At 43.8% G+C, this 71,643-nt stretch overlaps 2 protein-coding genes and 2 long non-coding RNA genes across 6 annotated transcripts; 3 read left to right on the forward strand and 1 right to left on the reverse strand.

Annotated features, from left to right (window-relative positions):
- The first annotated feature begins 480 nt into the window (after positions 1-480).
- Positions 481-2,910, forward strand: LOC147829313 (uncharacterized). The gene is made up of 3 exons (XR_015449272.1): positions 481-534; positions 1,846-1,878; positions 2,838-2,910. It is a non-coding gene; the product is annotated as an uncharacterized LOC147829313 (long non-coding RNA).
- Positions 2,911-2,918: 8 nt separating this feature from the next.
- On the forward strand, positions 2,919-11,374 carry LOC147829314 (uncharacterized). The gene is made up of 3 exons (XM_087206421.1): positions 2,919-2,986; positions 3,168-3,245; positions 10,893-11,374. Exons 2-3 carry the CDS (start codon positions 3,216-3,218, stop codon positions 11,247-11,249), a joined length of 387 nt encoding a protein of 128 aa, XP_087062547.1. The 5' UTR covers positions 2,919-2,986; positions 3,168-3,215; the 3' UTR covers positions 11,250-11,374.
- Positions 11,375-20,497: 9,123 nt separating this feature from the next.
- On the forward strand, positions 20,498-24,054 carry LOC147829315 (uncharacterized). Its single transcript, XR_015449273.1, has 2 exons — positions 20,498-20,718; positions 23,511-24,054. It is a non-coding gene; the product is annotated as an uncharacterized LOC147829315 (long non-coding RNA).
- Positions 24,055-58,096: 34,042 nt separating this feature from the next.
- Positions 58,097-70,667, reverse strand: LOC147829316 (adhesion G protein-coupled receptor V1-like). 3 transcript variants are annotated; one of them, XM_087206423.1, is made up of 9 exons: positions 70,516-70,667; positions 69,924-70,023; positions 69,074-69,253; positions 68,292-68,459; positions 65,381-65,474; positions 63,256-63,334; positions 63,016-63,154; positions 62,249-62,390; positions 58,097-58,752 (listed from the first exon to the last, which is right to left on the reverse strand). In XM_087206423.1, exons 4-9 carry the CDS (start codon positions 68,397-68,399, stop codon positions 58,292-58,294), a joined length of 1,023 nt encoding a protein of 340 aa, XP_087062549.1. In that variant the 5' UTR covers positions 68,400-68,459; positions 69,074-69,253; positions 69,924-70,023; positions 70,516-70,667; the 3' UTR covers positions 58,097-58,291. The 3 variants fall into 3 exon arrangements, with proteins under 3 accessions (XP_087062549.1, XP_087062548.1, XP_087062550.1); XM_087206422.1 differs by lacking the exons at positions 69,074-69,253; positions 69,924-70,023; positions 70,516-70,667 and adding an exon at positions 66,592-66,926; XM_087206424.1 differs by lacking the exons at positions 69,074-69,253; positions 69,924-70,023; positions 70,516-70,667 and having other exon boundaries at positions 68,175-68,337.
- Between the last annotated feature and the right edge of the window lie 976 nt (positions 70,668-71,643).

Here is a 71,643-nt window from a genome sequence, read left to right on the forward strand (position 1 = left end):
CTCGGGGAGGGTGAGGTGAGCCCATGATCCAGAACTGGGAGGTGGGGGCAGCAAGGCCTGAGGGCCCCCAGTTTCCTGTCTCCCTGGGATCCCCCAGCAGCCTGGCCTCCCCAACATGGGCACTGTAGCTCTTTGTGTCCTCAGGACAAGCTGTGCTGTCCCCGAGGCGAGCAGTGAGGCTGGGGTCACACAGGGGCTCCTGGGCCTCCTTGTCTGGGCTAAGTGCAGAGCTCTGAGTGGGGCAGAGGTTGCAGCCTGCAGCCTGAGGGTCAGGGCCGGCCCCTGCTCCGTGATGTCCCTCATGCCTGGCACTGTGTGGAGGAGGAGGGGAAGATGGGAAGCCAGGTGGGCACTCAGAAGAAGCCCCCTAGCCATGCCCAGTGCCAGCCCTTCATGCTATTGGCCTCATCCTTTTCCACAGAGTCACCCTGTGTCAGGAGGAGGGTCCCAAATCAAGCCCTACCTGAAATTCCTGCCAGCCTGTTGCTGATCCCACTGCTGCTGTGCTGTTGCTGGGGACTGTGGTGGAGGAAGGTAAGGGTTTCTGCTATCTGGCACTGCACACACCTTCCTGCCAAGGGACAGGGACCTGTGGCAGCCTGTGATCCAGCTGTGGACCATCTCAATCTGCTCCAAGGTTATCTGTGACTCAGGGTCACACCCTAGTTCTAGGCAGGCTCCCTTAGGCCTCGTTTCCAGAAGAGAGACCACTCCAGGGGCCCTCATCAGAAAGTCTGCAGGCCCTAGGAGGGACACATATCCAGGAGCCACTGTGTGGGGAAGGGGACAGGGTACCCATGGAGTAACCGATGGCCCAGATGCAGGGTGGTGCTGATCAGGGAGGACTGGCTGGGGCAGCTGTGCCTTGAATCCCACGGGACCTACCTACAAGTCTCACACTCCGTACACCACCCCTGTCACTGAGCAGAGTGTGAGGCCTGAGCTGGGCTGGGCAGAAGGAGGACGGAGCGGCCCCATCCACCCACGGGGAGCTCAGAGCAGCCTCTGCTTGGCCACAAGGGAAATGTCACCAGTGCCTGGGTGCGGCCAGGGCCTGGGCACAGCAGAGCCTGGGTGCAGGGCATGGGAGCACTGGGCAACTAGGTGGAAGGAGGCATCCAGAACTGGAGGAGGGAGTAGAGAGCAGGCCTGAAGGGGCTGATGTCCAGCCCGGAACAGGTGCCTGGCTCTGGCCAGGACGGAGCCAGCAGGCATGGTAGGGTGCACTTGGCAAGGGTCAGCAGGGAGGGCTGAGGACAGCCAGGTTCCAGAGGGAGGAAGAGGCCAGAGTGCACTGTGGTGCAGGGTGGGTTGGGGGTGACAGTGCCTTGGCCCACCACAGAGGGAGGGGTGGGTCAGGTGGGCTTCTGGGCACAGTGCCACAGAGACAGGGTGCCCAATACGCAACCCAAACCTGTGTCCTACTTGCTGCTTCAGACCAGGGTCCCTAGGCTGCAGGGCTCAGGCAGAGCCCACCCACCCCAGTAGCCCGGGCTGTGTCTGTCTTCCATTCCAGCACCGCCAGGAGCCACCACCACCTCCACCTGAGACTGAAACGGTTAGTGGAGGTCTGAGTCCAGACGTCTTCACACACCCAGGACTGTGCTGTCCTTCCAAAGGGGCACCAGGCAGTCTGTGCCTAGGTTCTCCCACCCTCTGGGCAAAGGAAATGGGACATGAGGTCAAGGAGAGGACAGGAGACTCAATGACGTCCCCAGACAGCACCCCCAGGCTCTAGCACCTCCTGATCCTAGGCACAAGTCTTCGCACAAGCATTTGGGGAACTCAGTGAAACCATAGCAACCCTTACACTCTCAGCCCATGCTGTGTTTCTTTATGTTCCAGCTCAAGCCACCACCCGCGCCCAGGCCACAAATGGTGAGTCCTGCTTTGTGTCCTGATGCTGGCACAGATCCATGCAGGGTAGCAACCATCAAATGAGGCAACCGGGAAGCCTGTGCCCAAATCTTCCACCCACCTGTGTGAAGGAGAGGGGACAGAGGGTCAAGGAGGGAATAACAGGAGACTCAGTGACATCCCCAGACAGCACCCCCAGGCCCCAACACCTGCTGGTCCTGACCTTTGTCACAGACAGAGCACCTTGGGGACCTGCTTCAGCGGTCACCGTCCCTACTGCCCTGATGGGCTATTCTGCCCCAAAGGTGTTTCTGGGATCTGAACACTCAGGGTTTTGGGAAAGGAGAGCTGGCTCTGTGTCCACCCTGGCTGTGTTGGGCTCCCTTGGATTCAACTTCATCTCTGTCTCCTGCAGGGCCAGGGCTGGGCTGGGCCCAGCCTTGTGGACACAGGGCTGAGGGTGGAGAGGTCTGGGGGCTGAGCTGCGAGGCTCTCCCCAGGAGAGCACAGGGATGGGGCGGGGGCAGCCTGGGGCTCAGCTGAGTGGGACCGGAAGTGCTAAGTGGCTGGGCCAGGGGACCCGGCAGGGGGTACCAGGAAACAGGGTGCTGCCTGGGACCTGTGCTTGCAGCACTGTGGCCTGGGGAGGTGGCATCTGCAAGGCCAGGGCGAGGGGGAGGGGACAGTCACCTGCCAGTGCCCCGATCCCTGCACAGCCCCTTGCCAGTCTTTGGCCAGCCAGGGGGATCTCAGGAGACCAAGACTCTGCCCTGGGATTGTGGGCAGTCGGGGCAGAGCCAGATGTGGGAAGCAGGGGAGTTTGGCTGTTCTTCCACACAGGGCCCTCCCCTCACTGTGGGTGCTGCTTACTGTCCTTTCTGTCACCCCGAAACCTTAGCTGACCCCACATGCAGGTGCCAGGTCAAGGTCCCCATGTCTCTGCTCCCCAGGGCCTTCAGACAGCTCTTTTTCACTTCTAGGAGCCAGAAGGGGAGAAATTGCTTCCTCCTCCTCCCCCACCATACACTCCCTCTCAGCAGCCACCCCCACCTCCTCTCCTCCTCCTATAAACACAAGGCCCACTGTGATCGTCCCCCGCTGCGGGTGCAGGAAGGCCAGAACCATAAAGGTGAGAAGGCCTAGGGTGGGGGCCGTGACCCTGATGGTCACTCTGGGGACAGGACCTCTGGGCCCTGAGCCTGGGAGGGCACGTGGCTCTGTGGCACTGTGGTTCTTGGTGCCAGTGGACAGCCAGAAACCTGGCCATGTCTATGCTATGCTGCTTCCTGAGTGCCACATTTGTGTTTCAGGGAAATCTGGGTTCCTCCTCCAACTGTGGCTACCCAAGCTGCCACCAAATGCCACGGACATGGTGTCAGCCCAGAACGGTGAGTGGAACATTGGAAAGCTCTCCATTGGTAGCATGACCCCTGCTTTGTTTCTGGGATGTGGCTCAGGGCTGAGCCAGGCACATGCTGAGGGGCCCCCCCAGGATATGGGACATGGAGCTCATAGCTTCCCAGATGGTGTCTTGATGTGGCACCCATGCCAACCCTTGACTGGTGAGCTGGGCCAGGAAGACAGGTGGACCAGGCTATCCAGCACAGACCCATTTACCAGATGTGTCATTGCCTGGCAACCATGGGGAGAAGCCACATCATTAGGATTGTTTCCTTGGAATGTCCTGCCCCTGAGGGCTGGTAATCACCACATCCTCCTTCGAGCCAGCTGAGAGCCCAGGACTGTCCCTGTGTTCCCTTGTAATCCTCCCACAAACTTCAGTAGCCAATTATTTTTTCCCAGTTTACCCAGGGGACAGAAGCCCAGAGAGTCTGCATGACAGAGCCTCAGAGGGAGAAATCAGAACTTGAATTTGAGCCTGACTCCCTCTTCCCCACTGCCCAGATCCCTGCTGGGTCAGCCTCAGGACTGTCCTGCTCAGGCCCGTCCTGCTCAGGCCCAAGTCCCTAAACCTCTAGATGCTCCTGGGCCACAGCCCAGCCCTCTGCACAAACAGGGCTAGGGACAGGAGGATGTTTGGTGCCTTGCTCCCTGAATCAGGCAACTCCGTCTCAGTGGCTGGGCACATGGAATATCTAGAAGGTCCATGTTGGCTGGATGCCCTGGTGCTGCTCAGGAAAAGCAGCTAGGCACCCAGGCCCAGGGACTCCAGTAGGGCTTCTTGGCGTGGAGGCTGTGGCTTCTCCAGCAGGGGGCTCTGGTCTCTCTCTGATGGGGTTCTCAGGCCTGCCCTGCTTGCCTGCATGCCCATTCTCCACATTACTTCTTGTGGGGCTCCCATTATCACAGCCTGAGTGGCCCTTGTACTCCATTCCTGTCCTATGCACTGGACTGGGGTGACATCCAGTGTCCACTGGAGAGGGAGGACAGAGCAAGGGGCAGAGGTGTGAAAATGCCTTCCCCCAAGAAGAGGAAAGCAGCAGACCAGGTAGTGGATGCTGGAAAGAAGCTCAGAGGGTGAGGCTCAGGACCTGAGGGCAGCCCTGTCACAAAGGCTTGGAGGCAGGCTTCCAGTGATTGTAGAGAACTCTAACAGCTGCCCAGCTGTGCCAGGCCCCCTCCACTACTGTTTTGGCAGATTCACCCTGCAATCCTATGGCGAGGAGCCCTGTGTCACTGGTGGCAATGCAGAGGCCCATAGGGTGACAGGAAGTTTCCCAAGGGCACCCAGATAGTCAGGGCCAGCATCCAGGGCTATGTTCAATCAATGGAGCTCTTTCTGGAACCCAGGGAAGCTCATACTACTTAGACCTGGCCTTCCTTCTGGCTCCTGTGCCACCATCTAATTTGACCTCATCCATTCCTACTGTAGTCCTAGAGGCCCTCCTGAGTGTCTGATAAGGTTTTGGCCAGGCACCCAAGTCCAAGGTGTGTCTCCTGTGCACTGTGCCCTGAGAGAGCTCTGCAGAGTACACAGGGCCCTGACACCAGCCTTGCCTACTCGGCAAGCTCAGCTAGGTTCCCACTTGCTGGGATGAGCCTGGGGCTACATCATCGGGGGTGCCCCTCTGGCTGAGCACCAGAGGATCCTATCTCATGGGAACCCACTGGTGGCCAGCTTAGGTAACTTCACCACCCCAGCAACTTGATCCCAGGTACAGGGTAGCACCATCAACCAGGTGTCCTTCCCAGGACAGGTGTTGCTGGCCCTCTCTCCCCGCAAGTCACCTGTGTGCCCCACACCCCTCTTCCTGAAGCTGTGCTCAGAGTCTTGCCCATAGGACTGGCAGGGGGCTCTCCAAACTCCTCCTCCTCCTCCTGGTGTCAGGTGGTAGCTGACCTGGGCATGAAAACAAGCTCCACAGGTAATGAGCCTGTTCATATGAACCTGGCCTAGAATTTATAGGAGCTGCTACCCCATGTCACCAGACAGGGTCCAAGGCAGTCCCCAGAGCTGAATAAGGAACCTAACTCACACGGTCCTGATCTGTAGGTTCACTGACTGCCATCCCAAAAAATAATAATTTTCAAGACTCATCAGTAAGAGACACAGGAAAGGTTTATTAGATAGAAATTAAAGGGAATACACTCAAAGGAATAGAGATCAGGCCCAAGGGAGAGAGGCATATTATTTCTGGAAGCCGGAAACTGCTTCTCTTGGAGGGAGATGGAGACGTCAGGAAAAGGTGGCCCACACCCCAGAAGGATGCTGGTCCATATTACAGGTATGAGCCCAGGCTTTGGTTTTGGTTTTGGTTTTTTTTTTTAATTTTAGGATGGATAATGTAAGCATTCTTTGATTCCTATCAACCTGTTCCTTTATCTTAGGTTCAGGTTTCTACTCCACTTTCTCAGTTAAGCCAACTTATGGACTTGCAGTTTTCCTGAGGAATTTTGGGTGTGGTGGGTCTGGAAGGAAAGGGGCCTAAAGTTAATCAAGGGAAGGCTGATCTGGACATCTTGGGTGATTCATGGTCATGGAAGCCCCCGAGGGATTGCAGCTGCCTTTTATATAGACTCTGTTCTGAGTGCTTCCCACAAATGGGTGCTTTTAATTAAAGCAACAACTATGGTTGCAGGGAAGCTAGAGTCTGCAAAGTGGAGTAAGTTGCCCATAGCCACGTAGCCAGGAGACCACAGGGCCTGCCTCCAGCAGCTCAGCTCCAGGGACCCCTTCTGTTATACAAGGTGGTCACCACAGTGCATATCGCAGCCATGGAAACTGAGCCTCTGATGTTTAGTGATGGTTTCAGAATGCAGGATTATCACTGTGCCGTGAAATGACCCAGGGGAAGCAATGCCCCCAGCATCATACTGTCAGGGTGAGATCTATGAAAATATCCAGAAAGTACATCTTTCTGCCCAAATGGGCTACATACAAAACACTTGTGAACATTTGTATCTTGGTTTTCATACTACTTGCTGACTTCCGAACTTTGAACATACCTGTTATTTGCTGGGAAACCGTTGTTCTGGGTAGCAGTCACAGCGTAGTGACAGATGGGCCACAGAATGCATTCAGGAGCAAGGGGCACCTGCATTCTTCTCCTTCTAACCTTGACGTGGGAGGAACTAGGCCAAGGGACACTGTGATAAAGCCAAGTGGTGGCGCTCCATTGCCCAGGAATTCTAACCTAACTGTCCTGCAAGCCAAAGTCTCAGGTCCCAGGTATAGGTTTGCCATGGCAGCTGGCAGTCCTCTGACCCCACCCACCTACACACACACACACACACACACACACACACACACACGCAAGCACACACACCTCTATGAAATAATCAGGAAATACAGAAACAGAGCTCCCAGCACTGGAAGAAAAAGCCATCTGTCAAATTCTTGCTGCTAACTTTGGGAAATGTCCCTTCACTGTGAAGTGGTTGAGTGATGTAAGAAATAACTGTTTGCTGGCTCAGACCTCTGCATTTGGTAGACAGGCTGACAGGAAAGAGGAACCTCCCCCTCCCCTTGCAATTACACAGACTCTGTGCCTCTGCAGCCCACTGGAGGCAGGCCCTGTGGTGTGGTGTCCCAGACCCATCTCCATGCATGTTCCTGCAGCTCCAGCCCCCTCCCTTGCACTCGTGCTCTTGAGGGGTAAGCACTAGGCCTGGGATGATTGCACATGTTCGAGAGTAAATATGCCGAAAATCTGGAAATAAGCAAAACAGATTCCATTCTGTTCCTAGAAACAATAAAAACCCAAATGCCTATGCAACAGAAATATACCCACTTGTGATGAAAAGACATCACAAAGCCTTACTCATTGCTGTAAGTGAAGATTTGAAAATATAAAAGCCTGAACCATAGTGTCATATTTTCCCAGAGCAAGTCATGAGCATCATACTACTTTAGTGAAAATTGTAATGAAATATTTTAAGGAATTTGATCAAAATGATTCTAAAGTTCACTCAAAATAGTAAAGAGTCTAGAACCTTTAAGGAATTTTGAAAAGGGAAAAATAGTGAAGGAAACTTTGCCTTATCCTATATCATCAAGACCTTAAGCTCCAACAATTAAAATAGCCCCAAATCAACCAAGCACCACCTGGAATAAATATGCTTTGCAGTTACAGCACTTGCCCAAGGCGATCAAACTGGGAATGCAGGCATACTCAGATGGACTTATGTATGTTTACTGCTTGTTTAATGATTTTGTAAAAACTTTTTTTGGTACCGGGGATCAAACTCAGGAGCGTGCACTTGCGGGGCAGGCTGTGGAACCACTGAGCTAAATCCTCAGGCCCAATTTTGTAAAATTTGACAAGCTATTGGGAAAAAGTACAAACTGAAGCTTCATTTCATGACATAATAGAATAAATCCCAAGTGGTTTCAAATGTTAAATAGGTAAAAAGTATTACTGCTAAGAAGTACGATAAAATGCAAGTAAGTTATGTCAGCATAGAGATCTAGGCAAGCATTAAAGCAGTGGGAAGAACTCACAAAGGAAAACAGTCATGAGGTTAACTGTCCCCATTAATTCAGCAAAGATTATTCCACATCAGGTGCTGAGGACATACAGTGAAGCAGAAGAAAGTTCCACCATCATGATGGGCTTACATTTTCTTTGGGGAATGTCAGGGGAGAACACATATGGTCCGGAGAATTGGAAGTCGCTGATATGCCAGCAAATGTCTGGCTGGCCAGAGAAGACACTGACATTTACACTGAAAACGAGTTGGTAAGAGTAAGTCAGTGAAGTGAAAATCAGAGGAACTCCTTCCAAGGAGAAGAAACAACCAGTACAAATGCCCTGGGGCAGGTTGGACTTCATGAAGCGAAAGGCAAGAATCAAACACTGTCTTTGTTATCCAAGTCAAGCTGTTCTCAACAACAGTTATCATCACACTTATGTGGAGGCGGGAGACAGACATACAGCAGCCATGTGGGTGTGAGTGTTGACAGGAACAAGCTTTGCTGAAGCAGTGGTCTTGTGTCTGGATAAAAGCTCTCTGTTGAGCCAGGAGTTTGGCTCAGTGGTTCTCCCACTTGCCTTGTAAGCGCAGGGTCCTGAGTTCGATCCCCAGTACCAAAAATAAATAAATAAATAAATAAACAAAAGCTGTCTTTTGACAAATGAATAGGCAAATGAATAAATGGATGGATGAGCATGCCCAGTCAGACATGCTCCTGCAAGTAGACTTATGGTCCTTTCTGACATAAGGAGGCTTTTCCTATCTGATGTACATGAAGGGACAGGAATCTATTCTGGGAACAACTGCAGTGAATGAAGAGGAGCCCCTGTGGCAGTTTCAAGGGTGACCACAGCAGAACCTGGCTCAGCCACATTGGATTGCTTGACCTGAGCTCTACCTTTTCCATCTCACAAAAGGGGATAAAAAGAAACTCCTGCAGTTATAAAGAAAGCTGGACCACACCATGGCAGACAGAAGGGACAGCCAGGTGCACCAATAAAGCCACATGACCAGGAGTTCTCAAGGTCCTGTCTCTAGATTCAATCCAGGCCCACTGGTCATCGCCTGCACCTGGCAGCAGATGCCCTCTTCAGCATCAGGATGGACAGGCAGCTTGGGCTCCTTGGCTGTTGGGGACATCAGGAATGGAGACACCTGCCTGGGAATGTGAACCCCAGGAGAATCCCAGAGTTCCTCTTCCTCTTTCTGAGCTACTGTTTCCCTTTTGCACGTTTCAAGGTGAAGCCCCACAGTAGGGGGCGCTGAGACACAAGGTGCTCCATGTGATTTCTTCTGGCACTTTTCCTGGTCCTCTTTCCATGTGTGGGAGAGGGTGAGAACACAGCAGACAAACTCAGAACTGGGACGGGGGAGGAGACAGGGCAGAGGACAGATTCCCCATCTGTAGCACTTGCCCAGCCAGGAGCTATTGCCTGCCAATGCCAGTGTCTATTCAGATTTTTGAACCCCAGAGTTGTGGGTGAAGAGTAGATCTGTGGTATAATTTGCCAATCAGTGGAAAGGTGTGCATGGGAAGGTACCATAATAAAGCCAGTTAGAGTCCCCAAAAAGGAAGTTTTTTGCATGCTTTGGAATTCTGGGATCCTATTTTGTCTCTTGTGAATCTTTCAAGAACATAGGAAAATCCTTCAAGCCCCATCAATTAATTTTAATGGTTTGAGCACATTGTTTTGCTCTGATGAGTGCACCTGACTCAAATTCATTTGTGGTTTGTTGGATGACTTTTGTCCTAGTTTGTCTAGCCTGTGACCAATTTTCCCTAGTTGCATGGAAATTGTTTTGAGACTGGCAGATGTCATAATAGTACTCTTGCCTATCTGTGACCTATTTGTCCTTACAAAGGAGATTTTTTTCTTTAGAAATCAGAGTCCCTTGTTTCCTTGGAGATCAAGTGCCTTGTTGGCTTTTAAGCGGCCATACCATTTTCAGCATTTAGATGTTCATTTCTGCTCTTGAAAAAAGTTCAGAAACAAGCAGGGAGTAAAAGAGCCAAATTACTTATAGATACATATAAAAAATGAAATCAAAATAGGAGAATTAACAAAACTTTTAAACTAAGTGTACAGATAAAATGAAATATGTAATCAAGCATGGAAAATCAAGAGTGAATTCACGAGAAAAGACCTGCGGTCCTTACAGACAGAATGTGAGTTCTTAGAAACCAGAAAGACACCTATCCTTATACCAGAAAAGGCTCACAGAAAAGTTATAGTCCCAAGACTAATGGTAAGGTTCTTTAATTAAGGTACCCTTATGCAAAATAGGTCCCAAATAAATTCAATGGGAACTCCCAGGCAAAATGAAAGGGGCCCCACCTAAGAGAAGATGCACTGGGGCAGAAAGGTAAGCATAGAGAGGGGGGAACACAGGGGTCAAGGTGGGCACTGCACCTGGTCCCCAGAGTCACTGATGTCTTCTGCAGGTGATCTCTTCTCACATCCCACTTCTGACACCAAACATACCACACTAAATAACCATGAGAGACTCTCCAGTGATGATGAGTTTATTGGGGTGATGCAGAGCATGGCAGTGGGAACATGCACAGCGGGAGAAACCACGGGCTTATTAAAAGGGCTAAGCAGAGGGGAACTTGAAAGGCAAAACAACAACTATGTAGTTATTTTGAACCAAGACTCCCTGGCTGCAAGGATTCATAAAAGGGTATTACAGGATCAATAACAAAGGTGGCCTTGGCTGTACAGTTAATGTATAGATGTCTTTGTAGCAGTATTTTTCAGTATAAGGGATTTAAAAAGGGAAGAGCCTTCAGCATCTGGGCCTACTGGTTGCTGTGAATCTGTGTATTTGTAAACCCACTGATTTGAAAGCTTTGTGGTGGCCTTGGTTCAAAGTTGTGGTCCTGGCAGAGACTTTTGCAATTGTGCTTCTCCAACAACCATCCATGAGTTGCCCTTCTTCATAAACTCTCAGCTTTATCTACTTTAATTTTCATTTTTATTAGTACTTGACCCAAGTGACTCCATCTTGATTGTGGTTGGATTTGATTCACAGCATCGACAAGGAAGGCCCACACTGCCCATCCCGATGGGCCCAGACTTCATCCCCTTCAGCTGGCACCTGCAGCCTCTGGCCTAACTCCCACTGGCATCTTGGTGATCTCCCTCTCCTCTTCCTTTCAGGGGAGGTACACCAACAGCACCCTGATCAGTCCCCACTGTGAGCAGGCCTCCCGTGACCAGAAGATCTGCCGCCAACCCAGCAGGAAGTCCAACCACCTTACCCAGCCCACCATGTATGCCGAGCATCTGCCTTCCACAGAGCAGGAAGTGTGTCTCCATGCCACAGATACCTTGCAGCCCACGGATGCACCTATCTCCCAGCCAGGAGAATGTCCCACTCAGTCTCTGCACACAGTGTCACCACCTCCCAGCCAGACGATCCAAGTGTCCTCCCAGAATCCTGCCGCTGCTCTCACCCCTCACCCAGAAATCCGCAGAATGCCCTGGTCACTCCCATCTCCACTGCCCAATCTCTAATGGCACAAAAACCTGTAATTAAGAGATCTCTGTTTCTGACCTGAACATAATGTATTCTGTCTTGGTTTATTGTCAAAAGGTATTGGGTTTTGTTGCTCATCAATAAGAGTCTGTCATCTGGGAGATGCTCCGGTCTGAAACATATCTGTGCTACACCTGCCAGGACCCACACGGTCACAAGCCCAGGTGATTCCAGCAGATGCCCTGCATTTCACCAGAGAAGAAAGTGTGATCCTCACAGTGCTGTGTAGCACATGGCATCCTACCGCCCAGCACATGCACCACTGTTTTTGTGACCAACCACCTAGGACCAGGGCACACAGGCATGGGAACCCAACAAGGGGCCCTGAGGACCTCCGGATGGTTCCCAGGGGCCGGGTCCAGGCTGCCCAGTTGTCCCTAATCCATCCTGAGAATTAATTAAATGGCAGCTCCCATCTGCCCCCTTCTCCCTGCAGGCTGCCTTCAGCTTTGCAGGTGAATTTCTGTAAAGTTCGCACAAGCAGAAAAAGGCCAGACTTTGGACTTCACTCAGCATGGATTTAACAGGATGGCCAGTGAGGACCATGCTGCCCCCACCTTTTCAAAGTGACAGGGATCGCTGGAGTGGCTGTGTCACCCATGTAGGGGCCATTCACAGGCTTTCTCTAGGTCCCATAACTTTGACCTTTCATTCATTCCAGGAACTGTTGTTGCTTGTCCCTTCCTCCACTTCTCTGTCCCGCATTATCCTGAGCTGCCACAGCCTGGGCTCCACACCTTGGTCTCGCCTGCTGCCAGGATGGGACCTGGGTGGTGCCCACCCTTCTCAGCCTCTCTTCCATCTGCAGCTGGTTACGAGAGGCTTCCAGGGAAACAGAGTCACCATCCAGGCAATGGAGAAGGGAGCTACGATCCAGGGATGGACTTGGTGGTCCAGTCTGAGCCCCTTGGGAAACTCAGACCCAGAGCAGCTGGGAGAACAAGCAGCAGCGCCCCCCCCCCAACCAGGGCACAGCCTGACAGTCCCACTGGAATCTGAGGCCAAACTTGGTCAATTTTTGATTGCAGTTTCTATAAGTCATGTGCATACAGAGATTTTTTTAAACAAAGACATGAACATCCTCAGTGTCCTGCTAGACAGGGAGAGGTATTTAAGTTAAGGGCTCCTAGCCAGGCTGAAAGGTACAGAAGGGACAGTCACAGGTGCCGTGCTTTGTGGGAGGGATGGACACCCCCCCAGGAGTGCAGTGACTGGCTCTAGACTGCCTTCACCTTGTCACTTCACAGGTTCTAGGTCACCAGGGTACTGCATCCTCTGTTGGTCACTCAAGGACTCCAACATACCAGGGGGCTGTTCCACCCAGGAAGCTTCTTCTGAGATGGCTTCCAGGCCACCAGAGAAAGGTGGCAGGCTGGGCTTTTTACACCCACATCCAGGCATCCTGCAGGGAGCTCAAACATGACATGTAGACACAGAGAAGGCTGCCATGGAATCCAGGTGTGGCCCAAGAAGGAGGAGTCAGTGTGGCTTTGTGGGGAGCTTCTTGTCTGTCACGGCTCCCATCACTGAGGGCAACAACCATGGGGTTGTAGATCCCCTGATGGGTCCCTTCACCTGGGTCATTTGAGCCCAAGAAATACACACTGGAGGCAGATTGGCATGTAGGGTGTATGAGCCAGCTCTCTCATATCTGGGACAAAATACCTGACACACACAACTGGCTCACAGTTTTGATGAGTTCAGTTCATGGTCAGCTGGCTCCAAGGCAAAAACAGCATGGTGAAAGGGTATGGAAGAGAAAAGCTGCTCATATCCTAGCAGCCAGGTAAAAGAAAGAAGGAGGGCAGCTGGGTGGTGACCAGGCCCAGGGACCCAGCCTCACCATAGCCACCAGGACTGAAGGCACAAGCAGGCTGGAAAAATATTCCCAAATCTCTAAATTGTAAGTCTTTCAGATGAATGGCAAAACTTGCAAACACATCACAGACCACATGGGAATGTGCCCCAGCTTATGAGCATGTGTTTCCTCCTGCCAGCTGGGGAGATGCCATGGGAACATTTCAGAAACCCTGTCGTTGGTCTGTCCGGGCTACACAGAAGCAGGGCCCGAGAGGAGACGGACAGACTAGGTGGCTGTGGGTCACTGGTCTGTGGTCAGAAGGGCAGACAGGTCTCAGTGGCCAGACACTGCAAAGCCCCCAGGAGCACTCTTGGCCTTCTCCTTAAGGTCCTCGTGCTCTATGGCCATGTAGCCCCCGAACTTGGTGTCTTCCCTCTCCCTGCCTCTGTGTCCCTCTCCTGTGGTTTTTACCTTGTCTATGCACCTGGCTGCCACTGCCCACCTCCAGTCCCTGTTTGCCTGTCCTCTGCCCAGATGACCTGCAGAAGCTGACTGGCTGCTCCCCAGGGCCACTGATGGGGAAAAGGTCCTGGGTCAAATATCCGTGCTGTTCAGCTTTGCCTCAGGATAATGAAATACCTGAGATGCCTGACTTACTGCTCACAACATGAACCACAAAACAAAGTGAGACAGGAAGGGGCTGGGGTCTCACAGTCCCCTCCAGGGCACCCCCAAAGACCAAAGATGCTGGGCCTAAACCCCAGGGCCTCCCGCATGCTAGACAAGTGCTCTGCCACTGAGCCATACCTCCAGCCCAACACGTGGGCTGCTGAAGGGCATTTCAGACCTAAACCAAGTCAGGATCCACACTTGGTCTGACCACAGAGTCACTTCACACAAACGTGGCTACTGTGGGCCGAGCATGAGGCTTAGGGAAATTTGAGGATGTGGCCATGGGCTGGACAGGTGCCACCACAGCTGTCTTCTACATGCTCAGGGTCTGCCACCTGTGTCCCATCAGCGGCCCTACCACCCACATCCTTCATGCCTGCTCCTTTCTGTCACCACCTCCCCTCCTGCTGTCCCACAGGAAGCTGAGCTGTGTGGCAAGCAAAGTTCCTTAGTTCCACTCTTCCCACCCCGGCCCCTGCTTCCCCCCACAGGCCTCCTCTCCTGCCTGCAGTCCCCGTCCTACAACCAGCCTGTGCCCCCTGGGACGAGAGGACTGGCCCTGGGCAATGAAGGGACGAGGGAGCTCCATCCCTTCTGTACAAGAACTTGAGGTCTGGGCTGCTAGCAGCAAACCTGTGCGTTGGTTTGTGAGGGCTCTGCTGTAACAGATCATCATGGACCAAGAGGCTTAAAAATCAAAATGTGTTTTCTCACAACTCTGGAGGCCGGAAATCCAAAATCAAGGTATATTTGCTTTCCATTCCTGTAACAAAATGGCTGAAATCATCAACTTGAAGAGAAAAAGGGTTTGTTTTGCTTTACAGCTTTGCTGGCTTCAGTCCATGGCTGGGAAGCCCAGTTGCTTTAGGGGCTAAGGCGAGGCTACACCTCACGGTGGGGAAAGTGTGGCAGAGCAAGCTCTCCACTATGCTGTCTGGGGAGGTGGAGAGAGAGCAAGCGGAAGGCCCAGGGTCCCCGTCCCCTTCAAGGACATGTCCTCAGTGGCCTGCGACCTCTCCTGAGCCCTGTCTCATAAGTTTCCCCCAATTCCCGACAGTGCCAAGCCGAGGACTAAGGCTTCCACACATGGGCCTTGGGCCATCCCAACTCCTAGTTCTGGTATAAGGTGCAGGCAGGGTCTGGAGGCTCTGAGTCTCCAGGAAGCTTGGCTGCAGGTGGCTGCCTTCCCACCATCTCTGCCCACGGTCTTCCCTCTGCCTCTTTCTGTGTCCCCGTCTCTTCTCATGAGGACCCCAGCCATCTCAGACAGGGCCCACCCTTTTGGCCTCGTTTAACTTAATTCATCTCTAAATTCTGAGACACAGGCTTAGGACTTTGATACAAGGATCCAACAGGACACGTTCAGTGCATACCAGCCTTTATTGGTGACACGGTCAGAAGCTCCTCTGCTGATGGGGTCCTGGGGCACAGGCAAAGCCACGGTCTCTCATGGACTCCATGGTCACAGGGAAGGGGGTGCCACAGCCAGGACCCCTCTTGCTGAGGTGAGGACAGGGTGAGGTTATGGACACCCTGCCTGACACACACAGTGAGCAGCCGCTGCCACAGGGTGGGCTCTGGCATTTGATACCAGCTTAGGACCCAGCAGCTCAGCAGCTGGCAAGTTGGTTACAGGACCTCCTCTCACCATGAGGAGCTAGGGCAGCACGGGCCAGCGTCCTGGCCATTCTCTGGACCATGGCCCTGGGCTTGAGGTCCTTGTGCAGGTTCCGGGACTCTAAGGACATCCAGGCCAGAAAGCCAGAGGTTCAGCTCAGGAGCCCAACGCTGACTTGGGCGTCAAGCTCAGGGGTACAATTCCTGTGACCAGAAATTCTGGTCCTTCCTTCCTATTTTCCAGCTCACTGTGCATGGGCAGGGCATCCTAGGAAAGAAGCTCTGGCCCAAGTGCTCACCAGGAGTAGGGAGGGCCTTCCTGCCTGGCTGGGTCTCTGGCATTAGGTGCCCAAAGCCACCTTGAGGCCAGAGGATGAAGAGGTGGGGGCCGGTGTGATGGGAAATAGGTCCAGAAGGTGGAGCTTGAAGCTTATGTTTGTGTAGTAGGCTTCCATTCAAAACTGACTTTACAAGCTGGGTGTGGTGGTGCACGCCTATGATCTCAGCATTTCGGAGGCAAGGCAGGAGGATTGCCATGAGTTTGAGGCCAGCCTAGGCTACACAGTGAGTTCAAGGCCAGAGACCCTGTCTCAAAAAAAAAGACTTTACAGTATCACTGCAAAATTGTGCCCCAAATATGTTGGAGACTTCTGTCTCACCATTGAGTTGGTTTTATACCCATCATGTGTCCCAGGACTGATCATGTCACCTTGCCAAGGGTTACAGCTACTTTCCCCTTTCTGGAGCCTGGAGTTGTTTATTTAAAACACGGACATCCAGGAGATGTCTGGGAGGGGCATCCTGCACCTCCCTCAGCCACAGCACATTCCCAGCTCACACAGAAGACACAGCCTCTCCTCAACAGCAGGGCAGCCCACAGGGCAGCGCCAGGCCCTCTGCAGGGACACCAAGCATCCGGGTGCTGGAAGGTCCTGCTTCTCACCTTCACCACTGCCTTCCCCTTCTCCCCAACATTAGCCACCTCCTCTCTCGGGCACCTGGGTGACCTCTGGTTTCTGCAGCCCACAGGTGGCTATTACTCAGCGAACTTCCATCACCATGTGACCCCCACCCCCACCCCGTCCCACATGGTGGCCTTGACCTGATACCTGATTTCTCACCTTAACCTTACCTTAACCTTGTTACTGCACTTGTCACTACCATCTCAACACTGCCATCCTTCACCTTACCGTCCTAAACACAATCCAGACATCTTTTGCCAATACTGTGCTATTTCCAGTTTTTAGACTTGTTACTCACATCCTTTGTTTAGTTAACTTCATTTTACCCTCCAGCCCACCCTTGTCTCCATTTTCCCTCCAGTGCGACCCACAGATCCAGACACAGGGTCCACTCTTGCCTGACAGGCTATCTGTCCTGGCCCCCCTCCTTTGTGTCCCGTGCTGAGGGTAAACATCTGACTCACCGATGGAGCCACTTGTTTGGCTTTTCTATGCCCATGCCAGGTCCAGAAGGCTACTAGGGGAAAAATATACCCCTAGGCATGGCTAATGCCCAATGCCCTCAACCAAAGTCTGTATGCCACGTACATTTCAAGGCAAAGCCCAGCTAAAAGCAAGAAAATAAGTTTCCTAAGTGCCAGGAAATTCTTAGCAGCATCTTAAAGGAGCCAATTTAAGGGAGGCTAGGTCATTACTTGGCTTCTAGAACCTTGACGATGTGAGAATGGGCCTTATGCCTAAAGGGCTATGTATGATGCTTCATGCCAGGCAGGGTTAGGAGAGGAGGACCTGGCCCTCTGGAATGCAGACTTGGAATCTGCTCCTCATGACCTGGAGCTGCAGGGGGCTTACTGCCAACCTCGTTAAGCAGAGCCAGAAATCCCAGCCCTGCCCAGGGCGTGGCACCCAAGAGGGCCACACGGCTCACTGCCCCAGCTCTGCAGTAGGTTGGTGCAGAAAACTGACCGGAGCTGACACTTCAACCCATCTTTATGGGGCACATGGAGTCCTGGGTCTGTCCACCGGTGGTTACAAGTGCTGTTTGGGGACTAGGAAAGTCTTCACTCAAGTCGGGTGCACCAGGTCACACCAGGTCTCTGCGCAACATTCAGGTTGGACATCTCCCATGTACACCAGCATGAAGAATCTAACCTCCATCCACTGCCTTCACTCCTTCCTGCCAGTTTTGGCCTGTGGTCACATCTCACCAACCACAAAACTGGTAAAATCAGCCTCAGGCTGAGCAGTGGCCCCAGAGTCCCACAGAGCTTTTGGAGGCTGTCCTCAAGGTCCTCTCCAGAGAACTCATTGTACCCCCTGACCTCCCACAATGTGGGCCAGCCCCAGAAGGAAACCTCAGGCTCTTCTCAGCATGCTGAGACCGATTGCAGACTTCCTTCGCCTGTACAAGTCCCATTCCGCCTGCCTCTTTCCCTCTGCCTTCAGCCCTCTTTTCCTCTCCTGTGATACATCTCTCCCTTCTGCCTACAGTCTATGTAACTGAAGTGAGCAGGGTGCCTACAGCACATGACACATGGCTTGATGCAGGAACAGGCTGCACCCCATGTACACACCCTCTGTCTGGCCGCAGACACACAGGCCACAGCTATGCACACCAACCCCACCCATGTCCCCTTTCCCCTCTGCCTTGCTGCCTCCCAGCCCTCCCTGGTGATTTTTGAGGATTCTGCAGGGCCCCTGAGAGCTGCCGCTCTGCACAAAGGCCCCAGACCAGGTCAGGCCCCTGGTGCTCCTCCCACACCTGTCTCCAGCTTGCCATCCTGGCCTGTTGTTCTCTGCTCCTCCCACAGCTGGAGCTGAGCAGCCAGCACCGGGCACTCCTGTCAGGGTCTGCAGGCAGCACTACATGCAGCCCAGCTCTGTGAGGTGTGAGTGACACTTGAGGTGGGATCTGGGGACCCTTGGGAGCTCAGCCAGGCTGGGCCCTCCATACCCCAGGAACTGGGCCAGTTTCCACCTCGCTCATGGATTTGCGTGGGCCTTCTAGGACCTGCAGAAGGGTGGGATGTGCAGACCCAGCCAGGGTGCTTACACCGCCTCCAAGCTCTTCAAGACTCCGGGCCAGAGCTCGCTTCTCAGGGTCCAGAGGAGGAGCTGTGAAGGCCATCAGGAAAGGGGAACAGGCATGAGGCAAAATGAGGGTTGAGAGGCTGGGAGTCCAGAGTGGGTGAGGCAGACATACCAGGCCAGAGCAGCAGTGACATAGAACTTGATGGATGCCACTGAGGTGGGAGATCAAGCCCAGGGTCCTACGGGAGAGGAGTCTCCATGCTGGGAGGTTTGCAAACATGCTCAGATCATCTCGAAGGCCCCCAGGGTCATGGAGGAGGAGGCCCGGCCCGGAGGAGGCCACACGGGCTCAGCCCACTCCCAACGCCTTACTGTGTCTGAGGCCCTGTGGATTCCAGAGGGCAAGGGCCAGGTCTAGTGTCCTCCCTGCCCTGAGCCCTGAAGCCTGGCTTGGCCTTAGGTCTGTCATTTCCCTCTGGGCTCACATTGCTGCTTCTGTAGGGGATTCATCTCTGTCACTCTGATAGCCAGACTTGGCCCAGACCCTCCTAGAGGGAACCCACTCCCCAGAGTCACTGGCCTCAAACATCCACACTGTGGCCGTGTGTGGGCATGCCTTGATACCCACACATGGGGAGCAACTGAGCTCCTGAGAATGCCAGTGAGGGCACCCTGGGGCCCATCCATGGGGCTCCCGAGGGGGCCGGGGAGGCCTGGCACCCACGGGCCTGTCCACCAGTCCCCATACCCCAGGCAGCTGCAGTCATCCTTTTCTGACGGCGCCTCACACAACACACCCAGTTTTCCCTGCCGATGGCCCTCACCCTTGTCCTGTGGGGCACTAGGCCTAGAATCAGCCTGCCTTGGCCTGACTTTGGAAGCTGCCCAAAACTGGGGTCTCCCAGCCAGGTCCCCTGCCACAGGCCCATTCCCAGCAGCTGAGATGGCACCAGAGGCTGCTATGGCCCCAACCCATTGCCCTGCCCCAGCTGCTGGCTGCTTCTCCAGAGCACTGCCACCAGTCCAGCTCCTTTCCATGCACCCAGCCCCCACCCCAGCCCACATCTCTGGGAGGAGTAGCCTGTGACTCTGTGAAGAGCAGGGAGCCCTGAGCCAGGGTCAGAAAACCTGAGTGTCTGGCATCATGGGACGAGTCTTATCTGTCGCATGTATAGTTTCCCTGTTTTTCACTGAGGGCTCCTGGATGGGGAGGTCCCTGAGGTCCAAGCTTATGCTGAAGGACAAGTGGGAGGTAGCTGGGTTAAGGGCTGGGTGTGGGGACCATTGTTCTAGGAGAGCCTTCTAGGCAGGGACCTCAGGGTGGCAAAACCCAGAGAAGTACAGATACACCTCCTCTCAGGAACAGTCTCCTGCCCTCGGCCACCAGCATGTCCTAGGTCCCCTCAGAGAACAGAAGCCTGCAAGTCCAAGAGGCGTGGACAATGGTGACTCTGTTCCTCCTCCAAGATGTGCCCTCTGGGCAGATTCTCCACACGCTCCCTGGGACCCACATCTCCCAGTCCAGCACGTGGAACTCACATCTTATGGCTGTGGCAGAGATTCAAGGGGGTGAGGTCAGTGACTAAGGAGGCCCCCGGACAGCGTGACACCCCTGTGGACAGAGGCCCTGTGTCCTCGTGTCCTTTGCTGATTCCCTAGTGCATCATCAGCTGTGTAGAAACTGAGAAACCTAGAGGATAAATAAGTTAAAGAACAAAATAAAAGACAGATAATTTGCAAAATGGAAGGGGACAGAGATAGAGGAAAGGAGGAGAAGGACATAAAAATGAAGATGCGCTATGGACATGCACCAGCTTCCCGTGATGAATGTGATCCTTAAGTACTGCAAACATGCACTGATAAAAATAAAAATTAAAGGAAAGAAAGAAAGAAAGGAAGAAAGAAACAAAGAAAGAAAGCAAGAAACTGTAGTAGAAAGGGACTCAGGGGTTATTCTTCTTTTTCTTCTTTTTTTCATGATTGAAGTCTAGCAAAACGCATAGGAAACTACACCCATATTTACCAAGTCGGCTTTCAAAGCCTGCTCAGAGTTTCCAGCTGGTGCGTCAGCTGCAGCCCACACTGGGGGCTGTCAGGGTGCGGCTCCCCAGGACAAGCCTAAGCAGGGCCTGGGTGGGGCCTGGGAGTCCAGAAGGGCCTGGAGGGGAGGAGAAGAGAGGCAAATAGAGGTGGCGTTGGGTGGGGCCTGGGCCTGCCTGCACCACTATACCCACCCCAGCTGGATTCCCAGCCCACGGCAGGAGCAGAACGTGCCCAATCCCTGAGTGGTGGCCACCAGTGTCTCTCCATCTCCCTGGGAAAGGCGGCCAAGAGGTGACCAAAGTGGCCTGGTGGAAAGTTTGGGTGAGTGGGAGTGAATGGGGAGATGGTTCCTGCATGGGGACAGGGGTGGGCACCCAGGAGGTCCACAACAGCACAGACAGGATCTGGTGGGCCAAGCCCTGGGCAGGACCCAGAAGAAGCGGTCCAGGCCTTCAGGACCTTGGGCAGGAACGGGACCAAATGGGGAAGTGACCAGATGAGGAGACCTTGCAATGCCAGGGAAGCTGGGGGTGAGGAACTCCAGAGAAAGCTCTCTGAGAGGCTTGGGTGCTTAGAGAAGGGGCTCCTGGCTAAGCTACAAACCTGTGCACTCTGGGAGAGCCTGACAGGCTGCTCTCAGCTGAGTCACGGAAGGGTAGGGAGCAGCTCTGGAGGGAAGCAGCCAGCATGGCTCAAAGGCTCTGGGAGGGTACAAGATGGGCCTGCAGAGGAAGGCAGAATCCTAAGAGGCCTTGCACATGGGCCAAGGGGTTGGGATTGAATCTTCAGAGCCCTAGGAGCCATGAAAGCTGCTGGTGGGGACCCGTGGGTGCCCATGATGCAGGATAGGAAGGGTGGGCGGGCACCAGGGAGAAATGTCTTCCATTTGTCAAGATTAGCGAGAGGGAGAGTTAGCCGGAGGACCTGGCCCACAGGGGCCTCCAGTGGTTCTGCCACACAAGTAAGTGCTGGGGTCTGGGCTATAGCCTGAGCAGCTTGACTCAGAACCCCAACTCTGCAGGTCTGGGCCATCCCTGAGCCAGGGAACAGCCAGCTCAGCAGCCAGATTATCATGGACACCCTATATGGCTGGCCAGGCTGCCAAGGTGAATCGCTTGTCCCCTGGGCACAAAGCCAGACCAGGAACAAGATGGAAGAAGATGAAAAAGCAGGTGGAGCAGGCCAGCTATGGGGTGTGGCCCCCATCCCAGGGCAGGGCCCCCCCCTCCCCTTTTGGAGAAGACAGAGCAGCCCAGGACAGGGAAAGGTAAAGGTGTGGTAACTCCTCTATAGTGCAGTTCTGAGTCACCTTTCCAGTAAGGAGGTGCCTGTCTGATCTCACCCACCCCCTGGGATAGCAACCTCTGGGGCCTCAGGTCCTGTGGAGTCGATCCTGACTCCCAGAAAATCACCCCATCTTTCTAAAAGCTTAATCTGGGAAGTGAAGCTGAGGCCTCTGGGTGTGGTGAAATCAGACAGCCAGGAAGAGATTTGCTGGCAAATCTAGCCTGAGCCCCACCTCCCACCCTTCTTGGGTGCCTGCCGGGCTCCCTCACTTCCTCAAATAGCAGGGGACAGAGCTAGGCACTTACAGCCCAGAGCCCCCTGTCTCCCAGAGGACCTGTGTGCCTGTGGGTGAGACTTTCTCCACCCAAGTGTTCCAAGAATCCTGGAGTCAGGGAAGGGCTGAGTCACCAATAGACAGGGGGGGTGGATGGGGACAGCACGAGGTGGGCTGTGGATGAGGCCCACACCGCTGCTTGCCAACGTGCCACTGAGCTAAGCGCCATTTCCAAAGCACCAGACACAGGCTATGGCGCAGTCAACACCTAGGAAGAGTAGCACATATGGGACTTCACCAGGAAGGCACGTCGTGTACGTGTGCACACTGCTAGGCAACATCTGCACCACACTGGCTCTCTGGAGGAATTTCCACAGAGATCATTTCGAACACATAAAGCACCATGTAAAACCCTGTGCTAGGAAATGAGACAGGAGGGGCCGGGGACTTAGCTCAGTGGTTCAGCCACCTGCCTCACAAGCACAAGGTCCTGAGTTTGATCCCCAGTATAAAAAAAACGGAAAAAAAAGAAGACATGAGACAGGAAGGTCTGTCCGCAGACATTTGAAATTCAAGCAAGGTAAAGAAAGATGTCTAAACTCTTGCTCATAAAAAAGATCCCCACAGATTTATCATGGGTGAGAATGTGCTCTGTAGTTTCAGGATTTAATGTAAGGCTTGGATGGAAGCCTAGGAGGGCTGGATGGATGAATCTATAGAAGGAAGAAGGGAGGGGGAAAAGGAAAGGAAGGTGGGAAGGAAGAAGACAGATGAATGTGTGGGTGGATAGACGGATGAGAGGAAGAGAGGGAGGAAGGAAGAGAGGGAAAGGAAAGGGAAGAAAGAGGAAAAGAAGGAAAGATGAAAGGATGAACCTAGAAGTCGATGGCTGGTCAGGGAATGGATGAACAGATGACTGGAGGATCCTGTGAGTACAGAGGCTGCTGGGTGGATGGAGTGATGTAAGGGGGAGGTGGACAGGTACGTGAAGACCAGACTTGGCACAGCTGAACTTTCCACTGAAGAATCTGAGTCTCCCTCAGACTCAGTGCCTCTCTCCAACCCACCTCCTCTCCTAGCCTCTCCCAGAAACACACACCTGAGAGGGGCCGTCGGCATAGGCACAGGGCAAAGGGGACCTCAGCCACAGCCTGAACCTGAGCCCTCAGGTCCCTGAAGTGTCCACTCTCAGGGCACAGAGGCTGTCACACATCCTTGGACACACAAGCCACACTGCCTGTCTGCACACTCTTGAGGCAGCTGTCAGCTCTGGGAGGCCTTTTCATTTCTCCTGCTGCCCATGATGGTGGGAAGTCCAGCCGAACACCCTCAGAGGGCACAGCTGGGCACAGCCTGGGTGGTTTCTCCTCACACTCCCTGCTGCTCCAGCCTGTGGAGCAAAGATCCCAAGGGATTGGAACCGGTCAAGCTGGCCAAGCTGGTCTCAGCAACCCCTCCAAAGGGGCCCTCCCACCCTGAAGGGCTGCCAGGTGGGCAGGAGGCTGCCCACCCTCCTGCCCCTTCCCGCTCAGCAGGCCTGGCTCTCTCACAGGTTGAACAGGAGGGCGTCATGGTGAAGGGCAGCTCCCACTTCAACCCGGACCCTGACTCCGAGACCCTCTACAAAGCCATGAAGGGGATTGGTGAGTGGGGGCTGTGCCCCTAGGTGGTGCCACACTGCCTCCAGCCCTGGAAAGCAGATGCCAGGCAACACCTGGAGGAGGGCGAGCCTGTCGTGCAGACTCCCACAGACCTGGCTTCCCTGGAGAGACTAGGGTGGGGGGCTGTTCCTCCCTGGGCCTTGGCGGGATGGGGAGGCCATCTGCTGGATCCTGTGTGGAATTGATTCATGGTGCCATGCTAGTTCAAGGGCACTAGAATTAAGAGTGTGAGTGTTACTCACCCTAAGTAGTCTGGATAAGATGTAAGGGACAGAAAGAATTGTGGTTGTCTCTTGTTGCTTTGTTACCTTCTGCCCACAATGAACTGTTTCTCCTCTGCAATGCCTGCCTACTACGCCACCCTTCCTTGAAGCCAGCCAATTATGGGCTGAAACTTCTACAAACTGTGAGCTAAATAAACTTTTCCCTCCTTAACTTGTGAGTGTTGGGTATTTTTTCTCAGCAAAGAGAAAAGTAACTGAGACAATAATTTAACCTCATTAAAAGTCATTTACATCATTAAACATTAAACATCTAAATAATGTAAACATGTATTAAAACATCACAGGGAACCCCATTTACTGTATGCAGCTTTTATGTATAAATAAAATAATTTAATTTAAAATTTTCAAAATAAAATATTTCAGCTTTCAAGTTGAATCTCACCTATTGTGTCACAGTGACAGACAGAAGCTTGACAGACACATCTAAACTATTTAACACTCCTAACATCTCAGATGGGCCCTGAGAAACAATCCAAACCTTTCTGGGAGAAATAACAATGGTGCTAGAAAGAAAAAATTCTCTGATTCAAGTCAACTCCTGTTCATTGTGTCTGCTGTGCAGTTCTCACAGGTGGGTTCAGTTCAGGATAAGGACACAGCCCCTTTCTCCTCTGTGAACCCCACTTTTTTAAGAGTAGGAAAATGTATTGAGAGAAAGATAGCTTCTAAGAGAGACAGAAAGGAGAGCAGAAAGTGGATTACCCACCCACCTCACTTTTCAAAGATGTTTTGTACACAAAGTCATGTGGTGAGGTAGGTACAAAGTGGGACAAACCTATAAGACACAATAGAAATTTAAAAGGTGGGCATGAGGCGGGACAAAACCATGACCAACCAGTAAGATTACAAGTACAGTCACCCAGGTAATATTGATTAAATGGGTATCAAACGGGAAAACAAGTCACATACAAGGAATTTTCCATTTAAGATATCAATCACTGCTATTTATGTCTAGGGGAAGTAGCACCTCTTCTTTTTATAATGCTAACCAGTGAATGTGCCTCAATTGTTCTCCATGTTGGCTCCTCACTGTGTTGGCTCTTGGAGACCTGGTACCTTGAGACTAGGGGCCTTGAGGGCTGGTGCCTTGAGAGGTGTCCTGTCTAACTGCCCACAAGGTATCTAATTAACTTACCTATCTACAATATTCCCCCCCTCTGAAGAAGAACCCCTAACTGCTGTGAGGGGGAAGGAGTGAAGACCATTCTGACTACTTCTGGCTGAAGAGGGTTGTAGTTGTGATCAGCAGTCAGAGTTACTCTATAGAGAGTCTATCTAAAGGCCCTTGATAGGCACCAGGCATTGTCATCTTGGGTAGCCTCATAGCTTTAAGTTTGGAGGAGACAAAGCCAAAGAAACAGTTAAGAATACATGGGCTAAATCATAAGGTCACCAGGGTTGTTATAAATATAGCAAACAAGTGTTTTCACCAGGAAGAGCTAGTAATAGCCTTCCACAAAGAGGACAAGGAGAATGTCCGGGGGACTTGAGACTCCAATATAGAAGTCATATTGCAGTTTAGCAGTTGTGAACTTTTTATAAGATCAATCTGGTAAATCCCAGTAAAAGAAGTCTAGCACATTTGTCTTTGTTTCCATTTGTATGACCATTTGAAGTCTGGCAGCCTCTAGGCAAGAATAAACAAAATTTTAGAGAAATTAGACCATGTATAATCTAAGCGTGATCACTAGAATGGAAAGACAGGCTGGGGAAAGAGTCACACTTAGAAACTGAAATAGTGATTGCAACCTGTTAGTTCTTAGACTCTCATTGATGGAGGTTATCTGTAAGTCTGATTTTTAAAACATATATATTTATTGGTACATTTTCGGTACAAAATACATTTACATTTATCATCGGGTGTTTATACCAGAACAGGATGCATCTTAGCTTTTATTTTTTCTCCCATTTCCTGTGCACCCTTCACCCCCTCCACCCTTCCCTATTTACACAGAGTTTCATTCCCTTTTTTTTTTCTCATAATTTTTTCTTTCCCTTCTTCCCTTTCCCCTTTCCCTTCCACCATCGCCAAACCCTTGGACCTTTTCTTATTTCAAATTATCATTTATTCATTTTAATCATTTTCATCCTTATTTACACTTTCAATTTCTCACACCAGAGAAACTATTCAGTATTTACACATGTGTGTGTTATTTCACTTAAGAGTATGGCCTCAATATGCATCCATTTAGCTGTAAATGTCTCTAGTTTCTCACTCTTTATGGCTGAGTAGTATTCCATTTTATAAAAAAAAAACCACATCTTTATCCAGTTTCCAGTCTATGGGCACTTGGGGTGTTTCCAAGTTTTAGCTATTACAAACTGTGCTGCTATAAACATAGGTGCACATATATCGCTGTGGTATGATTCTTTTAATTCTTTAGGGAAAATTCCCAGTAGGGGAATAGCTGGGTCAAATGGGACCTGTAGTCCTAGCTCTTTGAGGTATCTCCATACTGATTTCCACAGTAGTTGCACCAATCTACATTCCCATCAACAATGGAGAAGGGTTCCTTTCTCTCCACACCCCCACCAGCATTTGTTATTGGTTGATTTCTTGATAGCAGCCATTCTTTGTGGGTGAGGTGGAATCTCAGTGTTGTTTTCATCTGCATCTCTCGAATGACCAGTGACGATGAACATTTTTTCATAGATTTATTTGCTGTTTCTATTTCTTTGTCTAAGAAACGTTTGTTGATTTCGGATGCCCATTTTTGAATTGGGTCTTTGAATTTGGGAGGAATGATTTTTTTCAGTTCTTTATATATTCTTAATAGTAGACCTTTGTCTGAGCTACAGCTGCTAAATATTTCTTCCCACATGGTAGGTTGTCTCTTAGCTCTGTTGGTAGTTTCTCTTGCAGTGCAGAAGCTTTTTAATATGATGAGATCCCAGTTGTTGATTCTTTGTGCTAGTTCCCGTGCTACTGAGGTTTCGTTCATAAAGTCTTTTCCTATGCCAATGTAATCAAGAGTTCTACCTAACTTATCTTCCAGCAAATTTAATGTTTCTGACTTAATATTTAGATCTTTAATCCACTTTGATCTTAGTTTAGTGCAGGGTGATAGGTATGGGTCTAATTTTAATCTCTGACAGGTTGAAATGCAGTTTTTCCAACATCATTTATTAAATAGGCTATCTTTCCTCCAATGAGGGTGGTTGGCTCCTTTTTCAAAGATGAGGTGACTGAGTATGTCTGGAGTTGGTTCTGCATCTCATAATCTATTCCACTGATCTTTGGGTCTGTTTCTTTGCCAGTAGCATGCTGTTTTTATCACAGTAGCTTTGTAGTATAGTTTCAAGTTGGGGATTGTGATGCCCCCAGCCATGTCTCTGTTGTCTAGAATTGCTTTTGCTATTCTAGGTTTCTTCTGCTTCCAAATGAATTTTTGGATTGTTTTCTCTAGTTCTGTGAAGTATATTGTTGGAATTTCAATCAGCATTGCATTAAATCTGTATAGCAGTTTTGGAAGTATGGCCATTTTCACTATATTGATTCTTCCTAAACAGGAACGAGGGATGTCTTTCCATTTTCTTATATCCTCCTTGATCTCCTTTTTCAGGGTGCTGTAGTTTTCAGTGTAGAGGTCTTTTGCTTCCTTTGTTAGGTTGATTCCTAGATATTTCATTTGTTTAGATGCTATTGTAAAAGGAATTATTTCCCTAATTTCTCTCTCAATGGGTCTGCTATTTGTGTATAAGAAGGCTATTGTTTTTGAGTGTTGACCTTGTATCCAGCTACTCTACTGAATCTGTCAATTAGGTCTAGAAGACTTTTGACTGAGTTTTTTGGATCTTCTATGTAAAGTATCATATCATCAGCAAATAATGGCAGTTTCACTTCTTCCTTTCCTATCTTTATTCCTTTTATTTCTTTCTCTTTTGTAATTGCTATGGCTAGTGCTTCCAGAACAATATTGAACAGGAGTGGCGATAGTGGGCATCCTTGTCTTGTTCCTGACTTTAGCATGAAAGTTTTCAGTTTTTGACCATTCAGTATGATGTTGGCTGTTGGTTTTTCATAGATAGCCTCAATCAAGTTGAAATAAAGAGCTTCTATCCCAATTTTCTGTAGGGTTTTTATCATGAATGGGTGTTGGATTTTGTCAAATGCTTTTTCTGCATCTATTGAGATGATCATATGGTTTTTGTCCTTGACTCTGATAATATAGTGTATTACATTTATTGATTTACAGATGTTGAACCATCCTTGCATCCCTGGGATAAATTCAACTTGGTCAGGGTATATGATCTTCTTGATGACCCTCTGTTTTCCATTTGCCAGTATCTTGTTGAGGATTTTTGCATCTATGTTCATTAGGGAGATTGGTCTGTAGTTCTCTTTTTGGGTTGGGTCTTTCCCTAGTTTTGAGATCAAAGTAACACTTGCTTCCAGGAATGAATTTGGAAGCCTTGCTTCCCTTGCAATTTCCTTGATGAGTTTAAAGAGTAATGGCAATAGTTCTTCTTTAAATGTCTTGTAGAATTCAGCAGTGAAGCCATCAGGACCTGGGCTTTTCTTTGTTGGTAAGTTTTTTATTACATTTTCAATTTCACTCATTGTAATTGGGGTGTTCAGAATTTCTATATCTTCTTCATTTAATTTTGGCAATTCATATGTATCTAGGAATCTGTCCATTTCTTCTGTGTTTTCCATTTTATTAGAGTACAGGTTCTCAAAGTAGGTATTGATGGTTCTCTGGATTTCTGCTGGATTTGTTGTGGCTTCACCTTTTTCATTCTTAATTGCATGGATTTGAGCCTTTTCTTTCCTTTTTTGATAAGGTTGGCTAAAGGTTTATCGATTTTATTTATTCTTTCAAAACACCAGCTCTTCAATTCACTGATTTTTTGAATCATTCTCTTAGTCTCCATTGCATTGATTTCTGCTCAGATCTTTATAATTTCTTTTCTTGTAGGAGCTTTGGGTTTCTTATGCTCTTCTTTTTCTAGGAGCTTGAGGTTCTGCATTAAGTTATTTAACTGAGTTCTCTCTGTTGTCCTAATATGGGCATTCACTGCTATGAATTTCCCATGTAGAACTGCTTTCATTGTGTCCCACAGATTCCTGTATGTTGTACTGGCATTATCATCTACTTGTAGAAACTGTCTAATTTCTTAATTTCCTCTATCACTCATTGGTTGTTCAGGAGGGTGTTGTTCAATTTCCATGTGTTTGTGAGTGTTTTGTGGTTTCTTATGTTATTGATCTCCAATTTTATTGCACTATGGTCTGATAATATACAGGGGATAACTTTGATTCTTTTACATTTACTTAGATATGTCCTATGAGCTAGCATGTGATCTAATTTGGAGAATGACCTGTGTGCAGCTGAAAAGAATGTGTATTCTGATTTTGTGAGGTGGAACACTCTATAAACACCTATTAAGTCCGTTTGTTCAATAGCTTCATTTAGTTCTAGAAATTCATTGTTAATTTTTTTTCTAGTTGATCTGTCTATTTGTGATAGAGGGGTGTTGAGGTCCCCCACTACAATTGTATTAGTGCTTATTTGGTTTTTCATGTCCATTAATATTTGTTTTGTATAGTTGGGGGCATTAGTATTTGGTACATATATATTTAGGATTGTCATCTCTTCCTCTTGGATTGTTCCTTTCACAAGGATGTAGTGACCATCTTTGTCTCTCTTAATCAGTTTTGGTTTGAAATCTACTTTGTCTGCAAATAAGATTGCTATGCCTGCTTTTTTCTGGGTTCCTGTCACGTGGAGAACTGTTTTCCATCCTTTTACTTTCAGTCTATGGATTTCCTTTTGAGTTAGGTGTGTTTCTTGTATACAGCATATTGCTGTGTTTTGCTTCTTAATCCATTCTGCCTGTCTATATCTTTTGATTGGTGAATTGAGGCCATTAACATTGATAGTTATAACTATCATTACATCAAGGATATTGACTCATCCTTGTCATGATGTTTTACACTTGTTGGCTCTTTTATTTCTTATTTTCCTCCCTTTTACATTAGTGTCTTACCTTGCATGGTGCCTTCTCTCTGCTGGGCCTCATGGAGTTGTGACCTTCATTGTCTTTTTCTAGGATATTGCTTAACATTGTTTGGAATGCTGGTTTGGTGTTCACGAAATTTCTCAGGTGTTCTTTGCCATGGAAGTATCTAATTTCCCCATCATTTTGAAAGATAATTTTGCCAGATACAACAGTCTAGGTTAGAAGTTATTTTCTTTTAGGGCTTGAAATACTTCACTCCAATCTCTCCTTGATTTGAGGGTTTGTGTTGAGAAATCTGCTGTGATTTTGATGGGCTTTCCTTTGTAGGTGATTTGTTTCTTTTCTCTAACTGCCTGTAGAATTTTGTTCTTCTGTTGGGTTTCTGGGATCTTGACTATTATATGTCTAGGTGTAGATTTCTTTTGGTCATGGCTAGTTGGAATTCTACATGCCTCACTTATCTGTATGTCCAATTCTCTACCTCTGTCTGGGAAGTTTTCTACTATTACTTCTGTGAACAGTTTTTTTATGTCAATTGTACTTTCTCCTGTTTTTTTTGTGGACTCCTATGAGTCTTATGTTATTCTTCTTTGCATCATCTAGCAGCTGTTGGATTGATTTCTCATGGTCCCTTACTATCTTTAAGAAATCTCTGTTTTCATGGTCCTTAACTACAATCCTGTCTTCTATATCTGATAGTCTGCCCTGCATGCTTTCAATAGAGTTTTTAATCTCCTGAATATATATTTGAATCTGTTTCATGGATTCCATTTCTTTCTTATGTTGGGCGATCATGTTTTCCATTTCTTTCTTATGCTGGGCATTCATGGCTTCTAGCATGTTTTTCTTCTCATCTATTTTCTTATCAGTTTCTGCTCTAGAGCTTCTAATCATGTCTTTCACTCTGCTCACCATGTCTGTATTTATCTGGGAGATCATTTCTGTTTTGAAATTTTCTAGAGCCTCATGCATCTGCTTTGTTACTTCCTGTGCTATCAGTTCAGGGTGTCCAAGTAGTTGCTTATCAGACTTTTCCACCTCATTTCCCCCAGAATTTTCTTTTTGTGGCATGGAAGCCTGCGTTTGTGCCTTGCTTAAGTATCTTCTCATTTTTGTTTTTGGTACTGTCCTTGATTTAATTCCTGGGTTGATATTTCAAGATTGCTTAATGTAGGTATCTTTGTTGCTTGTGTTTAAAACCCTTGTGGAATGATTGCTTTTCAAAAGTGTCTTCCAGATATAGCTTGTATTTGGGTTTTGAGACTCTAATGATTCTGAAACTATTATAATTTTCTTATACCAGGAAGGAAAACTAATTAGATCAATCACAACATGTTAGCCCAAATGACATAGTTAGCAATGCCATAGCATCAAGCACAGTTTAGAAAATAACAATTTGTGGTAGTTATTAATCTATCACTTTTAACTATGTGAGTTAAATTAAAACTGAGGACCAACCCAACATAAGTTTATAATGAATAACCTCTTCAATATAGCATCTTTCCCCTTTGGGGTGGGGAGTTAAAAGGAGTTGGGGAGGGAGGGACAGGTAGAAAGAACAGGTAAGATTAGCGGTGAGACCAGAAGACACAGAAAGAGCACACAAACTCTAAGAAGTTGTTAAAGGCAAGAGAAAATGACAGAATGAAAGAACAAAGATGTGAATAGAATCACCTAACAGCAACCAGGAGGCTAGATACCAAATTTACTTTCCTTTAAACCTAATGATAATCAAGAGAAGGATAAAGAGAAGAAAAGAACAGTAAGGGAGAAATCTGAATTCAGTGCAAAAAGGAACAAATGGGGAGATGAGGAGCAATGTGAGACAGTGAGAGAATGAGTGAGAGAGAGAGAGAAAGAAAAGATAACATAAAGAAAAGAAAGAAAAGTAAAACTTTGAAGAGTAGAAAAAAGTAAAAATTAAGAATTAAAAATAAGGGAAAAAATTTTTTTCTTTTTTGCAAATAGCAATAGAATTTATGGGCCTCCTTCAGGGTATGTCTCTGCTGTCACTGTAGGCAACGTAGGAATGCCTGTGCATATACAAGTCAATGAGTCTCAGCAAGCCAGCAGCAGACCAAGTACAGTGGTCTGATGTGCCTTTATTGTAGAGGTTCTCTTTACTTTTCTGCTGAGCTTCAGTTTTCTTGGAGGAGCCTGAGAAGCCTTCTTTCTGTTATTAACTTCTGCTCTATCTTGTGGAGCTCAGGACAAGGGTCATTATAATCTCCTGTGCCTTTGTAGTGTGGGACCAGGTAGCAAAAAAGCCAGAAGGTAGGGGGCGCACGGGGCGGAGTGGGGGGGGGGACTGAGTGTTGGAGGCACCCGTGTGGCTAAGCGGACCTCACCATGCCATGGGCATGGCCTGGGACGGCTGCAGGAGCTTCAAGCTGCTTGTCTTGTTTTCCTGGGCCGGTCACAGCAGCTTTATAAGTCTGATTTTTGTCACAAGTCTCTCCAGTCTTAGCTGTAAGATAGAGACAATTTGAAGGACAAATTTAGCTAAGAAATTTAAAACTCTAGTTGATTTTTTCTAGATTTTACCATATTTTGTCCTAATGATCCATAACTGTGGTCAGCTACCAGTGAAGCAGGAAACTGTCAGAAGGAGTCAGTGATTGGAGCCCCTTTTTATATCTAGCTTTATTACGATGGAATTATTTTATATGTCTTTTGGTTATTTTTTTCTGCTGGGTGTTTAAGACCACGTTAAAGTGAGACCTGTGTCAATCAGTATGAACCTCTTGCTATCTATCAAGGTCAGTTAAGTCCCCTTAGGCATTATTTTGGACCCATGTATAGAGCCTCTCAGTTCACTGCTTCTACTGAAATACTTATGTCACTGATCTTCTCTTCTGGGTATTCAACAACTAAAGTTTGGAGACAAACTAAAAAGGTAACTGGGCTATGAGGACAGCCAATATTTTGGCCCAGGCCCCTCAAGGTCAATAAAGATCCAGGACATGAGGGAACATTTTCTATAAGATCCTACATCTTTGGCAAGTCACTCAGCCTCCTGAACATGGAGATTACTTGCCACCAGATGAAAAATGTACTGTGTGCCAAAGGAGGGTCACAAAGAGGGAAAAGTTCCACACTTTCACTAAAAGCACAACTTGAACCTCACTTTTGGGGGAAGCAATTACACCATGTTCTATGGTTTGCAAAGTCCTTCCCTTTCCCTTGGGGCCCAGGTACACTGATCTACAAGGCCTACAGCGCATCCTCTTCCAGAAGCTGAGCATCTATTGCTCTTCCCACCATCCTGATGTCAACTTTATCCCCCTTCCCATTTGCCATGTAACAAAAGAGAAATAAAATGATAAATAAGGACATTTCTTTATGTGCTTTGACTTAAAGTTAAAAGGAGGAAGACCACTCCCAGACCAGAGGAAAGGGCTTCTGAGCCACTGTTCCACCTCTCCCAGCCCAGAGGAAGGGGCTTCCAGGCTGCCATTCCACCGCTCCCAGCACAGAGGCAGGGGCTTCCAGACCTCTGTATTCCACTGCTGCCAGCACAGAGGAAGGGGCTTCTGGTCCATTCCACTGCTCCCAGCCCAGAGGAAGGGGCTTCCAGGCCACTGTTCCACCACTCCCAGCCCAGAGGTAGGGGCTTCCAGGCCACCTTTCCACCACTCACAGCCCAGAGGAAGGGGCTTTGGGGTTGCCTTTCCACCACTCCCAGTACAGACAAAGGGGCTTCTGGGCCACTGTTCCACCACTTCCAGCCCAGAGGAAGGGGATTCCAGGCCACTGTTCCACCACTCCCAGCCCAGAGGAGGTAAGCCATGTGGGCACCAATAGCACCCCACCCCTGCTGTAATGAGAAGACACGTAAAGAAGTCTCAAAACTAGACTTCCAGATCACCTAAAGCAACCCCAAAGGGAAATGAGATGGAACACTCTGATACTCAACCACCTGGACTACCTGACTGGCAACAAAAGAGGATCTGGATAAAATGAAATCTCAGATAACAGCAGAGATTGTGCCCATAATGCAAGATATGATTAATAAATCTAGAGAGAACACAGATGAAAACCTAGAGGAACTGAGGAACATGATGGAATCACAACATAGGAAACAAATGGAATCCATAAAACAGATGCAAACAGATTTCCAGGAAATCAAAAACTCCATTGAAAGTCTACACAGGAGAATAAGCCAATGTGAGGACAAAATTTCAAATATAGAAGATAAGATTGCAATTAGTGACCAGGAAAAGAAAAATTGCTTCAAAATTGTAAGGGACCATGAGAAATCAATGCAGCAGCTGCTAGACGATGCAAAGAATAACATAAGACTGATTAGAGCCAACAAAGAAGCAGGAGAGAGTGCAGATAACATAAAAAAATGTTCACAGAAGTAATGGAAGAAAACTTCCCAAGCAGGGGAAAAGAACTTGATGTATAGGTAAATGAGGCATATAGGACTCCAAATACCCTTCATCAAAAAAAATCTACACATAGGCATATAATAGTTAGGATTCCAGAAATCCAACAGAAGAACAAAGTTCCACAAGCAGTTAGAGAAAAGAAACAAATCACATGCAAAGGAAAGCCCATCAGAATCACAGCAGACTTCTCAATGCAAATCCTCAATGCAAGAAGAGCTTGGAGTGACGTATTTCAAGCCCTAAAGGAAAACAGCCTCCAACACAGATTGATGTACCCTGCAAAACTACCTTTCAAAATTGATGGAGAAATGAGATACTTTCATGACAAAGAGCACCTTAGGGACTTCATGAATACTAAACAAGTACTCCAAAAAATTTTAGATAATATCCAAGGTACAGACAATGAGGATCACAAGCCCAGGAAGCAAAGCAGAATGAATCCATTGGGAGTGACAAGAAATTAAATGTAAAGGGGGAGAATCCAACAAAAAGAAAAAGTCATGACAATGATAAGTCAATACATATCAGTTATAACCATCAATGTTAATGGTCTCAATTCACCAATCAAAACAAACAGACTGGCAGAATGGGTCAAAAAGCAAAATCCAACAATATGCTGCATACAAGAAACACATTTAATTAAAAAAGAATCTCATAGATTGAAAGTTAAAGGGGGAAACAATACTCCAGGCAATGGCAAACCCCCGAAAAAGCAGAAGTAGCTATCCTCTTTGCAGATCAAGTAGATTTCAAAGCAACACTGATTAAGAGAGAAGAAGAAGGACACTACATCCTTGTATAGGGAACAATCCAAGAGGAAGAGATGACAATCATAAATGACTATGGCCCAAACACTAGTGCACCCAACTATATAAAACAAATACTAAAGGACAGGAAAAGTCATATATGCACTAATACAATAGCAGTGGGGGATCTCAATACCCCACTGTCACAAATAGATAGATCAACTAGACAAAAAATAAGTAATGAAATACTAGAACTCAATCGAACTCTTGAACAAATGAACTTAACAGATGTTTACAGAGTCTTCCACCCCACAAAATCAGAATACACATTCTTCTCAGCTGCACATGGGTCATTCTCCAAAATAGACCACATACTCACACATAGAACATGTTTAAGTAAGTGAAAAGGAATTGAAGTTATCCCCTGTATATTATCAGACCATAGTGCGATGAAATTGGAGATCCATAACAAAAGAAACTCAAAAAAATTCATAAACACTTGGAAATTGAACAACACACTTCTGAATAACCAATGGGTCACAGAGGAAATTAAAGAAGAAATCAGACAATTCCTTCAATTAAATGACAGTGACAATACATCATATCAGAATCTATGGGATACAATGAAAGCAGTCTTACGAGGGAAATTCATAGCAGTAAATGCACATATTAGGAAAACAGAGCAAGCCCAATTAAACAACCTGATGCTGCACCTCAATCTTCTAGAAAAAGAAGAGCAGGACAAACCCAAAGCTCATGCAAGGGAGGAAATTGTAAAAACCAGAGCAGAAATCAATTCAATGGAGACTAAGAGAACAATACAAAAAATTAATGAAGCCAAAAGTTGGTTTTTCAAAAGAATAAACAAAATTGACAAAATCTAAGCCAAACTTATAAGAAAAAGGAAAGAAAAGGCTCAAATCCATGCAATTAGGAATGAAAAAGGTGAAATTACAACAGGCCCAGCAGAAATCCAGAGGATCATCAATACCTACTTCCAGAACCTATACACCAATAAGATGGAAAACACAGAAGAAATGGACAGATTCTTAGATACATATGAATTGCCAAAGTTGAACGAAGAAGACCTAAAAATTCTAAATGACACAATATCAATCAATAAAATTGCAAACTAATTAAAAACTTACCAACTAAGAAAGGCCCAGGTCCTGATGGTTTCACTGCTGAATTCTACGAGACATTTAGAGAGGAACTGCTGCCACTACTGTTTAAACACTTCAATGAAATTGAAAGGGAAGCAATACTCCCAAATTCATTCCTGGAAGCAAGCATCACCTAGATCCCCTAAGCAGAGAAAGACCCAACTGAAAGAGAGAACTATAGGCCAATCTCACTAATGAACATACATGTAAAAATCCTTACTAAGATACTGTCAAATAGAATGCAGAAGATCATCAAGAAGATCATACACCCTGACCAAGTGGGATTCATCCCAGGGATGCAGGGATGGTTCAACATATACAAATCAATCAATATAATACACTATATCAATAGAGCCAAGGACAAAAAACATGCGATCATCTGAATAGATGCAGGAAAAAGCATTTGACAAAATCCAACATGCATTTATGATAAAAACCCTACAAAAAATTAGAATAGATGGTCCCTACCTCACTCTGATAAAAGCTTCCTATGAAAAACCAACAGCCAATACCATACTAAATGGTCAAAAAATGAAATCCTTCACACTAAAATCAGGAACAAGACAAGGATGTCCACTATCACCACTCCTGTTCAGTATAGTTTTGGAAACATTAGCCATGGCAATTAGACAAGAGAAAGAAATAAAAGAAATAAAGATAGAAAACGAAGAAGTCAAATTGTCATTATTTGCAGTTGACATGATACTCTTTATAGAAAATCCTAAGAACTCCACCAAAAGTCTTCTAGACTTAATAACCAAATTCAGTAGAGTAGCTGGATACAAGGTCAATGCACAAAAATCAATAGCTTTCCTCTATATGAACAACAGACTCACTGAGAGAGAAATACGGCAAACAATTCCTTTCACAATAGCATTCAAAAAACTAAAATAACTAGGAATCAACCTAACACAAAAGAAATCAAAGACCTCTTCTCTGAAAACTATAGCACTCCTAAAAGAGAGAGTGAAGATGATATCAGAAAATGGACAGACATCCCCTGCTCCTGGGTAGGAAGGATCAACATAGTGAAAATGACCATATTCCCAAAACTGCTATATAGATTTAATGCAATCCCAATTGAAATCCCAGCAGCATACTTCATGGACCTGGAGAAAACAATCCAAAAATTCATTTGGAACAAGAAGAGACCCAGAATAGCAAAAGCAATTCTAGGTAACAGAGACATGGCAGGGGATATTACAACCCCCAACCTAAAACTATACTGCAAAGCTACTGTGATAAAAACAGCATGGTACTGGCAAAGAAACAGACCTGAGGACCAGTGGAACAGATTAGAAGATGCAGAAACAAGGCCAGACACACTCAGCCATCTCATCTTCAACAAAGGAGCCAAACACTCTCATTGGAGAAAAGATAGCCTCTTTAATAAATGGTGCTGAAAAAATCGGGTTTCAACTTGTCAAAGATTAAAACCAGACCTGTATCTCTCACCATGCACTAAACTAAAATTGAAATGGATTAAAGTTCTAAATATTAAAATAGAAACGCTGCATTGGCTGGAACAGAGGTTAGATAGACCTCTTGAGGACATTACTGTAGGAAAAGATTTTATGAACACAACCTCAGTTGCCCATGAACTAGCACAAACAATCAACAAGTGGGATCTCTTCTAATTAAAAAGCTTCTGCACAGCTAGAGCAACCACCAATAGTGTGAAGAGACAACCCACAATGCAGGAAAAAAATCTTCACCTGCTGTTCTTCAGACGAAGGTCTACTATCTCAAATCTATAGAGAACTTAAAAAATATCAAACCTCCCAAGTTTAAATACCCAATCTGTAAATGGGCATCTGAAGTGAACAGACATTTCTCACACAAAGAAATAGAAATAGCAAATAAACATATACAAAAATGTTCAACATGACTGGTCATTTGAGAGATGCAAATGAAAGCAATGCTGAGATTCCACCTCACTCCAGAAAGAATGACTGCTATTATGAGATCAATCAATAACAAATGCTGGCGGAGCTGTGGAGAAAGAGGAACCCTGCTCCACTGCTGGTGGGAATATAGACTGGTGTCCCCACTGTGGAAATCAGTATGGAGATACCTCAAAAAACTAGGACTGGAAGTCCCATTTAACCCAGCTATTCCCCTGCTGGGTGTCTTCCCCAAAGAATTGAAACAATCATACCACAGTGATATATGTGCACCCATGTTCATAGCAGCACAATTTGTAATAGCTAAAACTTGGAAACAGCCCAAATGCCCATCAACTGGAGACTGGATCAAGAAAATGTGGGTTTTTATAAAATGGAGTACTACTCAGCCATAAAACATGAGAAATTAGAAACATTTATAGCTAAATGGATGCACATTCAGGTGATACTCTTAAGTGAAATAAATAGTGTAAATACTGAATAGTTTCTCTAGTGTGAGAAACTGAAAGTGTAAATAAGGACTAAAATGTATAACAGGTAATGTGAAATAGGAAGAAAAGGGGCAAAGCGGAAGGGGAAGTGGGAGGGGTAGGGAAAAGGAAAAAAGGGAATGGAATTAATATGAGAAAATGACAAAATGGAAATGAAGTCTTTGTAAATAGGCAGAGATGGAAGGGTTTAATGGAGGGTAGGGGAATGGGGAAAAATAAGAACCAAGAAAGATTATGTAGCAGCACCCGGAAGGAAGCTCCCTTGCCACCATCCCAAGCTCCTAGGGCAGAGAAGCTGAGCCAGTCCCAGCACCAGGAAGGAAGCTCCACCGCCACCATCCCAAGGTCCTAGGGCAGAGAAAGTGAGCTGGTCCCAGCACCCAGAAGGAAGCTCCCCCACTGCCATCCAAGCTCCTAGGGCAGAGAAGGTGAGCTGCACGGGCACCAGAAGCACCCCCCACCCCGTGGAAATGAGAAGACACATAAACAAGCCTCAAAAACAGACTTCTGGGTCACCTACATCAACCCCAAAGGGAAACGAGATGGAACAATCTGATACTCGACCACCTGGACTCTCCGAACTGGCAACAAAAGAGGATCTGGGAAAAATGAAATCAGAAATAATTACTCAGATAACAGCAAAGATTTTGCTCATGGTGCAAGACATGATTAATATATCTAGAGAGGACACAGATAAGAAAGATTATGTAAAGGTGCAAATTTCCAATGTTGCATTATATTCTATACCTAAAATGTACCAATAAAATAATATTTTTTTAAAAAGTTAAAAGGAGGAAAGAGGAAGATAGATATTGAAATTTTGCAACAAGCAAATTGAGTGACTAAATATAAATACTTAATAAATATTTAAACTGTCTCATATTCAAAGAGTAACTGTGGTAGATAAATAATGATACCATTTAAGGTAGATAAAGAGGCTCTGTTTATTTCCCCAAATTTACTGCTCAATAATGTATTTACATATTCACTGCTGAAGTTTGTTATCTCCCTCACCTCCTCTTCTTCCTGGTGCTCCTGACTCAAAAAGCAAGATGCTTCCTGCACTAATTCAGAAAGAAGCAGCTCAATTTTCAGCTTTGGCTTTGAAAATAGGTTCCTGCAGCTCATGGAAAAGACTATATAGCTTTAGCATAAAAAGCCTTTGGGGGCATCAGCTAATACACTTCTTATTCTGTACACCAACTGTAGAAGAACACCTCAATGCCCATTAGGACTAGATGAAAATTCCACAGGCAGGGGAACAGAGAAAGCCAGAAAGAGACCATTACTGTGCATCTTTAATTGGACTCCTGACAAAGTTGCCTGCCTTGTCCATGACCCCATCTGGGTGGGTGCCAGAGGAGATGGTGGAGGCAATGGTACCCCAGAGCAATGACAGAACCTGAGCAGGGGAAGGGAGCCTGTGCTTACTTCCTGTTGGGCTCATGATTGCAAAAGTACAGATGTCTGTGAACAAAGGACATCCAATAAGTTGGAACTGTTGGATGGATACTTATGGAAACATGTCCAGGTGTGTTTATGTGCTCTTCATGACTCAGGACATAGTCTGGTCTATCCATTGGGTCAGGGAGCAGCATGTGCTTGACTTTGGGTTTCATGAGCTTTTGTTTTGAGTTTCCACCGAGACAGTCATCTTGAGTTTCAGGCTTGGTCAAAATAGAAATAACTCAGCTTCTTTAGATTAGATGACACATGCCCTGGTCAAGTTTGTGGTCACCTATTATTTAAAAGTGCCTGCTTTCAACCTCTTTGGGGTGATGGAAAGGTAGGTTTTATTGTGCTGTTGACTACAGTGCTCCACAGTTTTCAAAGCTCTTCCAGCTGTCACTTAAAATCCACAAATACTTTTATGTGTAAATCATATCTCAAAGATGATGTATTTTAAAAGGTACAGGGTGTTACAACAACCAGTGGTTAGATGTTTAGTGAGGAACAGAACATTCTATAGAGTCCAATAGCTCCTCCAAGTTTCATTTTAATTACAGAAAGAAAGAGTGATTATTCATAGCCTCTCAGTGACTAGATGGTGGAAATGAATACCACATTAGCCAGGGAATTCAAGCCCATCACCAATGATAGGGCCCAACTGATCCTCATGGTGCCCTAGGAAGCACACACTTCTTTCATGACCTTGATTTTTTAAATGAAGGGCATTGCTTAATCTGAAAATAAAGAAAAAGGAAGATGAACATATTATATGAAATAATCAGCCAAATTTTTAAAAAATATAAGACTATCAACCAGGCATGGTGACACAAACCTGAAATCCCAGTAATCTGAAAGTTTGAGGTAGGAGTTCTGGAAGTTCAAGCCTAGCCTGAGAAATTTAGTGATTTACTGAGTCTGCTTCTCAAAAAAAAAAAATCGAAGTAGGGAGCTAGGAATATATAACAGTCCAAAGGTTAAAGGAATAGTCTCCAGTACCACAAATAAAGAAAAAAATCAAGGCCATAGAAGTTTATAAAAAGCTGATTCATATTTTTTGATTAATAGTGGCTGAAGAAATTTCATAGCTTGATATTGGATTCAAATCTAGAACATGGAGATACTTGTTGACATTTGTGTCAAGAGTTTATCAATGTCCTTTGTTCTTATTTTGATAAATATACTGAGCTTATATAAGATAATGGCAAAAAAGACAATAAAGTGTAGTCTTTATTCTCCAAAAATTCTCATTGAGGTGAAAAACATGGCTGACTAGAGACAGCCCATACTCATGAACTATTCCAGGATACTCAACCAAAAACAGCAGGTGTGTGGTTGCTTGGAGAGATTCCAGCACAATCATGTGATCACATGCTGAGAGAAATAGCAGACAGGCAAAATCCAGAAAGACTGGTCGTTAGAAAGAGAATAATTCAACTGGAACAATGCTTCTGGTGTTGAATGAGTGGCTGCTCAGTGGAAAGGAATCTTCCCATCTCCCCCCCCAACCCAGGTTTAGTCAGGATAACTTGGAGAAGCCATAATAGAAGTCTGCCCTCTCCTCATTGCCCCAGGATAAAAACCAGAGGTCAAAATTGGAGCATTAAACCATCTTGAATAACTCTCTTAGCCTATGCATGAAAAACTGCTACATTTTTTATAACTTGAAGGCACACCACCACAGTACAAGGAGGAGGTGGCTACATGCCCTGATAATTATGCTGGGCCCTAATGAATAGTGAATGTGACACAATAAACTAACATCATACCATAAGAGGAGAAGCAAGATCCAACCTTCTGGCTTACAGGAGACAGAACGCTGGGCTGGGAGAGTCCTCATGGTGTTGACAGACAATGGACAGGTTCAGGAAAGCAGCAGAGTAGCATGGCTACAGATTATGTTGAAGAGGGAAGGGGTCTGAGCCAAGGGGAGTTTTTGGAGGAACCAGCAGAAGGGTCCACATGAATGTCCTCTAACATGCAAGTCACTGCCTGCCCATCCCACTTCCCATCCTCCTGAAGGCACTTGCACTGAAAACCAAGCAGCATCACTGGGCAACCACACCCCTAGGAGTGCAGAATGGAATTTTGTGGAGCTCTACCTACAAAGGGTGTGAGTGGCACTCTTAGAAATATGTCTGGGCCCTCCATCCTGTTACACCCAGGTAGGGAAGAGGTGAAGAACTAGTTGATCTTCCAAAGTTCCCAGCCACAACCAGAGGAGTAGAGCTCAGACCTGTTCAAGTGCTACAAGTTCTCCATCTGCTGCAACTGATGTGGAAGAACAATCTGATCTAATTCAGTCTCCAGAAGAAAAACTGGACTGTTTTTCATTCTCTCTCTCTCTCTCCCTCCCTCCCTCTCTCCCCCTCCCCCCCTCCCTCCCTCCCTCCCTCTCCCTCCCTCCCTCTCTTTCTCTCCCTGTGTGTAGGGGATTCAAAAAGCATACACGTGTGAGTTAACCATTTTTATTTCTTACAGTATCTTACCATGTCACATCAGGTTCTTCCACACTAAGAGCTATTTCATCAGATTTGCTAAGTTATTTTTTTCTTAGGTTTTTAATTTGCTCAGTTTCCTTTTATCCTTTATTACTTTCCATAAAATCTTCACTCACACACTTTCAAATCTCCTTTCACCCTTTCTTTCTGATACTGTATACAAATACTGTCATTAAAATTGATTTTTATAATTTTGTCATTTTTTTCTTTCTTTTAGAGTATATATGTATGATGTATATGTACATGCAACCGCGCATATGCTATTTTTCATTTCTTTAAATAATGTGTTACATTGAACTCACAGGTTCTCCCTCTCCCTTATAAGATTGCTTATTTGCCAGTTTTTCAAATGAATACAACTTTCTTAAACTTTTCTCACTTTCCATTTACATTTCCTTCCCAGTTTTTCATCTTTATACCCTTAGATATCACCTTTCAAACTTCCTCTACTATAGCTGGATACAAGGTCAACACTCGAAAATCAATAGCCTTCTTGTACACAAATAACAAACTCAATGAGAGAGAAATTAGGGATGCAATTCCTTTCACAATAGAATCCAAAATAATGAAATATCTAGGAATCAATCTAACAAAGAAAGTAAAAGACCTCTACCTTGAAAAATACAGCAGTCTGAAAAAAGAGATCAAAGAGGATATAAGAAAATGGAAAGTCATCTCTTGTTCCTGGGTAGGAAGAAATCATAGTGAAAATGGCCATACTTCCAAAGCTGCTATATAGATTCAGTGCTATCCCAATTGAAATCCCATCAGTATATTTCACAGAACTAGAGAAAACAATTCAAAAATTCATTTGGAACCAGAAGAGACCTAGAATAGCAAAAGCAACTCTAGGCAAAAAAGACATGACAGGGTGTGTCACAATCCCCAACTTGGAAACTATACTACAAAGCCACTGTGATAAAAACAACATGGTACTGGCAAAGAAACAGACCCAAGGGTCAGTGGACTAGATTAGAAGATGCAGAAACAACTCCAGACATACTCAGCCACATCATCTTTGACAAAGGTGTAAACCATCCTCACTGGAGGAATGATAGCCTCTTTAATAAATAGAACTAGAAAAACTGGATTTCAACCTGCCAAAGATTAAAACAAGACCCCTGTCTTTCACGATGCACTAAACTACAATCAAAGTGGACTAGCGATCCATATATTAAAACAGAAACTCTAAACTAGCTGGAAGATAATTTAAGTAAGTCTCTTGAAGACATTGGCATAGGAAAAGACATTATGAACAAAACCTCAGTAGCATGGGAACCAGCACAAAGAATCAACTGGGATCCTACCTCACTAAAGAGCTTCTGCAATGCAAGAGAAACCACCAACAGAATTAAGAGACAATGTACAATGTGGGAAAAAATTTTTATCAGCAGTTCCTCAGACAAATAACTACTGTCTAGAATATATAAAGAACGTTAAAAAATCAGACCCCCCAAATATAAAGACCCAAATCAAAAATGGGCATCTGAAATGAACAGACATTTCTCAGACAAAGAAGTAAAACCAACACATAAACCTACAAAAAATGTTCAACATCACAGGTTATTCAAGACATGCAGGTGAAAACAAGAGATTCCACCTCACCCCAGAAAGAATGGCTACTATCAGAAAATCAACCAATAACAAATGTTGGTGGGGTTATGGGGAGAAAGAAACCCTTCTCCCTTGTTAGTGGGAGTGCAGACTGGTGCAACCACTGTGGAAATCAATATGGAGATACCTCAAAAAACTAGGATCAGAGGTCCCATTTGACCCAGCTAGTCTTCTACTGAGTATCTTCCCAAAAGAATTAAAAGAATCATACCACAGCAATATATGCATGCCCATGTTTATAGCGGCACAGTTTGTAATGGCTAAAACTTGGAAACAGCCCAATTGCCCATCAACTGGAGACTGGAGAAGATGTGGTTTTTTAATAAAATGGGGTACTACTCAGTCATAAAGAATGAGACATTTATAGACATATATACTTAAATGGATGCACATTGAGGCAATACTCTTAAGTGAAATAAGTAGGACATACATGTGTAAATACCAAATAGTTTCTCTGGTGTGAGAAATTGAAAATCTAAATAAGGATCACTATGTATAATTAATAATGTGAAATACAAAGAAAAGGTCTAAAGGGGTAAGGGAAGTAGGAGGGGTAGGGGAAAAGAAGAAGGGAAAGGGAAAAATATGAGAAAAGGAAAAAATGGAACCAGTCTCTGTAAATAAGGACAGGTGGAGGGGTTGAAGGGAGGGCAGAGGAATTGGGAAAAAATGAGGACCAAGATACATCATATAAGGGTACAAGCTACCAATGATGAATGTCATCATATTGTATACCTAAAATGTACCAATAAACTTAATTTAAAAAAAGAAAAGAAGAAAAAGAAGATGCAGTATGCTGAATGATATTCACACGGTAGCCTGGCATTAGGCTATGAAACAAGTGTTACTTGAATACAACCTCCACTCAGTCTGGAAATTAAGACATTGATTACAACCACTCCTAGGGCAGAGGAGGTGAGCCACACAGGCACCAGCAGCACACACACACACACCCAGTGGAAAAGAGAAGACACATAAACAAGCCTCAAAACCAGACTTCCAGATCACCTATATCAACCCCAAAGGGAAACGAGACTGAACAATCTGATACTCAACCACCTGGACTCCCTGAACTGGCAACAAAAGAGGATCTGGGAAAAATGAAATCAGAAATAATTTCTCAGATAACAGCAAAGATAGTGCCCATAGTGCAAGACATGATCAATAAATCTAGAGAGGACATAGATAAAAAAAAATAGAGGATCTGAGGAGCATGATGGAATCCCAACATAGGAAACAAATGGAATCCATAAAACAGATGCAAACAGATTTCCAGGAGATTAAAAACTCCATTGAAAGTCTATGCAGCAGAATGAACCAATGTGAGGACAGAATTTCAGATATAGAAGATAATATTGCAATTAGTGACCAGGAAAAGAAAAACTGCTTTAAAATTGTAAGGGACCACGAGAAATTAATACACCAGCTGCTAGATGATACAAACAAGAATAACATGAGACTGATTGGAGTCAAAGAAGAAACAGGAGAGAGTGCAGATGACACAAAAAATAACTGTTCAAAGAAGTGACAGCAGAAAACTTCCCAAGCAGTGGAAAAGAACGTGACATACAGATAAGTGAGGCATATAGGACTCCAGCTAGCCTTGATCAAAAAAAATCTACACATAGGGATATCATAGTTAGGATTCCAGAAACCCAACAGAAGAACAAAATTCCACAAGCAGTGAGAGAAAAGAAGCAACTCACATACAAAGAAAAGCCCATCGGAATCACAGCAGATTTCTCAATGCAAACCCTCAAGGAGAGAAGAGCTTGGAGTGATGTATTTCAAGCCCTAAAGGAAAACAGCCTCCAACACAGAATGATGTATTCTGCAAAACTATCTTTCAAAATTGATGGAGAAATAAGATACTTTCATGATAAAGAGAACCTTATGAACTTCATGTATACCAAACCAGCACTCCAAAAAATTTTAGACACTATCCTAGGAAAAGACAATGAGGATCACAACCCCAGGAAGCCCAGCAGAATGAATCCATTGGGCCTGACAAATTAAATGCAAAGGGGGAGAATCCAACAAAAAGAAAAAGTCATGACAAGGCTTTTAAAACGTTTAACTTCATCTCCCTAATGAGTGTATAATTCAATCTTGTTATTGTACTGATTAGTATTTTTCTGATTCTAGGGTTGCACACCTTTCCTTGTGCTGTACTGGCTATTTATCATCTTCTTGTGTCTACTTTTTAATTGGGTTGTCTATTAATGAGCTGTAAGAGTTCTTTATATATTCTGGTCATAGGTTATATGCATTGTAAATATGGTCTGTTTAAGGACTACTTTTCATTTTAACAATATTATTTAAAGTTCTACATTTTGATGGAATCTCATTTATCAATTTTTTTCTTTTATACATCATGTTTTTTGTATCCTAGGAAGTTCTTGCCTACCCTAAATTCATAAATTTTTTCCCTTTTAATTTCTTCTTAAAGTCTTATACTTTTAAGCTTTTATATTTAGGTTCATAGATCCTTTCAAGTTATTTTTATGTATGGAAATAAAGGGTTGAGGTTAATTTTTTATATACGGATACCAGGTGTTCTAGTGCCATTTGCTGAAAACACTATCTTTTCCTCGGCTCTTGAATTGAGTTTATTTTCTATAAAATGTTAATGTTAAATAATCTTTCAAAACTCAGTGAACCATATGTGTGGTTCTCTTTCTAGATTCTCTGTTTTATTCCAATGATCTGTATGTCTTTCCTTACACCAACACTGCCTTGATTACTGTAGCTTTAGAAGAAGCCTTAAAATGAGGTACTAAACATCTTCCAACACTGTTCTTTTTCCTTTCTTTTTTTTTTTTTTTTTTACTTTTCTAGGTCTTTTGTGCTCCTACATAACTTTTAAATTTCCATATTCTTTATTTATAGCAAGTATTCATAGACCTGAATTTATATATATACCTTGTGTTTCTAATCCTGCTAAATTCAAATACAAGTTCTAGGGGCTCCTAGAGATTTCTTAGTATTTTCTCTGCAGATGATCGCTTCATCTACATATGAAGATTTTGCTTCTACCTTGCCAATCCTGTCATAATTGTGTCATTTTATTGCCAGACTATTTTGGTTTAGGCCTATGTTTCAAAGTTTAATGGACAGATGAAGAGGAGGCATATCTGCCCTTTTTCCCCACCTTAGGGAGAAAGCATTGTATCTTCTCCATTCATATAATGTGTTCTCACTGAAAGTATGGAGTACATGTGTTTAATCTGTTGAGAAGGTTCTGTTCTACTCCTAGTCTCCTGATAGCTTTTACCATGAACAGCTGTGGAATTTAGTCCAATACTTTTTCTCCAACTAGTGACAGGATCATATGGCCTTTTCCTTTCCTCTGTTAAAATGACTTTGGGGGGTGGATCTTCCAATGCTGAACCAACACTGCCATCCCTATAACAAAACCACTTTCTACATCCTGCCAGATCTGACTTCTAATAGTTTGTTTTGTTAAACAAACTTCTATCTATGTTCATATTTTTTTCTTTTATTATCTTTATCCAGTTTTAGGATTAGCACAATGTTGAGTTCCTAAAATGAGGGGAGAAGTGTTCCTTTTTTTCTGCTTTAAATGTTTTATATAATTTATCATTTAAAATATATATGAGCCTGTTGTTGTCATGTTGGTAGGTTTTCAAGCTAGGAATATACTTTCTTTAATAGATGCTTTTCAAATTTTATATTTCCTCCAGAGTCAGTTTCATTAATTTGTGTTCCAAGGTACTTCTTAGAAGTTGTCAAATTTATTTCAAAAAAGATTTTGAAATATGCTTTCTATATCCTTTTAAATTCTGTAAAATCTGTGGTAATGTCTCCTAGATCTTGATATTGTAATTTAAAAAATGTATAATTGATATTATGTCATAGGTAGAAAAGGTCCAAAGGAGCAGGGGAAGTGGGATGGGCAGGGGAAAGGAAAGAAGGGAAAAGAAAAAATATGAGAAAAGGGAAAAACTGGAAACAAAGTCTTTGCAAATAGGGAAGGATGGAGGATGTGATGGGAGGGCAGGGGAATGGGGAGAAAATAAGAAACAAGATACATCATGTGCAGATACAAGATCCCAATGATGAATGTAACTGTATTCTACACCTAAAATGTACCAATAAACTTAATGGCGGGGGGGGGGAGACACTGATTTCATATTTCTGCTCTTGCTCAATTTCATATTTATACCTACTGAATAAATCAAATTAAAAGAAGCAAATATTTTTGATGGCAAATACACTGCAGAGAATTATTCTAAGTGATTCTTTCATACCAGCTATTATCAGAAGATAGATATCATTTAGTTTTATTACTCAGAATGGAAAAATACATGTCCTAAGATGCAAAATGCCATATATTATAGATTCCACTGATATGCACTACATACAATAGTCAGATTATCTTTTCCAATACATTTTTACGGGTACAGTAATTGTGCATTTTGTAGGTTCATGTGGACTGCAACACGTGTAATTGTCCAATGAGTAAGGATCAGATCAGGATAATTGGAATATCCTTCACCCTGGGCAGCATTTCACTGTGTTGAGAACACAGAACATCAACTCTCTTAGCTACTGGGAAATATTAATCACTTGTGTCAACCATAGTTGTCTCACTATGCTGGGGGACATGAGAGTCATTCCTTCCACCCACCTGCAAACTGGACCCCCTTAAAAGAGGAACATCTAGGAAGAAAATGATGGCAGCTGGTCTGGGGAAATGGGAATCTTGGGAGTGACTAACAGGGAGAAGGCTTCACTGTAGGTGCTGGAAGCTCTATGAGGATGGCAAGGACAGCTGCACAGCCATGGCAATGTGCTTGAGGCTGCACTACCCATGTACACATTGATTTACATGATGCAAATATGTGAGTATAGGCTGCTGCAACTTGTTTTCAGGATCGAGTACATAACACTGAGAACTCAGATTGCTTCCTTGTACTCCAGCCAGGTGGTAATACCCACCTGAGATTTTTCTTCAATTTACTGCTGACCAGACTTTCAAGTGACAAATATTTAGGTTTGGTTTGCATGGAGGGACCCCATGCTCACACCAACAGGTTCCTTGTAATTCTCAGCAAAGGACAAGAGCATGATAGGGTGTCATGAATTCAGCCCAAGAGTCACCCCTCCGGTGGGGTGGCAACCCTAGCACAGAGTGCAGGACCTAGACTCAAACACTGAGGCTATAAGATCAGTCACAGCCTCTAAGGGGAAGGGAGGTGAGTAGAAAGAATACCAGAAGTGAGACTCCCATAGGCCAACAATGGCCCCAGGAGGAACCAAACCTCCTCAGGCAGAAAGAGACAGGGCTGTGTCAGCAGTTAACTCTCCTGTCCACCCTGGCCCTCTTCAGTGCAGATGCAGATCTGCAATGAAATTTTTTGGATCTTAAGGTGGCCCAAGCATGTTTTTATCACCCATGGTGGCCATGAACCCTAAGGGGCTGCCTGAACTGTTCAGGGGCCACATGCGAAGTTTGAACAGAGAGGGTTGGGTGCAGTAATGAAGCTCTGAATCAGCTGCCCACTGATTGCCCCTTTGAGACCTGACAGGCACACACAGTGCTCTAAGCCTCAGGACACCAGAGGCCTGACCTCTGTTCACTGCTGGATCTCAGGCATTTGATAATGCCAGCACATACTTTCCACCACAGACACTGTAAGCAAGGTACATGAGTCACTGAAGTCACCCATGTTGGGGTCTGTGTGCAGCAACAGGTATTCAGAGTCCTGCACTCAGGTCTCCATCCCCTCTATGCCTGGACTCGATTCTCTAAACCTGCATTACATCCTGTGGGAACTCCTTCAGCCTGTCCTGCTGTGACTTTGGTCAAATGCAAATATATGTGGAGACAGAGGAGAGAGGACACTGCCTGAAGGAGAGAAGGAGGTATGATTATGAGCACCACCTACTGAAAAGGGAATCTGATTTCATCATTGGGAAACACTTATTTTTATTTTGTCCACCAGGTTGCAAGACACAGACTGATGTGTGAGAAGTGACAAAGGTGGCCATGGTACCTAGGAAAGGATGCATGATGATTGATTGCTACGCAGGAAACATGTTATAATTTTCACTTATATTTATTTCTGACTCTTCCTTTGAATGCCTGTGAGCTTTGTAATGTGCAGTCAGTGCAAACATAATTAGGAAATGTAAAGAACACACATGATCAAAAGATTGCTCAAGTATGATTTACTGCTAGGTAGGAATACACAGTCACAAACTATCAGAAGCCACAGGAGAAAGAGGCTGGCTCTGGGTGTACTGGACCCACTGGAGAACACTACATCATCCAGGCACGGACAGGACAATTCTTTTCTGGGTTATTGCATTCCACCACAGTGTAGGCACACCTCTCCTTGTGGAAGATGGCTTGGCATTTGACTTTGTCATAATCCTCATGTATGTAAACTCTATCATGGAGACAAGATCAAGGCTTGTCAGAAGGATGAAGACACCAGCAACTCCACCTTGCAGCCAAGCCAGCTCTGTACAGGAAGCAGCCAACATGCCAGCTGGCTGGAATCCCATTCATCAATCTAGGACACTGCTTTATTGGCACCTCAAGAGTGAGATCCCGGCCTCCTAGACTTACCTATCCCACAGAGTCACATAGGCCATCACTCACATGGATGCCAGACTCCTCCCTGCATACACAGAAAGCAGGGGACACTCTGACAGGGCATTGGCAGGTCAGTCAAATGCCAGGGCAGGGAAGCCTTGCCCAGCCCAGCCCTTCCCATGTGTCCTGTTCAGAAAGTGTCCAGCACTGCTGCAGCTGGGGTGTGGGAGGAAAGGGCTGTCTCTGAATGTCATGGAGGCCTGGTACCTGAGGAGCTAACTCCACCAACAGTAGCAAGGAGCCACCCACACCAGGGTCACAGCATCCAGGGAAATGATAATAAAACATGGGTCACTTTTTCAGGACCATTAACTGCACACTGAGTACAGCACAGATTAAGGCTTCCATCTCATGGCCCTGGATTTCAGCCATCCTATTTGGACAGAGCCACTTGGGAAAATGTTTCCTTCCATGAGATGGCCATGGATTTGTTTTTTGTTGTTTTTTTTAAAACAAAAGACAGTGTTATGTAACTCCTCTTCTGCAGCTGTCCTATGCAGTGTCTCCTCAATGCTAATTGCTGTCCCCCTGGACAATGACACTTTTAGCAGTTGGGGTGTAATGGGAGGGCACAAACATCTGCTCCCAGGGACCAGGATACTGGGCACTGACATAGGTGACCAAGCACAGCAGCCACCTTTGGATCATTGTCTTGTGAGTTGCAGCAATTTTAATCATTTACTGGGCTCTATGGTTCTGATGTAGTCAACTATGGTATGATTAAGTTGCATTGCAAAATATTTTGAAGAAGTATGATGTGATCATATGGTAATGATACTGGAATATTAACTGGACAAATCCGACCTCAAATGGCAATACAATGTTTCATATCCACTACACAAAAGAAAATGAGTGTAGAAAAAAAGCAGAAATTAGGATGAAATGTTAAGGTTTTTATGTTTATTCAGTGAAAGTATAAGTAAGTTTTCCCTGTTGTTTGTACTTTTTAGTAGTTTGATACCTAGTATGCTTTCATTTACACATAGAAGAAAATGTCATTTCATTTTTAAACCTTAAAAGCTTGGGTGCAGGTGGAGTGGTGAAATGGTGCATGCACCGTGGAAAACACCCCAGCAATTCCTCAGAAGTTAGCCCCATAGATCCATGTGGTCCAGCAGTTCCACTCTCAGTACAGAGCCCCAAAGATTGGAAAGCAGTGGACAGGAATGAGGAGTGAAAAGGACACCTTACATGGCTGAAAGTTTTGGTCTGATGTCATTAGAAACATTAGGACAAAGCCAGGCAAGGTGCTGGAGGTCTGTAATCCCAGCTACCTGGGAAGCTGAGGGAGGCAGGTTGCAAATTGAAGGCCAAGAGGCAGGAGAACCAGTGAAAATAAAAATAAAAACAAAAACAAAAAATACTACTCAAAAAATTGGAAAATAATGGTGATGGTTTCAAAATAGTGTGAATGTACTTTATTTCACTAAATTCTATGATTTAAAAATAGTTAAAATAGAAGATTTTATGTAATGTAAGTTTATTTCCAAAATGATTAAAATACATTTGCAAGTTATTTTTAGGATATGAAAATGCATAATTCTGCCATCTGTGTTCAGGACCAACTTGCTGGGACACAGAGCCATCACTGGATCCAAATTTAACTCCACCCTAACGTAGCATGGAAGGGGACACAGCTGGGAGAGACTTAGTAGGGACATCATGGTCACCAGATGGTCAGCTGCTCAGAAATGAGGCTGGGTGAAATTGAGCTTGTGCCTCCCTCACTGTACTCTGGGAGCTGTGTCTGGGCATGGTTGGACCTGGGCACAATGGAGGCCAGGACACCTCCCTTCCCTGGCCAGAAAGCCCCAGCCTGGGGCTGACACTCTGATGACATGGATATCTGGGCAGTGTCCTGCAGAGGTGCCATGGTGCCAAATCTTGTCCCACAGAAGCTGAGCTAGATGGGTACTGTGCCACACCCCAAATAAAAATGAAAGATCATGAGAAAACAGACATGGTGAGAACTGAGGCAGATCCAGGGAAGCAGGAGCTAGTTCTCATATTGGGGGTAAATGAGCACCTGTTCCATGGTGGACCAGTGGGACACATGGGGCAGGAAATACAGCAGAAAGAAAGAAAAGTGCCCCTAGAACCCTGACCATATACCAATCACTACCCTAGATATGTGACCACAGACCAAGCCCAGAGAAGCTGTCATGTTCTTACTGGGTGAATGGATACCTGCAGAATCTCACTCAGTTCTCACATCCATCTGATAACGACTACCTCAAAATGAGGAAAGTGAGGCCCAGAGAAGCTGAGGAACTCCCCCTGGATCACACAGTGACTATAAAAGGGAAAGAAAATTCAAATTCAGGTCACTGCGACTCCAGCATCAAGCCTCTTTCCTCATCACTACTAGGATCAGCCCTTACTCTTCTGAACCCAAGTCTCCGGGAACCACAGAGGAGGGTCCTAAAGACATGTTGAGATGACCCCACACTGAAGGGCAGTATATGCTCTGGATACAACAAGGGAGCCCTCTTTTATGAGGAAGGAATGGTCGATCAGCTCTGACTCTGGCCAGGACACAACCACACCTCAGAGTCAGACTGTCACTTCCTATGAAGACACAGGGAAATAGCCAGCTCCAGGAAACCAATGCAGTTGTAACAGGCAATAGCCAGCCACTGCAATGCTTAGAAGACTGCACCATGCCCCAGTCTAGACATTGGACTTGTCTTCTGATCCACTGTGCATTGACCATTAGCCCTCTCAATCAATGTAGTCTTCTAGACATTGGACTTGTCTTCTGATCCACTGTGCATTGACCATTAGCCCTCTCAATCAATGTAGTCTGACTTTCCAGACACTTTACCTCTCATCTGATTCAGGTGTTCTCTTTAAATCACCTGCACACTCTTCTACCTATGGGATTGACATAAGACTCTGAGACTCCTGGTTATAAAAAGATTCAGAGGTAAAGTTGATAAATACTACTGCACATCAATGCTTCTAAAACAAGGACACACGTTTTGAGCACAGATATAGCTCAATGGTAGAGCATTTCCATTCATGATGTCTTGGGTTCATCAGCAATCCAACAAAGCAAATGCTACTCCTTTTCTTGGAAAACATTACAAGCCAGAGACTGGTGGCATGGGACTGCAGCTATCTGTGAACTATCTCCCCAATGGATACATTTTTGTCATCCACAAAAACCCAGCCAAAACATCTGCATGAATTTTGCCTGCCCTGAGTTCAAGTCTAGGCATGAAACAACACGGGGTTTGCAGGACAAAGTGCACTGCAGATCATCCCTGACACCTTCCACCTCTTCTCTCTGTGTGCACAGGAGTCCAGGTAAACCTCCAGGGTGAAGGCTCCAGTGACTCTCAGATCAAATTCTAGAAAAGCATCAGTTCCCTTGGATACACTTTCCTGTCCTCAGGAACCGAAGTGCATATGGGTATGTCAGAATTAAGTTGCAGATCAGTGAATGTGCATATTAGGACAACAGAGAGAACTCAATTAAATAACCTAATGCAGAACCTCAAGCTCTGAAAAAAAGAAGAGCATAAGAAACCCAAAGCTCCTACAAGAAAGGAAATTATAAAAATCTGAGCAGAAATCAATGCAGTAGAGTCTAAGAGAATGATACAAAAAATCAATGAATCAAAGAGTTGTTTTTTGAAAGAATAAATAAAATCGATAAGTCTTTAGCCAATCTTATCAAAAAAAGGAAAGAAAAGGCTCAAATCTGTGCAATTAAGAATGAAAAAGGTGAAGCCACAACAAATCCAGCAGAAATCCAGAGAACCATCGATACCTACTTTGAGAACCTGTACTCTAATAAAATGGAAAACACAGAAGAAATGGACAGATTCCTAGATACATATGAATTGCCAAAACTAAATGAAGAAGATATAGAAATTCTAAACACCCCAATTATAATGAGTGAAATTGAAAATGTAATAAAAAACTTACCAACAGAGAAAAGCCCAGGTCCTGATGGCTTCACTGCTGAATTCTACAAGACATTTAAAGAAGAACTATTGCCATTACTCTTTAAACTCATCAAGGAAATTGCAAGGGAAGCAAGGCTTCCAAATTCATTCCTGGAAGCAAGTATTACTTTGATCCCAAAACCAGGGAAAGACCCAACCCAAAAAGAGAACTACAGACCAATCTCCCTAATGAACATAGATGCAAAAATCCTCAACAAGATACTGGCAAACAGAATACAGAGTGTCATCAAGAAGATGATACTCCCTGACCAAGTCGGATTTATCCCAGGGATGCAAGGATGGTTCAACATCTGTAAATCAATAAATGTAATACACTATATTATCAGAGTCAAGGACAAAAACCATATGATCATCTCAATAGACGCAGAAAAAGCATTTGACAAAATCCAACACCCATTCATGATAAAAACCCTACAGAAAATTGGATTAGAAGGTCTTTATCTCAACTTGATTAAGGCTATCTATGAAAAACTAACAGCCAACATCATACTGAATGGTCAAAAACTGAAAACTTTCATGCTAAAGTCAGGAACAAGACAAGGATGCCCACTATCGCCACTCCTGTTCAATATTGTTCTGGAAGCACTAGCCATAGCAATTAAAAAAGAGAAAGAAATAAAAGGAATAAAGATAGGAAAGGAAGAAGTGAAACTGCCATTATTTGCTGATGGTATGATATTTTACATAGAAGATCCAAAAAACTCAGTCAAAAGTCTTCTAGACCTAATTGACAGATTCAGTAGAGTAGCTGGATACGAGGTCAACACTCAGAAACAATACCTTTCTTATACGCAAATAGCAAACCCATTGAGAGAGAAATTCAGGAAATAATTCCTTTTACAATAGCATCTAAACAAATGAAATATCTAGGAATCAACCTAACAAAGGAAGCAAAAGACCTCTACACTGAAAACTACAGCATTCTGAAGAAGGAGATTGAAGAGGATATAAGAAAATGGAAAGGTATCCCTTGTTCCTGGGTAGGAAGAACCAATATAGAGAAAATGGCCATACTTCCAAAACTATTATATAGATTTAATGCAATGCTGATTGAAATTCCAAAAATATACTTTACAGAACAAGAGAAAACAATCCAAAAATTCATTTGGAAGCAGAAGAAACCTAGAATAGCAAAAGCAATTCTAGGCAACAGAGACATGGCTGGGGGCATCACAATCCCCAACTTGAAAATATACTACAAAGCTACTGTGATAAAAACAGCATGCTACTGGCAAAGAAACATCCCCAAACGCCAGTGGAATAGATTAGAAGATGCAGAACCAACTCCAGACATACTCAGCCACCTCATCTTTGACAAAGGAGCCAACCACCCTCATTGGAGGAAAGATAGCCTATTTAATAAATGGTGTTGCAAAAACTGGATTTCAACCTGCCAAAGATGAAAACTAGACCCATACCTATCACCATGCACTAAACTAAGATCAAAGTGGATTAAAGATCTAAATATTGAGAGAAATACTAAACTTGCTGGAAGATAAGTTAGGTAGAACTCTTGATGACATTGCCATAGGAAAAGACTTTATGAACAAATCTTCAGTAGCACGGGAGCTAGCACAAAGAATCAACAACTGGGATCTCATCATGAAAAACTACCAACAGAACTAAGAGACAACATACAATGTAGGAAGAAATTTTTAGCAGCAGTACCTCAGACAAAGGTCTACTATCTAGAATATATAAAGAATTGAAAAAAATCAGACCCCCCAAATTCAAAGACCCAATTCAAAAATGGGCATCTGAAATGAACAGACATTTCTCAAAGAAGTAAAAACAGCAAATAAATATATGAAAAAATGTTCAACATCACTGGTCATTTGAGAGATGCAGATGAAAACAACACTGAGATTCCACCTCACCCACAAAGAATGGCTGCTATCAAGAAATCAACCAATAACAAATGCTGGTGGGGGTGTGGAGAGAAAAGAACCCTTCTCCATTGTTGGTGGGAATGTAGACTGGTGCAACCACTGTGGAAATCAGTATGGAGATACCTCAAAGAACTAGGGCTACAGGTCCCATTTGACCTAGCTATTCCCCTACTGGGAATCTTCCCCAAAGAATTAAAAGAATCATACCACAGAGATATATATGCACCTATGTTTATAGCGGCACAGTTTGTAATAGCTAAAGCTTGGAAACAGCCCAAGTGCCCATCAACTGGAAACCGGATAAAGAAGATGTGGGGTTTTTTTATAAAGTGGAGTACTACTCAGCCATAAAGAATGGGAAACTAGAGATATTTATAGCTAAATGGATGCATATTGAGGCCATACTCTTAAGTGAAATAAATAGGACACACATGTGTAAATACCAAATAGTTTCTCTAGTGTCAGAAATTGAAAATGTAAATAAGGATGAAAATGATTAAAATGAATAATTGATAATTTTAAATAAGAAAAGGTCCATGGGTTTGGGGATGGCTGGAGGGGAAGGGGAAAGGGAAGAAGGGAAAGGAAAAATTATGAGAAAGAAAAAAAATGGAATCAAAGTCTGTGTAAGTAGGGAAGGGTGGAGGGGGTGAAGGGTGCACAAGTAATGGGAGAAAAAATAAGAACTAAGATACATCCTGTTCTGGTACAAACACCCAATGATAAATGTAAATGTATTTTATACTGAAAATGTACCAATAAATATATATATATATAAATAAAAATAAATAATAAAAAAATAAAGTCTTTTCCTATGCCACTGTCAAAAAAAAAAAAGAATTAAGTTGCAGATCATGTTTTAAAAACAGCTAAAGAGAACTAAAACTGAGAAGGAAGCAAGCTAGGATTCCATCCATGGGTGAATGGGTAAGCAGGAAAAAAGCAGTTATGTGCATTAAAATTTATTCCAATTTGCCCTAACATTTAATTTGCCTAATGAACAGAAAGGGCTTTTCTTCACCCTATGAAAAAGTAACAGGAAAAAAACAATACAAATAATTTAAAATTTAAAAATGAAAAAATGTGAACACAGCAAAAGAAGGGCAAAATCATAATAAACTTCAAATCTGAATTTTTATATCATTTCAGGATTTAAGTGTCTCTGAACAATTAAAGGTTTACATTTCCAAGAACATAAAAACAGCCCAGCATAAAAGTATGCTGAAGTTTACACAAAATTATCATGAGGAAAATTATTTAACGGGATGAACTATTTTAGATGAAAGAATTATGTATATTAGTTCGGAGTTATATTTTATATAGCCAGCTAGAGAAAAATGTCTAAAGGTAGTATAACTATCTTAAAATTAAACTGTTTTTAAAAATAAAGTTTAGTAACAAGTATAGAAAATAAAAAATATAAAAAAATTTAGAGGGTAAACTTCCATGAGATCACAGTCATAATTCAACTAAAACTCAGCATTTTTCCTCTAATATACTATTCCTACGCCCAAACAAGCAATCTAAGATAAGCAGTTACATTTAAACTGTGGCAAAAAGAAGTGTCTGAGTGAGGCTGGGATTTTTTTTTCTTTTAGTTTATGCTTAATACACAATATAAAGAGAATTTTGCCATTGACATGGGCTTGAAATTCAAACTAGCTCTATGCCGTTTTATTATTTCTCCCTCCCTTGCTCCATGAAGAGCGACTTCTCCAGCTGCACCTCATTGGGACCACACACTCCTCTCCGGGTCTGTAGGAAATCTTCAGTTGGGAATGCTTCCTTTCCCTTTGAGGATAGGTAGGGTGCACCTTTAGAGAAGCCCTCTGCAACATTAAAGATAAAAGAGCCACACCGCACCTTGAATCGAACTCCTTCCTCTAAAACAATGTAGCCTCGGGAAGGGGTCAGGTCCTGGGACTCCGCAGAGGAGTTGGCCTCGGTCACCGGGAACTGCACGGTCACGGTCCCGAACAGCCCCTGCGCGGGCTCCCAGACCACGGACAGCACTGCCTCGCTCTGCTGCGTGGAGAGGGAGACCGAGGCGGCCACTGGCTCTCTCAGGAAGAGGCGCTCGCTGTTGTTGAAGGACAGGACTCCGGAGCCATCTTCGTTAGCGAGTAAAGTGACCAGGTCTGCGAGGGCGAGGAGCGGAGGTGAGCGGAAACAGCGAGCTCTGAATGCCAGAGGAGCGTGGTTGTGTCATTGGAAATGAGGCCTATTCGTTACCTAAAGCCATTATTTTACGTAAGTTTTTCTCTTTAAAAAGAGGAAAATTGGGGGCTCAGTGGTTCTGCTGCCTGCCTCGCAAGCGCAAGGACCCGAGTTGGATCCCCGGTGCCAAAAAAACAAAACAAAACAAAACAAAAGAGGAAAATTGTCTAAAGCATTTAATAAAATTCCATATTCCCTCGTGATATAAAAACAGTCTGTAATCTTGGAAGAGAAGGCATGTTTGTCAAGCTAGTGGAATGGCATCTCCCAGGAGTCACTAGCAATACCCCATTTAATGCTCAAAGAGCAAAACCATTGCCATTAGAAACAGAAACAACACACGCAGCGGCATCTCTCCTCCCTGCTCAGGCAGCAGAGTCCTAGGGCTATCGCCCAGGAAACTGGCACAAAGAACGGAAAGGAAGGGCCAAACTGTCACTATTTTCTAAATGAAATGTTTGTCTACTAAGAAAATGTACAAGAAAAAAATTATTATGAGTCAAAAACAGAGGCTTAGAAATCCCCAAATATCAAGAGCTTTCTATTTTTACAATCATTAATAAAAATATTAGTAACTGCAACAACCAATACTATCAACAACTTACTAACTTTCTCATCCATATATTTAATTTTCACAGCAACTCTACAAGGTAGATTGTATGATTATTCCCATCTCACAGAACCTATAGCTAAAGCTGTCTGAGGTTCAAAAGCTAGGAAGCGGCAGAGCCAGTGTGCAAGGCCAGGATTGCACACGTAGAGGAAAACACAGGTACAGACTCACTACATATCTGCGCACTGGCTATGAGGGTCGAAACAGGAAGAGAAGGGGCCTCGTTCGTGCAGGAACACACCCGGATGGCATCACGAAAACGCTAAGAGCCACAGGAGAAAACCCCAGCACTGCAATGTGCAGTTGTGGCGGATGCTGGTGCACACTCCAATGTCCCTGTCCCGACCCCTTCTCGGGCACACGCAGCAGTCCCTACCTGCCCAGTGCTCACTCTCTGCACCCGAGGACAACGCTGACCTGTGAGAGTGAGGCCAGCCCTGCTGCAGATGCTGGGCCCCGAACTCCCAAGAGTGGCCCTCAGACTCCGAGGGGCAGGAGGCAGCGGCCTCCTCCTTGGTAAGGGGATGCCCGAGCTTTGTCCAGCTGTGTCACAGGACATCGGCAGGACTGAGAGCTGCCGGGCTCTACCTCATCTTTCATCAGCTTTGGATCGATGCAAAAGAACTTCACACTGAAACCCAATGCCTAATGGTGTTTCATTCTCTCCATGATGGCAGGGCACTGCTTTATACCATTTAGGACAAAAATAAAGTTGTATCCTTGTCTCACACACTACTAATGAATAAATTTGTTCCATGTTAAATAGTAAATGTAAAGAAAAACTACGATAAAGTATATTTTTCATAACTATTGTATTTTCTAATATTATAATGTAAAATATTTTAGAGTGGATGGAAAGAAATAAGTAGCATTTAACAAATTATTAGAAAATATTTGATACTTTACGTTTTAAAAAAACCCTTTTAATAAAAGGCTTCATAATAAACTTAAAAGACGTATGCCAGTGCAGGAGAAATATCTGTGATATATGTATGCAGTGAAAGACTGAATTTAGATACTAAGAATTTTCCTATAAACCAATACAAACACAAGCCACGGGAAAGTCCACAAAGATCCTAAAAACCAGAGTCACACAAAGGAAAAAGAACAGAGCCAAACCCACTAATGAAAGGAAAATGAAGAAAAATGCATAAAAATGTACAATATGACCATGTATCTTTCATTTGTTGGAATCAGTATAAAAATTTTAAGACAAAAGCAGTTGCTAGTGAGGACATGGGGCAATAGCCCCAGTGCCCAGGGCCGCGGACACGACAGAGGCGGTGACCCTGTCCCTCACTCAGCACCCACTGCACTTGACCCGGAGTCCTGACTGTCCCCGTTTACGAAGACGCAGGCACAGGTGCATTTAGTAAAGCTTTTGGAAATGACCAAAAGGTCCATTAATCAGGCATGGTTTAAGACATATCTACTTTCAAAGCAGGGCCGGGGATTTAGCTCAGTGGTTCCGGTGCCTGCCTCGCAAGCGCAAGGTCCCGAGTTTGATCCCTGGTACAAAAAAAAAAAAAAAAAACACCACACAAAGCAATTATTGTTTCCATAAAAGTTTTAAAAATAGAAAATTACAAGCCTAAAGTAAGCTCAACAGAGTGCAATGACCTCCCTCACTGTGGTGGGCAGTAACCTATATGATCCCAATCAGAATTATCTCAAGACTTCTTTAGGAATACTTGCATTTAAGTGTCCTCTCTTTCCTGTTATGTGGAACACAGAAAAAAGATGCTGAACACCATCTGTCTTGTAACAGTGAGTAATCTTGGCTTTGGGATGAAGCTATTTCCAAAAGGGCCAGGAGATGAGAGAAGACCTCGGAGTCTGGAAGGATTAAGTCCTGGTCCTACCTCATCTAAGGCCATATATCTCTGAACCCTGATTAAATCCATTTGAATTGAATTTTGAATTGCTCACACATAGACAATTCTTAACCAGCACATGGTGTCCATTCCCAAAATCCTGTACCTGTAACTCTCCATGTTCTACAAGAAAATCATTTCATCTCAAACATATGCTCTCTGAACATGAAACAACAGCCACACCCTTGAAAACAGGTTTCTGCAGTTAGAAATAATCAATTTATTTTATCAATACACCAATAAATAGAATACAGTAAAAAAGGTAAAGATCAATCTTTGGTTACTCAAAATTCTTTCATATTTTTCAAATATAAAAATCAAACTTCTTTCCACAGAAAGGGCATTAATGCTAGGAATTCAAAGGTTAATTAACTTAAAATCCCCAAGAAGCGAGTTTTTAAGAGCCCTTCTAACCCGATGTTCTGTATGTTCACACGGTTCCCTCCTTTATTCTTCCTTTACCTTCTCTAAGTAGCACCTAATAAGCAGTGAAATAGGATAGGGTAGGTTTTAGTAACAATGTCACCCCATTCCAAATGAAGAATTAGGGCTGCAGTGGTCCCAGAGATCAATACCCCACCCACCGCTCTACGCAGAATACTGTGGTGTCAGGGGAGACTGAGAGAAACACCTTTGTCACTCCTGCAGCTAAGGAGGAAACGAGAGCAGAACTGTATTCTGAAGGGGAGATGCCTGCAAATTAAATACAACTGTGATATTTGAGGAAATACTTTAATATTACCTTTAGTATCAACCTACTTTTGTTTATTAGCATAAACACACACAGGATAAAGCACCATTTCACTGCCACACACACATTCTGAAATGCTTATTAAAACATCTTCTATTTTGAGTACAGAAATCTCTTGTCCCCGTACTGGGGAAGCCAGCATGATGGAGAGGGTTACAGATAAAGAGACCATTGATTACCTATTGTATTTTTCCCCAGCTCCACTCCAGGAGAAGGATTTGTTAATATGAGCTGAAATTTTTCATCTCCTTCTGGAACATCATCGTCCAGAATCACAATGTCTACATTTTTATACCTTTCTTCATCAGCAAAATGAAGAATCTGGCCAAAAAGGTAAAAGGAAACAGTTTTATATTTAAATATACCCTGAGGCTTTATAAAATGTTTGAAAAGAAATACAATATAGTTGTAAATGTAAAGAATAAGCTACTTTACATGAAATCCTTTTTAAAAGTTTTTGCATGATACCTTTTTAATTTAAATGGACAATATTTTATTTTAAAAATCAAAGATTAGAGAGGAAAAGAAAAAAGATTATGGAGGAAGAGACAAAGTAAAACCTACTTAAAACTACTAAGGGTGTTTCGTAAGTTCAAAGAAAAACAAGTTAAAATGTTCAAGAAGCATAAGAAAAACTGTGAGGTCATTTTATGGTATAAATTCTTTAATACAAAATACTGTGTCCTCCAGTATCAAATACTGTGATAAAATAGTTCATGAATCTTTAGAATAGTACTAAAAATTCAAATTACATTATTTGCTAAAATAGTGCAATAAGTGAATCTACCCTATGGAAATATTTTTTCCCGACTTACTGTGGAACAGTTTATATAACAGCTCATTAAGGTTAATTTATTTATGCAAGACCTAAGTCATGATAATTCAGAAGAAAGAACAATGATAAAGTAATTCATAAAAGTCACCCCCGATCACCACTGGCACCTACCACTGGGGAGAAGATGTAATCCAGCCCCAGCTGGGCTTCCAAATTCTGGGCGTACATGAACAAGGACACCTGGCCCAGAGCCTCTCTTCTCCTCTCGGCAGCCAAGGTCACACTTCCATGCGATTCGCTTACTTCATATCTATCAAAGAACAAAGAGAATGCTCATCCTGTTTCTCCTACAAACTTCTCCATGGGAGATAGTAAGCTCAGGAAATGCCCTTCACACAGCCTGGTGCTTACCTGCTACGCTGCCACTCGATTACACCTTGGGCACCATCATTGGCATCAATAATAATTTGTGCAGTCAAGCCTTCTGCATCTGAAAAAACACAGACACATACTTTAAAATGAATATAAATTTATTAATATCAATCTTACTTAAAATTCCCTTTAAAAGCACGGTTTGATACAGAATTTAGACAGTCTCTTTGAGATTATATAATTCCTAATATACAGCTATTGTTGATGTGACTCAGAAGATGTTTCTAGAAAGCAAAGGCACAAACGCTTATAGTGTCCATAAAAGGACACTCTTGCTTGTAAGAGCCACTGAGATATAAAAATTCAACCAACTAAAAACAGCAAGAAATAATAAGCAGTGGAGCACATGGCTTTATTTCTATTATTTTAATTTTTTAAAAAATTGACACCTTTATAATATCACCACTTTGGGAGGGAGGGAAAATGGGCACCGTTGGAAGGAGAAGGGCAAGAAAAGAGGAAAGAGAAATGGGAAAAGGAAGGTGGGGAGTGATGCAGAAAGAACAGGTGTGAGACAGAACCAAGAGGGACAGGAATACAAACTAGACAGGAGGAAAGAAGGGAAAGGGAGAGTAAAAAGGGACAAATGACACAAACTTCTCTGAACCTTTTTATCCTGTATTCTGTGAATTAAGTGTAGTATGTTATTCATACAGTACCTATTACTCAATCTTGAAATAGTAACTCATCTTGTTGCTGGTGCATGTTAATTTTTTCAAAAAACTTTTTGTCCTTTATCTTAGTTCAGGGTACTCCCCACTCTGCCACCGTGGGGAAGAAGGAGGGAGAGTGTAATTTTCTCTAGACCAGTGCTGGCAAACCTTTCAGACCTTTCAGTGATAACACGAGCCGCAAGTGTCTGGAGAGAACAGAAAATCGGGACCTGCGCCCATCGAACAAGAGGCTAAAAAACAGAGATTCTAAAACCAGACCACGCTGTTAAGAGCATCGCTCTACCACTTCCTAGTGGCATGATTTGGAGCATATTGCTCCGATTCTCTCAGCCTCTGCTCCCATATCTATAAAATGGGAAGAAGATGCAAACCAACAGGAGCTCGGCAGAAGTCAGCAACTCCAGCTACACTCAGTGTGAGCATGGGAATTAGGAAGGCTGTCATTAGTTTCTTAGTGTGAACAATAATCATCTTGCAATAATCCTTGATGTAAACCATCTAGTCCTTGGAGCTTTCTAGTTTCTTTTACAAAAGAACCAAAACCAGCCAAATACTACTATCTAGGAAAACGATTATTTCAACGTTTGCAAAGTTGTCACTCTGAGAGATGGAAGGGAATGAGGAATGCTGTTCCTCAGGTCACTGCATTTGTCCAGCTTCTCTTCTAACCCATGTTGATCTTCCCCATGTCCAGCCCACCTTCTACCGGCGACCCTCAGTGCTGCTCACTATCGCCCCCTACTGGGCAATCGCACCTACAGACAATCCAAACTGCAAATAGGAGTTTGTGTCCGAAGAATACATTACTTTTAAAGAAATTTACGTAAATTTGTAACAAGGTCCAAGTTTCACCTTTCAGTCTGTAATGAATTAACTCAGTCTTTTCTAAAAGCATGAAAAGGAAAAGATCAAAGGTCAAAAAAGGACCAGGAAACACAACAAATAAAAGATCTGCTTAACTTAAAAGAAAATAACACCTCAGAGTTTGGAGATTTAATAAAATAGGTAATTAAATTTTAAAATAAAATGAAAGGAAAAGTCCTTCCAAACCACTAATACTATTTTGAGGATTAAATGAATTGTTATAAAATAGTTGTAAAATGTAAAGAGTATGACATAATAATATTTAATATCTTTGTAGTGTTGAATGTACAGAACTGTAATAATATGTTCTATTAAAATAAATATAAAAACCCATCATCTCTTCACACAGAGCTGAAATTAACAAACATCACAAGAGTCACTTCTGATTGAAAAATGAAGTTATGGGCCAGGGATTTAGCTCAGTGGTTCCGCTGCCTGCCTCGAAAGTGGAAGGACCTGAGTTTGATCCCCAGCACACACACACACACACACACACACACACACACACAAAATGAAGTTATGTCATTTGAAGTGAATAAAAGAAACAAACAAAAAGTCCATCCTACCTAGTCTGGGAGGAAGTGAAGTTACAGGAGCCATGATGAGTTCGACAGAAGTTAGATTCACCAGGAAGTACTCTTTCAGCTCTGGTATGTCATCCTGAAAAATTAACCCCATTACATGCCTTAAGGATGTTCTCAAAAGGAATTAACTCTCGTGAGCTGTTTTAAATTTTTTTCTTACATATACATTTGCATAAACAGTATACAGAAAATATTAAATTGTAAGCAAATAGAAGAAATTATTTAAATTAGAAAAACAAACATAAAAGTATTAAACTTATACTTGGTTATAGGAAGTTGTTAGATTGAATAATATGAAACTATTTAAATGTAATAGTTTTAACCTAGATCCATATAATAGGTAAACCAATTATGCAAATATACAAACATAATTATTTTAAATATAACAATAAAATATTTTAACTGTCTATAATAGCCAATATTTAAAATGAAGAATACCATTGTACCACAAAAAAAATATATAGGCTTTGCAATCAAGGAGATCTAGTACCAAATTCTGTAATTTTAGTACCAAATTTACTCACATTTTAGGGCCTAAATTCTTTCATCTTTTTATTAGGGGAAAGAATGGCTACTTTGGCGTAGGGTTGTAATAATAAAGAAAAATAATGTATGTACAGTGACTGGCCTTTAGAACTACAGCTATCATTATTAATCACTAATCCACATAATAGTAATGAAATCAGGCAGATGCCTAGAACATAAGCATTAGCACAATCCATGTCAGGAGTGATACAAAAACTCAAAGTAGGGCTGAGGATTTAGCTCAGTGGTTTTGCCGCCTGCTGCGCAAGCACAAGGACCCGAGTTCGACCCCCAACACACACACAAAAAATGTAGAAATGGAGCAGTAAAAACTCGTGTGTGTGTGTGTGCGTGTGCGCGTGCATGCATGTGTGTACATAAAAGATCAGCACACACACACACCAATATATGCTTTGCATTTTAATAAAGATTTATTTCAAGTGAAAACATAAAAAGTGAAAAATTAGTCTTTAGATTACCTCCTGTAATGTATGGAAAAACATAAGTTAGAGAATCAGTGATATCAAAGGACTGTCTTCCACCTACTCCCATTGCCCCAGCCCATGCCACAGCTCCCCGCTTGCCATCTGCTATGCCTGAGATGGAGAATGGCCCCCAAGGGGCTTTTGGAAGATGACTGAACTGTGGGGGTGACAGGGCTGACTTACTGTTAGGAAGGGGGTCCAGTCAAGAGAGCTGTGCCACTGAGTCACGATCTGGAAGAGCACATCCCCTCCCTGTCTCCTCCCTTTGAGCAACAGTTCCTGGCTGCCATGATGCGAGCAACTTTCCTCTGCCATGCCCCTCTGCCCTGCTATCCTGCCCTGGAGCCAGCCAGCCAGGGCCTGTAGCCATCGAGCAAAATAAACTTCTCCTTTCAGTTGTAGGTGTCAGGGATCATGTCCCGGAGACAAGGAAAGTGACTAAGACACGGCTTACTTTTATGTCAGGGCTACAGTGTTTTAATCTAGTGCTACTCAGGGAGCAGAAAAGTTGCAGAGAGCTAGGAGAAAGAAAAGTGGAACTGAAATCCTAGGTTCAAAAAGGTAAACTCTAGGTAAAAGAAAGTGCTGATATTTTCTGGTTAAAAATTAATGTAACTAAGGAATAATCCATATAATTGTATTCGGTAACATACACGAGACATTTGAAAGATGACTGCCCTACAATTTTTTTCAAATCCTGTGTTACCGGCTACCTACTGACATTATCTTTTATTTTGTGGATTTAGAGTTTTCATGATGTTACATTAGGTTACAATGCCAGGGTAATCAACAAAATAAGAGTGACTGACTTTAGATGGTGCATGGTTTATGCTATCTATAATTAAGTAAAAGTAAAAGACTTTGAGAGAGTAAAACCCTTTAAAAATGAAACCCCTCCAAATACATACTGTAGTAACTAACATTTTTTTCAAATGTAATATTCATTTTCTCTTTCCCTTCACATCCATCCCTTACCCCTTCCATAGCACTATTTTTCTAAACCTCCTATAAATGTATTTAAGAAGCTGAAACAGTAATGTATTTAAGAATGTATTTAAATGTATTTAAGAAGTTGAAACACTAAGTCCAAAAACAGCACAAAATTTCCCATGAGAAATCATTTAAAATGCAATTTCAGTCCCCTGTGATTTCCTTAGGCTTGACTGTAATCATATTCTTTGCCCTCAGCTTCTAATGAGTTTCCTGCTATCTCTGTTTTAGCGGGTCTTCCACACAAAGATTCCAACCGCCCCAGATCTGCTGGTCCAGTGAGTCTTTTGGAGTACTCAAAGGGCTCCTCTGGAACCTCTCAGGCCAGTGCCATTGTAGAGGGAACTGCACTAAGGAAATTCTGTTTATCACGAGATGTTTCTGTAATCAAATATATAACACCAGGCCAGCCTATCTAATCAAGAATAGGAACTCCTGTGTGGTTTGAAAAAAAAGTCACGAAAAGAAATCAGCTGATTTAAAGGCACCAGCAGAGTGGAACCAATCAGACTTAAAGAACCCTATCGGAACTGAATTCACTAAATTTCTAGAGATTATGGTTATAAAATATACAAAGTTTATATTAAAGGAAAAATTACATACATACATATACACACATATACATGTACATGCGCTGGGGATGGATCAAACCCAGGGTTTCACAAATGCGAGGCAAGTGCTCAACTGCTGAGCCATATCCACAGAACAGAGCAACATTTTTTTAATACAGAGAAAACTGAAAGTTATACAATCTTGCCTCGCGTGAAATTTTATACCTTGAAATGGGAAGCCTCTTACTAAATGTGACTGCTGATGTCAGAACATTCCATCGATTCCTACTTCCCATGCGGTGACTTCAGGTTGAACACAGAAAATCATCATCAGAGCTTTACCTCAAGTATAGTAATGTTGATGGCTGCTGCCGTTTGTCCTTCTTCTAGAATCAGAAAGCCAACAACAGGGATGAAATCAACTTCTGGCTCAGCTAGGTGTCCTTCCATTTGATTCTTCAGACTCAATATTCCAGGCACCGTGGTGTATGTGACATTGATAGTCCCTAACTGAATTGGATGCAAAAAAGATTTTGGAATTATTTAAATTTTGAAAATTATGTTTCACTGTGAACCCTGCCTTTCTTGTAACACCTCCAGTACCTTTCATTATTGCCCCAAATTCATCCCTTCTCCTGTGCCCATGTCATGGCTCAGTGACACCCCAAAGGGGGTGAGGCCTGCTTCCCTGCCTGGACTTTGAGTGTGGGTGGCCCTGTGGTTTGCTTTGGCCAATAGTACAAAGTAAAAGTGAGGATGTGCTACTTCTAAGCCTAGACTTCCTAGGGCTTGCATGTTTTCATTTCCTTCTCCGGCCTCTACTTCAGAGAAAATTAAAAATATACAGAGAAAACTATACAAGGCCAGCCTCATAATGGATCCACAGCCGGTCCGCTACCATATGGTACGGATAATTCATGATTGTCCATTACACAGCATTTCTGTGAAAATAAATAACTCCTTCAAATTTTTCAGAAGTGAAGCTATTATAAAGTACTGCTCTGAATTAATAAATATTAATTTTTCCTTTCTTTGCTTATTTTCATAATGGCTTTCACCCATACAAGTAGGATAGTAAAAATCCCTTTGCCCAGAAACCCAATTTATTCTAGCATAACACAAACCTAGAGATCCAAATTCTCGGTTGATGAAAAGCTGAATTGTCACATTAGCCTCCTGTAGTGAAACAAAGCTTGATGAAAGAGCAAAATTTAAAACTCCACGCGGTTCACCACTGGCTTCAACCGTCAGGACAGCGGCATATCCTTGAGTGTCCAGCAGAGGAATTCCTGCTGGTGGAACCCCTAGAAATAGCAGGGACTCCATTAGGAAATCTAACCGTGATTTGGCACTAAGTTCTACATACTTAAAATAGAACCCTGGTCTCCAAAGCATATTAAAGGAACCAAAAAGGGTTTACTTTGTTCACATCCCTAACAGAAATCTTCAGGCTGACAATCTATATTGCATTTTTAAAAGTCATGATTTCTTTCACTTGATAGATTATTGCCCTTATTAGCTACATGGCTTATCAGAATTATAGAAACTGAATAGAAACTGAAGAGAGTATCCAGATAATTTTCTGAAAATAATTAAATTTTGAATTGTCCATATACTGTATTATAATTGTCCAGAATCCAAACTGATTCGTTAGCATAAATTTATTTTCAGAAATTTCTACCTTCGAAAGTATATTTTAATTCCATAAATAACTAGGAAAATTTTTAGCACTTTTCTCTTAGTCCATAAAGATAAGCATTCCCATATTTTGCTAGTGCTTTTTGGACCTGTGCTCTCTTTGGCAGCACATATACTAAAATTTGATCTAATATTTCTATGGGACAGACAATATTTAAAGTTGTATTTTTAAGTTGGTATGTATCAATTGGTAAATACAGAGATAGCAACTATTTCTTCTTTGTTTTTTCTAAAAAGACAATAACAAAGACAACTCAAACTTGAATTCTGAACTACCTTGTGTCCTGACGTCATACAGAATGACTTGGTATACTTCTTTCTCTTCCGGAACGTTGTCATCCAATAGATGTACAAGTATCGTTGTGTTCACTGTTCCCTGTGTCAAACAGAAGGAAATCCATACCTGTGTTGCTACTGAACATAAATTACCTACTGCTTTTATCGCCCTTATAAACTGCATCCAAACATGTTTTCATTTAAACAAGAATTCTGTGGCTTAAAAAATTAATTAAATAAGAACCACCGGCTCATGAGAAGCCAGATTTAAAGCAAGTAGAGAGGAACTAATTGTGAAGATTTTGTTACCCAATTTTTTTTTTGTTGTTGTTACCAGGAATCAAACTCGGGACCTTGCACTTGTGAGGCAGGTGGCGGAACCACTGAGCTAAATCCCCGGCCCTAATTGTAAAGATTTTGAATGCTGAGCTAGCTAATCAATGAAAATCTTATCCAAATTACTACCAAGTAGGTATGAAGAAGAGAGAATGATGATAACTACAAGTGGTGTTGATTTTCTATTCCCTTTTCCTGAAAATACAATGGTTTCTTTTCTGGAAATTTGTCATGAAGCTTTTCTTTGTGGTATTACCTCATGAAAGAAGAGTTGTCCAGTAAGGTTAGAAAAATTGAGTTCACAATTTTGCCCAATAATTTTCCAGTCAACAGTAATATTTCCTCGACCAGGAGGTGGTCTTATCACATGGAACTGCAAAATTCCTCCTAAAATCAAAATGGATAAATGGATAAATGCTTATAGAAAATGAACTAAACATTTGAGCTCAACAAAACTCAAATCCCAAGCATGCAACCACTGTATTATGGCATTACTACTGTATTAGGCCATTCTGGCTTGAATTTTCTAGAACCATTATACATGCTTATTGTTGATTAACATAGGGATTTCATTTCTAAGTACTTCCCCATTTAGGAAAACTTCTGGAAATTCAGGGTATAAAAGTTATAAAAGCACATGCTAAAATGGGAAACACAAACTTGTATACACTCCAAAACATGCACCAGAACATGAATGTTCTGTAAGTTAAAGAAAACAATAAAGTCCTCCTGGTCAGAACTAGTAAGAGCACAAGAAAATATTCCTTCATTTCTCAAAAGGAAACAAATTCCTTACACTGGTATGCAATGTGATTTTACACAATGCATGCATAAAAATGCTTGCAAATACCTGAAAATCACATTTCTTTAGATTGTAACTTACATATACCATCGATGATTTTGATTTATCAAAAGAAATCCAAAGAAAAGGTGTCAAATCTATACATCAATATCTGTAACTTCACCCAAGTTACAGTTACCCTTCTCAGATTACTGAGTACTTTAGGCATTTTCTATTCCTGGCTTTTATCCTCATGTAATATTTTAGAAAACTAAACAAATCATGAGAGCTATTTCTTTCAAATTGCAAACCATGAGAAGAAAGCGGCTAGGAGTTATGATGGACTTTGTGGCTTGCTGAAAATATGCTCATTCACTAGTTTTATATGATGAGGAGTACAAGCTATATTAACAAACAGTCTCACTAAAATTCTTATGAAAAGATAGAACAGTGTTTAAAACACTTTGGTAGAAACACATCTTTACTCTCATTGTAAGTATAGCCATACAGTTGAAATCCATGAATATTCACTAAAAATGTCATTTTTATGTAGTTACAAAATAATTTTTGTGTAGATAAGGAAAATCTTTCAATACTTTTTAA

The sequence above is a fragment of the Heterocephalus glaber genome, unplaced genomic scaffold, assembly GCF_053883595.1.
Source record: "Heterocephalus glaber isolate CG9 unplaced genomic scaffold, H.glaber_assembly_v1.0 deba00000675, whole genome shotgun sequence".
Lineage (NCBI taxonomy): Eukaryota > Metazoa > Chordata > Mammalia > Rodentia > Bathyergidae > Heterocephalus > Heterocephalus glaber.

Bases quoted from the DNA above. Each gene is read 5' to 3' on its own strand.
- LOC147829314 (XM_087206421.1), top strand. From the start codon at position 3,216: ATGCCACGGACATGGTGTCAGCCCAGAACG. The intron at 3,246-10,892 runs GTGAGTGGAACA...TCTTCCTTTCAG, and splicing joins CATGGTGTCAGCCCAGAACG to GGGAGGTACACCAACAGCAC.
- LOC147829316 (XM_087206422.1), bottom strand. From the start codon at position 66,723: ATGGCAGAGGAAAGTTGCTCGCATCATGGCAGCCAGGAACTGTTGCTC. The intron at 63,155-63,255 runs GTAAGCACCAGG...GTTCTTTGATAG, and splicing joins ATCGAGTGGCAGCGTAGCAG to ATATGAAGTAAGCGAATCGC. The intron at 62,391-63,015 runs GTAGGTGCCAGT...CTTTTTGGCCAG, and splicing joins ATTACATCTTCTCCCCAGTG to ATTCTTCATTTTGCTGATGA.